The 57,488-nt window shown below is 39.6% G+C and overlaps 2 protein-coding genes across 4 annotated transcripts; both read left to right on the top strand.

Annotated features, from left to right (window-relative positions):
* The first annotated feature begins 10,257 nt into the window (after nt 1-10,257).
* trpc4b (transient receptor potential cation channel, subfamily C, member 4b) lies at nt 10,258-35,353 on the top strand. 2 transcript variants are annotated; one of them, XM_056271992.1, is made up of 11 exons: nt 10,258-10,684; nt 11,434-11,861; nt 17,759-18,277; nt 28,040-28,376; nt 29,374-29,513; nt 29,596-29,909; nt 30,125-30,320; nt 31,757-31,948; nt 32,230-32,271; nt 32,390-32,479; nt 34,558-35,353. In XM_056271992.1, the coding sequence occupies exons 2-11, from the start codon at nt 11,484-11,486 to the stop codon at nt 35,113-35,115; spliced, it is 2,766 nt and encodes a 921-aa protein (XP_056127967.1). In that variant the 5' UTR covers nt 10,258-10,684; nt 11,434-11,483; the 3' UTR covers nt 35,116-35,353. The 2 variants fall into 2 exon arrangements, with proteins under 2 accessions (XP_056127967.1, XP_056127968.1); XM_056271993.1 differs by having other exon boundaries at nt 10,258-10,741.
* A 4,385-nt stretch (nt 35,354-39,738) lies between these two features.
* postnb (periostin, osteoblast specific factor b) lies at nt 39,739-53,378 on the top strand. 2 transcript variants are annotated; one of them, XM_056271950.1, is made up of 22 exons: nt 39,739-39,922; nt 40,754-40,852; nt 43,734-43,798; nt 44,001-44,158; nt 44,249-44,413; nt 44,503-44,649; nt 44,760-44,901; nt 46,512-46,724; nt 46,823-46,957; nt 47,767-47,915; nt 48,446-48,582; nt 48,661-48,791; nt 48,932-49,062; nt 49,811-49,913; nt 50,019-50,086; nt 50,363-50,408; nt 50,515-50,529; nt 50,636-50,830; nt 51,866-51,910; nt 52,262-52,303; nt 52,390-52,419; nt 52,537-53,378. In XM_056271950.1, the coding sequence occupies exons 1-22, from the start codon at nt 39,804-39,806 to the stop codon at nt 52,557-52,559; spliced, it is 2,358 nt and encodes a 785-aa protein (XP_056127925.1). In that variant the 5' UTR covers nt 39,739-39,803; the 3' UTR covers nt 52,560-53,378. The 2 variants fall into 2 exon arrangements, with proteins under 2 accessions (XP_056127925.1, XP_056127926.1); XM_056271951.1 differs by lacking the exon at nt 51,866-51,910.
* The last annotated feature ends 4,110 nt before the right edge of the window (nt 53,379-57,488 follow it).

Here is a 57,488-nt window from a genome sequence, read left to right as displayed (position 1 = left end):
GCACCACCCCGGGTACGTCTGTGGTGCCTCTAGTCCCCCTGGCCCGGTTCGTGGAAGCCTGGAGAGTTCTTCCCAACTGGTCCAGCTGGCTCCTCCGTACCATCAGACTCGGCTACAATGATTCAGTCCTGCTAGCGTCCGCCCAAATTCAACGGCGATCGTTGCACTTCGGTGTTGCGTGAACGTGCACCTGTCATGCGCACGGAGATTGCAGTCCTACTGGCGATGGATGCGATAGAGCCAGTTCCTTCAGCCGATATGAAGACCGGCTTCTACAGCCCGTACTTTATTGCACCCAAGAAAGGTGCTGGGTTACGGCCAATCTTGGACCTGCGAGTCTTGAATCGGCCCTTTTTTAAGCTTCCGTTCAAGTTGCTAACGCAGAAATGCATTTTCGAATGCTCCGTCCCCGAGATTGGTCTGCATGCAGCGTTCGACCTGAAGGACGCGTACTTCAGATCTCTATCCTTCTGCAACGCAGGCCATACCGGTGTTTTTTGCGTTTGAGGGTTCGAAGTCAGTACAAAGTCCTACCCTTCAAATGCTCCACAGCCAGTTGGGTCTTCAGGCCAACTGGGAAAAGAGTAAATTCGCCTACTGGCTGAGGATCTCTTTTTCCGTTATGGAGATGGACATCGGTCCAGTACGTCTGTCATGAGGAACGTGTCTGGTCGGTGCTTACAGAAGTGAGAAAGGGTCCACTGAAAATTTTCAGAGGCTCCTGAGGCATATGGCAGATGCAATAGCAAGGCTTCCTCCATATGAAGACCGCTTCAGCACTGGCTTCACGGCCGAGTCCCGAGGTGGCCGTGGCAGAGCGGCACGCTCCGTGTGACAATCACCTGGCCTACCACCAAAACCCTCAGTCCGTGATCAGACCTTTGTTTCTCCAGGCCAGCCGCCCCTAGAACAAGTGTCCGCCAAACACCGGCTGAGGGGCCATGTACAATGGGCATGCAGTAACGGGGGTCTGGGCGGGCCTCCGACTGCATTGGCATCAACTACCTCGAGTTGCTGCCAGTACACCTTGCTTTGAGATACTGCTGCTCAGCAAGCCTGTACTGGTCTGTACAAACACTGAAACCGTTGCGCTACGTTTCCCTCGTATGTCGCAACGCGCCCGGCACCTCCTCGGAGTCAGAAGCTTCTGAGGTCGCTTCATTCCACTTCATTTTCTGGCCTGCTCAATCGTGCCGCCAACTAGGCCTCACGACAGCCTGGGGCCCAGGGAGAAGTGGAGACTCCATCCCTAGGCAGTCCAGCTGTTCAGGGACCACTACGGGGCCACACGGTTACATCTGTTTGCCTCTCCGGACTCTTCCCATTGCCAGTTGTTTTACTCCCTGACCAAGCGGAGAACTCTCGGCACGGAGACACTGGCACACAGCTGGCCCCGTGGCCTCCGCAGAGATGCGTTTCCCCAGTGAGCCTTCTTGCACAGCCCTGTGCTAAGTCAGGGAGGAGAAAGAGCAGGTATTGCTAGTTGCCCCTTATTGGCCCAACCAGACCTAGTTCCCTGAACTTATGCTCCTCTTTACATCTGTTTGCCTCTCCGTTCTCGTCCCATTGCCAGTTATTTTACTCTCTGACCAAGCGGAGAATCCTCGGCACGGAGACACTGGCACACAGCTGGCCCCGGGGCGTCCGCAGAAATGTGTTTCCCCAGTGAGCCTTCTTGCACAGCCCTGTGCTAAGTCAGGGAGGAAAAGGGGCAGGTATTGCTAGTTGCTCCTTATTAGCCCAACCGGACCTTGTTCCCTGAACTTATGCTCCTCTCGATACCCCTTCCTGACTAGGGTTGGGTATCGGTTGGGTTTTATCCGATACCAGTACCTGCTCTGTATTTTTTAAACGGTTCCGGTGCCTAAACGGTTCTTGAAACGGTACTTAAGAAAACGAAACCGCACACACTTTATCAAAAAATAATACCCTTTTATTTACAGGGCCAAACTGGACACAATATTAACTTAAATCTTTAAACAATATAAATACAAATAATAATAAAACCAATATAAAATAAAAATTAACATTTACATAACATCAAATAAAACAATATTGTATCAAACAATGTAAAAATACTGGAGATTTATAGAGATTACTAGCAGGCAGAGCTGCCAACTCTCACACATTGATCGTGAGACTCACGCAATTGACCCTTTTCACACGCTCTCACGCCACACATCCATTTTCTCACGCAGAGAAAAATCGCGGCCAAAGAGGACACTGACACCGACAGACAAGGTTACTTTTGATATGGAACAAATCAACAGCTGTCAGATTCTGTCAATATTTTTACGAGATTCACACAATAAATAACGTTTTGGCTCTTTGAAATGTGACAGATCGCTGTAGCGCGTCAGTTCAAACGGCACGTGATACAGCAGCCTACAAATACAAATCCACTGCTTCTTAGCTACGCAGCGTTGAGTGAACCTATGAAAGAGAACATCTCTGGTTACTGGTGTAACCTATGTTCTCTCAATAGGGAACGCGACGCTGCCGAGCTCCTTGCGCTGCCGACCAGCTTCCTTTTTCGGCAAAGAAATCTGAGGAGCAGATGGCGCGTGCGCGCCAACATAATGTGACGACGTAAGTGCGTCGAGGCGGCGCCCGCGCCATCAGCCAATGTATTGGCTTGATTCTGTATGGATTCAGACTATCGGCACACCCAGAGGGCGTTCTGACGTGTAATTTTACACGTGAAATGCAGCCAAACCTTGCGAGCAAGAGTGCGCATGTGAGACCGAAGAGACTGTGTGCGTGTGTGCCTGATTACGTCAGGCACCGAAATCAGGCACCGAAATTGTCGTTCTTATTCGGTCTGGTTACTACCGTTTATGTCGGAACCGGTTCCCTATTGGCACCGAGTTTCGGTACCCAACCCTATTCCTGACCCCTTCCTCTGAGACATTCTCAGGGATGGGGCACCGCTGGCACCCGCGTCCAGACCTCTGAAAACTCCATGTCTGGTCCCGAAAGGACGGGACGCGGAGGTTCTAGGTGATTACCACAAACTTGCTGTAGATACCATCACTTCTGCGAGAGCACCCTCTAGGAGGCATGCTTACGCCCTGAAGTGGAACCTATTCGTTGTTGGTGTTCTTCTCTAACTGAGAAGACCCCCCGAAGGTGTTCGGTCACTCCGTGTTTCTTTCCTGCAAGATGGGTTGGAGGACTCCCTCCACCCTCTAAGTGTATATGGTAGGGGTGTAACGATTCATTCGTTTTCTCGATGCATCGATTACAAATCCTGACGATGCATATGCATCGATCTTGAAACATGTATTTCGAATCGTGAATCGTCTATTTCGGTCAATATTCGATTTAAAATGCTAAGAATCGAATAATTTGCGATTCTATATCGATTCAGTGCTTTAAAACATATAAACATTAAATGACTACATGCGCGAATTAATGAGGCGTTGTGCGGAGTCATTTCGCGTCCTCACAGCTCTCACATACTCGCTGCACTCTTACCATCTTTCACTGGATTTCGCTCGCGCTCGGTCCCATATAGCTCTCATCTACAGATTTTTGAGCAGTCCATGTTTGAGCTCTCCTCAGGACAGCCATTGGTGTTCACATGAGCAGATGACAGCTCTCTATCGAGAAAGCAAGCCATTGATAAAGCTGCCATATCATTGCGTGGTCACTGCTATGAAACAACGCGTTCGTTGCGTGGAAACGTCACCGTTATTTTCTTTAAGATAAGATAGGCTACTGAAGTTTTACGGAAATGGGTCATACCCGTCCTGAGCAGTTAAAGTAAAACCCCACTTATTCAAGGGTGCGCATTTATTACATGGAAAGAGAAAACGTATGCTAATAGGTGTCTAAAAGGCACACGCTTCCGATTAATCATGAATGATGAATGAAATGTAACTTAATGTCGTTAAACTGAACTGATGAAATAACTACAACATTAATTACACTGAAATAAGAGCGCGTGGTTTATCCATCAATCAGATGCGCATTAAAGTTGCATTCGTAATCGTTAATTTAGCACAAGTAGACAGCCGGCGCGTTTTCTTTCAGAATCACAAGGACAATGTTCAGTCGGATAAAGAGAACAAAGAGTAGCTATTCCATGAGGAAACTTCATGGTATTTTTAGTCTCACAATGGAGGATGTTTAATGTACCAGGAACACTTTAAGGTTGTGTATCCATTCCTACAAAATAGTTAGCATGATGAACTAACTATACTTTTAAAGCCTTTTTAAATCTTGGTTTACCTTTTTACAAATGCTAATTTATAGGCTTTGGAAATATTTTTTATAATAATAGATTCATTAAAAATTAACATGGACTAACGTTAACAATAGACAAAATGTCGTTGGGTTTTTTTTTTTTTTTTTTTTTTTCACTCTCTGACCCCCCGAAGGCAGCTGTATAATTCACACCCTGACTAAGACCCATTGGGGGAAGCATTGAAATAATCCTATGAATGCATATAAAAAATTAAGAATCGAATCGAATTAACCGAATCGCATCGAATTTTAATGTGAATCGCATTGAATCGAATCTTTCTGAATTTGCAAAAATTGTTCTTGAATCGAAAACCTATGAATCGTGAATCGAATCGATTCGCTGCCTACCCAAAGATTCACAGCCCTAGTATATGGCCTTATTACCGCACATCACGATGCAGTGGATGCAAATCCATGGGGAAGCACGCCTTGATCGTCAAGTTCCTGAGGGGAACAAGGAGACTGAATCTGCCTTGTGCCCCCTCTATACCCTCTTGGGACTTCTCTCGTGCTACCACACTGCAGAGACATCCCTTTGAGCCACTCCAGGCAGCCGAGTTAAAAATCCTGTTTGTAAGAGAACAGTTCTCCAGCTTGCTTGGCCTCTATCAAGAGAGTAGGGGACCTGCACGCTTTTTCGGTCGACGAATAGTGCCTGGAATTCAGTATTGATAAAACGAGCCAATGCACATTGGCGTGCGAGCTTTGCATCTCACGCTCGTAGTCGACGTGTCGACTGATTGGGATCCCAATTAAAACGCCATTAGTGCTGCCACCTTCCAGTGCCTAGACAAAAGCCTCCTATTCCCCCGCATTATTGAGGTGGAGATGGGACAGGGCTTAGGCCAGGGAAGTCACTGCTGTTCCGCTCGACCCACTCAGTCAGACTTGGACAGCACTGGAAAAGCGTGTCCTTTCCTAGGAAAGGAAGACGCTGAGGAAGCCACATCCTGCCCGAAGGGAGGTAACATGTAGAGTATACACATGGACTGGCCGTTTACCAGGCAGGACAACATATGGAATGTCACTGAGGTGGCTCCAGCCTATAACAGGGGGAGACTCACCGGACAGTGATGGCAGACCGGGCTCTGCCAAGGGAAGACACGGGCTCGCTGCAGGGAGCCGTACCATGGAAGAATACACATATGGGATCACAACATATGGGACCCAGCCTAACACAGGTTCCACCAGTGCATACGAGTGTTAGGCCTGGCATTGGACACTCCGCCACGTCCGTTGCCGAAGGGTGTGGAGGAACTCAACAGGGTTCGGCTAAAGAGGAACTCTACTGGAGCAAGAATGGCACACGTATCCAGTCCATAGGAGAGGAATGGCGCAGCAAGCTGACACTTCTAACCGGGCTTACAGTGAAACTGGCTTAATGTGAAGGGAGCCCATGGTAAGCAACCGACTCAACACATAGGCTATTTTTCTAGCGAACGTGTTTGGTGTCGCCCAGCCTGCAGCTCTAAAAACATCTGTCAGCGAGGCACCCTGTGTCAACGCCCAGGAAGGAGCTACACTCTCTCTTTGGAGAGGCTCACTACCCAGGTGGGCACGGTGCACCTTGGGTAAACACACCAAGATGATGGCAACCACTATCCAGTGAGCCAAACCTCTGCTTGGAAACAGCCTTCCTTTCTGCTGGTCTCCGTAACAGATAAGAGCTGATCTGAGGTCCTAAGGCTTTGCGTTCTGTCCAGCTATAACCACAAGGAACGGAAGGGACTGAGAAAAGCCAGGGCTGGGTCTGCTTGCAGGCTCACCACCTGGTCACGTTTAAGGGAGAGGTTGGAACATAGGGCACATATCTAGGCCGGGGTCTCAGAGTTGGTTCCATCATATGTAAAAATAAGTTCCATCATATGTAAAAGATCTTCATGCGCAATCGGTTTAACTTACACTACAAGCTAAACCTTTAATTACACACACGGTTTGGGGTCAGTGTGATTTTTTTTTTTTTTAAAGAAATTAATAATTGTATTCATCAAGGATGCATTAAACTGTCCAAAAGTGAGTAAAGACCTTTTACATTGTTACAAACAAATTCCATCTCAAATGCTTATCTTTTGAATGTTCTTCAAAGAATACTGAAAAATAATTATCAAGGTTTCCACAAAAACATTAAAAAGCTGTTTTCAGCATTGATAATCATTATAAATGTTTCTTGAGCCCCACATCAGCATATAAGAATGATTTCTAAAGGATGGCACTGAAGACAATTATGCTGAACATTTAGCTTTGCAATTACAGTGATTTTAAAATATATTAAATAAAAAACAGTTATTTTGTACTAATATTTCACAATATTGCTGTTTTTACTGATTTTTTGATCAAATAAATGCAGCCTTGATGCGCATAAGAGACATCTTTCAAATCTTACTGACACGAAATTTGTATCCATTGAAAAACAACCACAACCAAATCAATAATAGGCAGCAGGTGACAGTCTAATGCGAATGACAATTTATTTGTGAATGAAACAAAGCTGGGCAAAACGGCAATCTGGAAAACATAATAAATCTTATGTTTTAAAAGTCTCAGTTAAAGTGACAAGGAAACATGAATTTGTTGCGGCTGATGCTTGAATGTCCATTCTCACCTACGTAGTTAACACTCCCATAACTCTCACAGACTCTCATTTGCCACAGAGTATGAAACATCATCTTGTTATCCAACTGGTCAAATGTAATTATGTGCATGCTGAGTCATACTGGTCTTCTGTATTGGAGAATTACATCTCTAGAAGGTGTTAAATTGCATATCAAGGATCAGGTCTTGTTGACCCATAGAATACTGTAGATGGCCATACCCACTAAACACTTAATTCACACAATCTATCCATCCATATATCTAGTTTTCAGAATCGAACGTCAATAATCTATATAGCACTTGGAAGGCTTGTATGCTGACTGTTATGCAAATATTCATGTGCACATCTCAAAATAGTCTGATTTATGTTCACCCCAGTTTGTTGTAAACACATCATGCTCGAGGGTTCGACCTATTTTGAAGCTCACTGAAAACAACCTTGATTGTTGAATATTACCATTCTTGATCTTGCTAAAAATGCTGCATGTTTTACATATAAATAAAACTAAGATAAAAGATAAAAACTAAAGATATGTTTGCAAATATTAAATTGGGAAGAAAGACATTATGAGTGTTCACAGATATGGCACCAGCGTGAAGGAAGTGTCAGGACTGGGACGTGCTGACAGGCTGTACAAAGTGACACTGATTTCACTAGAAGTGACATTTATGCCTTTTGGTTCCCAGAAGGGCCCACTTGTCTGTGGAATCAGCTTTCAGAATTAGAGTAATTTGTTATTTTGCATTATTTAAAGATAATCTTCACATAGGTCTAACACTGAACAATACTTTTGCAGGAGAATCAAAAGACACATAATGAACAACGATCGTTCAATTAACCAACACAACGATCTCATTATTAACTGAAGGTTATAGCCAAGATAATAGAATTTCTCTCTCTTAATTGGTTCAAGGAAGAACCATTAAAACAGTGTCCTATCACCTTCTTGCAATCTTGTTCCTCATGACAGAATGCAGGTCAGACCATCTCATGGGAGTAACGTCTAGACAACACAAAACATTTCGAGAAACTTTTCCCCCTCCCAAAGTGCTGTCTGGCAAGCAACAAACTTTCTGAAATGACTGAGTGGTGACTTATGAATATGATAAATTGAATTACAGTGCACTCTCTTTTCAGAGAATATAGGCTACCCTAAGAACAGCAGCGGCAAGATAGTCATTATGTTTTCTGAAAAGAGGACTATTAATATTCATTGAAAAGTAACAAATGATACAGGCAAACAGGTAACTGATATTTATGTTTTTGTATTCATCAAATTAACTTAATTTTATGGGAATATACTAGATATTCTAACAGATATTCACATGGTCATGGAAAGCTAATTTAACAAAGTACAATTTAACTAAAAGTTATATTTTAAGAAAAAGTTGAATCCCCCAATTTCCAAATCTGAGCTGCATTCCAAATATGTGGTGTTGCAGTAATGGATGTTGCCCATTTAAAATAAAGGGGGGGGGGGGGGGTGTTAACACACCACTGTCTGTGGTGTTACACTGATAATTTACAGATTTTTACAGATTTTCACCTAAATTTCGATAAATAGAGTCTTATTAATATTTCTAAAATATCCCCATTCGTGGAAGCCATTATGATGGCAGCCTCCATTTTAGAAAAGTCCCCTGGTTTCACAGACAAGGCTTAAGTCTAGTCCCAGGCTAAAATGCATGTTTGAGCTGTTTTAACTGAAAGCAACTTGCACTGACTCTCTTAAAATATGTCACTGCCATTGTTTTATCTCAAGATGCACATCAGTAATTTTTTTTCTAAGACACGTTTATAAAAGCTGCTTAAATCCTGGCTTAATCTAAGCCCTGTCTGAGAAGGCCTATGTCAACTCCGCCGACAATAAATAAAATGAGGCATTTATTGTGATCATGTGGATAGAGCGGACAATATACAACCAGGGATGTTTTATTTTTACTAAAAAACACATAATTTGCTTTAGGATATTCATAATCGTATTTTATAACTCTTGTCGGGTATGGCAAAAGTATCCACTGCTGAACAGCAGGGTCTTTATAGACAGCATATAGATGTAGACCTTGTTGTAAGTCTATAGTGTTATATTACATCTGTGATGAAACCCCTTAAAGTTTATTAGACTAAAGAGAATTACACAAACAACGTTATGCAATATAATTACTTTTGTTTCTAGTTATTTGATATAGGTATAAAGACCCCAACTGCCAGCATTAAATTGCATGAAATTATCACGTTGCTTCTTGAGACCACCTTTGAGGAAACTCGTATACGGGAGACTGGGAGGGTGTAAACACTTGTCTGTAACTTTTTTGCTTTATGTATCCAATTTCAAACTTTATATAATATTCCTATGTTTATTTGCAACACATTAAAGTGGTTTAGTTATTAAGTCTACAACATATCCTTAAACTCTGTAAATAGATGTTGAATACAAAGAACTCAGTATTTCGTGTTGAATAAGCAGGAGGAAACATGTATATACTGAGTAAACTGAATTTGATGAATAACATTTTTGAGATATGCAGGTGTGTATGAATATGGGAATGTATACATCTGACTGCCTTCTCCATTTTTCCTTTGACCCATTGATGGTAAACTATGAAAGACAGAATAATTTTGGTCCGGGAATTGTTAAACAAGTAATGTACAACTTTATATATAGGGGCATATATTTTAAGACATGTCAGTGCAAGTTGCTTTCAGTTGAAACAGCTCAAATATGCATTTTAGTCTGGGACTAGGTTTAAGCCTTGTCTGTGAAACCGGGGGATATTTTAACATGCAAGTGTTTACAGTGCTTTATTTTGTATGTCAATACTTTACATTTTAAAATAAACTTCTTAATGTCAAGTATGTAGCCTAACAGACAACACAACTTAGTAATTGTGGGTCTTAAGTGATAAGCTGTTGCAAATGTTGTACAAAATACACGAATAAAATGTGTAAAACTTTGTTTTAAATTGGCTAATTAATTTAACTTACAGTATGTTTTCCTTGACATCTTGTGATTTCGGGGCACATGAGTTCCTGAACACGATGCCTGATCCAGTGCACTGCGCTTTGGGACAGTCTTGCTCACTTAACCTTACTTCCTGTTGCGTGCACGCGCCCTCAACATGATTCCCAAACAAATTACCCTTATATGAGTCGGTTAGTGTGACCATTGTCGTCAGATTCCCGAGCTAATGATTCATATGAGTCGATTCTTTTTTTACTGAATCAAAATACAGCGCGACCAACTAAAACACCTTTTCAATAACTGTTTTAAATATGTTTATCTGTTCGTTGAAATCTGTAAATTGGACCCAGAATTATTTACACACCCCTACGGGTCTCCCTAACATTTTAACAGGTATGGCAGTCTTTCAAGTATAGTAGTAATGTACTGTTTAGCTAAAATGTCCCTCATTTGTAGTTGCAGCATTGGCGCGCGCAGTCTCTTTCAAAGAGCGCACAAAAACAAACAAAAAGAGCGCACAAAACGCCGCTATGTGATTTACGAAAAATAACAACTTTTTTCTCGGATTTTAAGACTGCATTAATGATTTTCTCTGACGAAGCACGTGCATTACGTAATTCACTAATTTGTTTACCATTTTCAGCATCATCTACGTCAGACTACGGCTCAGTTTAACTAAAATAACAGAGAGGAAATTATGCTAATACAATGCACTGTGGACAATGATAGACGTCTACTGGGGCGTAATGAATGTGCAATTCCAGCATGATGATTCCAGCGGTGCGGCGTCGGTGCCGTGGCAGCACAACACTCACCATGCGCAACATTCCTCGTGTGGTCGTAGGAATACTCCTCCAAAAGTATTTTCTGTGATGAATCGGGTAAGTTGACCGCAGAAACTAAATAAATCTGAGAATCAAATTTGTTCTGACAGCAAGGTAAGTTTTAGGATTTAGTATTGCATTGAGCTTAGTCGAACAGTAGGACAGCATTATTTTCCAAAGCTTTGAACTGTGCATGTTGTTTATTTGACCGCATGTGTTTAATGCAAATTGTGATGTTAACGCATACACCTCCACATGATCTTTTTAAAGTTGAGTCGTGATTCTTGATGAAAATGAAGCCGTATGAAGCGGTGAAGTTTATGATGCTATCACTGCGTAAGCATGCGTAATTTTGAGTTTGGCAGGTTTGCGTGGTTTTCTGTTCAAACCAAGAACTGTTTCATTTTTATTCTCTAAAACATGAGCTGGGAAGGTCTGTGTAAAATATGCGTAATTTGAAGAGTAAAGCTTCCTATTAGTATTTCTTGCTTTATTTCACACCACCAGGGACTAATGGTTGTACTTTGATATGGAAGTTTCTTTCATTTTTATTTCCTTTTTATTCTTAAAATGTAATAACTCCGATACAAATAGTTGTGTTTTATGTAAATATGTGCAAAGCCTTTTGCACGACTTTCTATCAATCAGCTACAACAAATAATAATAACGGGTATGTTCTATTGATGGTTTTGTGGTCTACCATCTTGCACCTGCTATACTTAGATCAGCTTAGAACGGATTTTCAACAGAATGTCATTATAAAACCATCAATTCGAGGGTGTATACACGGGTATGTTTGTCTTTAGGTTGCTTCTTCTCCTCGCTCTCCACGTGTGTTGTGATGGATTGAGCCACAATGTCGCAGCTGTACTACCGCAGAACGGATAACTCCTCGTACCGGGACCGTATTCCGCTGCGGATAGTGCGCGCCGAGTCGGAGCTCTCGGGGCAGGAGAAGTCCTACCTCAGCGCCGTGGAGAAGGGCGATTACGCCAGCGTGAAACTATCGCTGGAGGAGGCGGAGATCTACTTCAAGATCAACATCAATTGCATCGATCCTCTGGGGCGCACGGCGCTGCTCATAGCCATTGAGAATGAGAACTTGGAGATCATTGAGCTGCTCCTCAGCTTCAACGTGTATGTCGGGGACGCTCTGCTCCACGCCATCCGCAAAGAGGTGGTGGGGGCCGTGGAGCTCCTGCTGAACCACAAGAAGCCCAGTGGAGAGAAACAGGTTTGTGTAGCCTAAAGCACTTGTCTGCTAGTTCATAGTTTGCTAACTCACATAGACCTATCTATTTAAACCTGACAATCAAATTAATGTTCCAGAAAAACTATAACAATATTTCATAACATAACTTAAATGTGCATAATTAAAGACTTTGAAGTGGTTTACTGTTTTAGATGCATGGTTTTCGGTGTTTACTGATTGGCTGACCCATAACCCTGCCCAAACTCCTTAAAAAACGTCAAACAACCAGCCTGACTAGTGGAAACCAGATTGATTCAAAACTTATTGTTAAAAAAAGTCAAATAAAATAAAGCATATCATTTTATTTTAACTATGCAACAACAATATGTAAAATATTAACATGAATAGGAAAACACATTGACAATTTTGGTTTTGATAAATGATTTTGAACTTTAATGATGTCATGCTGTCTGCACAAAACAATTAATTGCCAGATTAAGCAGGTGCCAACAATTGTTTTTAAAAATGTATTTGGTCAACTTCTGCCAAGTGATGGATGCATTTCTGGCAAAGTAGTTTTATCAGGCCCACTATCTGTGATGTCAACAATAACAGAAACGGGAAGCGTTTTCTTCTCCCTGCCGCTTAATAAGCTTATTTATTTTGCTATCCTAACTGTGCATTACTATATGAGTAGTTTAATTTTGTTATTTGCATTTTGCATGTTTTTTTCCCTTCTCTCTGTTACCCAGAACAGACATGTAGTCATTTTTAGTCCTGAAAAGAAACCCTCAAAACGACAGAACTTGTACAGTAGGTCTGAATTTCGCCATTACTCGATTAGCTATTGAGACTCTCTGGAAGCGAAACCCTCAAAACATCTCTTATCAACTTCTCATGTAAAGTAAACAACCCATTATTGCAGATCGGAGTGCTTTTAGGGCTGAAAGGATACGTCTTGTTGTCAATGCTGATTTATGAACACTTTAGAAATAGTGTGCTTCTAGTTCTACGCCTGCTTTTTTTCAGAGGACAAAACTGCCTGCTATAAAAAGCTCCATGTTCAGACACTCAGGCATGTGAAATAATAACTGTTGTTCTAAAAGTTTGCTTTTCAACTTTGCTGGGCCTTACTTTTATGTCCTCTCCTCTTAACTTCGATTTAATTTTCCTTTATTGGCTAGTAGGGATATATACTGGATGCTGAGGCACTGATTCAGAGAAATGATGGCATGGGTGCACCAGAGCAGCTGTACATCTGATCTTTCCTTCCACAATCCCATGAGCACTTTTTTTTTTCCTCTGTCTCTGTGTCTCTTCCTGTCTATGTCTGTTAATGTCACATTTATGAAACTTTTTGATATGCAAATGAATAAATCAGCATATCTAAAGACCACAAGAGGGCGAGTGAGTACACGGGCACGCGGTTGTTTGCTTTGATTTCCTAAATGATGATTCTGATGACGAAATTAGGATATTATGATTCTGTCTTCGTGGCATGTGATCTTTATATTAGCAAGTTGTTCACGGAACTAGTAATTTCTGAACAAGTATTAAATAAGCAAACTGGATATTATGTAAAAAAAAAAAAAAAACGTGTTCTCTTTTGTTCTTAAGGTGAACGGAGTAATTATTATTATTTTGCACAAAGGTCTTGGACTGATACTGACATCTGTCTATGTTGATGCAGTTTCAGGCAAAATAAAAGATTTTCAGTCATTGCATTCAACCTGAAGTCTATTTTGCATGCATATTGTCATCCATGATTAATTATTCCACAACTGAAAGCATCTGATAATAGGTCCAATTATTTTCAAATGGAAATGTTATTTTTAGCATCCTTTTCATTTTGGGAATGAGTTGCACTGCTCAGATCATGTCATTCAAAATTACACTGCGGTAAAAGGTCTTTTTTCTTTAGCAGTTAAAGAAAAACAATCCTGTCTCTCAGCTTTGTTGGAATTGTAAGTAATGAATCATGAGAATGGCTGCTTTTCACTTATTAAACACAAAGCTCACTTGAACTGTCATCTTACTGACATTTCAAGTCAAGCCGTCTACTTTTCCAATTCGTTTCCTTCCCCTTTCCGGTCTATTGTGGTTAAGGATGAGCTTCAAAGCGTCATATTGCAGTAGATAATCAGTATGGCTGCCAGCCTGAACACGTCTCTCCAACTGGAGCCTTCATTATCTTCCTCAAATAGTCAAGCTTTTGCTGTTGTCACCGTCGGCTTAGAGCTCTTGTGAAAAGGATGGAGATATCGGTCAAAATGTGCTAATCACCCCCCATTCCCCCTACCTTCAAATCGCTCCTTTTCTTCTCATGTGGCTTTAATTTATAAACTCTCTACTCATTTTCTCTCACTTCACTCCTTCCTAATTCATTATTCTTTCTCACTTTTAGTCACTTTTTCTAGCACATGCTGCTTGGTTTTCTCTTTCTTTCTGTCTCTCACTGATTTTTTTTTATCCATCTCCCCCAAATGTTTTGATATCACAGAACTTCATGTAGCAGTGTATATCTTACAGCTCCCCGTTTAAACTGCATCAACACTTGCAACTAAATGATTAGACACTGTATTATCCACTTCACTGTTTTTAAAGCAGTGGTTATAAGCAGGTTTTGCAGATTTTACTTTAAAGGGATAGTCCATCCAAAAATAAAAAAAATATTTTTGATCCCACGGAATTTCAGTCTAAAAAAAAACCTAAAAAAAAAAAAAACTGCAAGATTTTTCTAAATATCTTCTTTTGTGTTCTGACCTTGAAATGAATTTTATTAATAAAACCATGAATTGCAAATTTTGTAAATGCATTCATTTTGCAATTGCTTTCAATACATAATTGCTGGGCGATAATAAAACACCGTCCAGACATTTCCTAAGAATGTAGCTGAGAGTCATTCAATTCCCTTCATGTGCCTCGTGGATGTTTAGAATGTTCATACTGTTGTCTTTTCATTATGTGTAATATATTAATTGCAACACCTCAATGTTTTCTCCAAGCCCCGTTTAAGTTTTATAAGCCAGCAGGTTGATATATGTGAAAAGTGTAACTCTTTGGTATAGTTTGAGCATTTCAATACATCATTATGGCTTAATTATGCTGCCTGACCAATGGCAGGTGAGGGGAGTGTTCACCAAACCTGTAGGATTTATTTTTTATTTTTTTATGAGGGTGCGTTTACACGTGAACGGTGAATTTTTCGTTGTACAGATGACAACTTTGTCAAAATGATCCCCATTCACACAGATCCACAAAACCGAATAAAAACGCTGTATTATTCATGCCAGGCCAGTAGTTGGCGATGTCACTTTGCAAAGAAACACTACGCACCTTAAGACTGAACATGTAATATGCATCCGCAAGACGTCACTGTTTTCACAAATTTGCGTTTTTTGTATTTTACAAACGTTTTTTTGTAATTTTTTTTAGTTTACTGCTTTGAAACAATCTATATTGTAAAAAGCGCTATATAAATAAGGGTGACTTGATTTAACATGGAGATGATAACGGTATCATTTTCATAAACGTGCACTTTGAAACCCGTTTTCAAAAGTTTGCATTTTCAGGCACCCAAAATCCCGCTGTCGTGTAAATGTACTGCCAAAACGTATAAAGTTTTCTGTTTTTGGTTGAAAACCGTGTTGTGTAAATGGCCCCTGAGTTTGTTTTTCATGATGTTAGTGGTGCAGCAATTAAACTACATATTTAACCAACTCTCTCATTGTAGTGCATTAAAAGTCCTTTATTAGATGGTTTTATCTCTGCAATATTTCAAGTTAAAGCTAGATATGCTTCTATATTAAAGCTAAAACACTGTAATAGGCTGATTATTTTTGTTTTATTGGTTATTATAATCTTTTTTTAGTGTTGCATTTGGCGAGGATGACATCTTTAAGTCTTTAAATGTCAGACCATGCATTTCACATATGATTTTGGCCAGGCTTCTTGGCAGATTTTTCTCTAGTTTCTTAGGATAATGGATTATTCTTGAGCAAAAGGATTCAAATACTGCATGTACTTCATGGTTGGATAAGGCGTATGGATTAGTTCTTAAACTGTAGCATTTTAGGACATTCAGTATCTTTTTCTTAAGATGCTAATGATGTCAATTTATCCTTGGCCTTGTCCATATCATTGTCCTGAAGATAAGCTTCCTCCCAAACTTCAGACCGAAACAGATTGCTGTATTTTTTCTTTCATATTGTACTGTTCATGATTCTTCCCTCTATTTTAATAAGGTGTGCCATCGTTGCTGATGAATAGCATCTCTTCAGCATTGTGCTTCACCCAACGTAATTTATTGAAGGTATTGTTGTTTGTTGTTGTGGGCACTTTTAGATTTGTCACACATATTGCTTTGGCTAGAAAAGCTCACAAAATCTTCTCCCTTTGCAACTGGGTCACTATTATTCTTTTCAAGCAAAAACCTCGCCAAACTCCAGACAGGATTTCACACGGTTCTTCTCTGCTACCGAAGCTCTGTAGCTGCTTCAAAGTGATCATAGGCCTCTCTGTAGCCTCTCTCCCAAGCGTTTTTCTCATGTGCTCAGAGGATTTTCAGGAAAGACCTTTTCCCCGGCAATGTCTGGGTCATTTGATGTAGCTTCCATTTCATCATGATTGAAGCAACAGTGGATGCTCCTATTGTTTTATACCCTTCTTCATGATTTATGCATTTGTTTTTCTCTCCCAATTGGCATATTCTTTAGTGTTCATTCTCATAGCTGTCCTTCACATCTGAATAATAACAAGGGCTTAATTGTGAGGTTTCTATCCGGCAAGTGTGGCTATTTCAGCTATTCACAGTGAGATGGCAATTGGAAAGCAAATGCATCCTCATTAAGACAATTGTTTTCATCACGAAACGCTTGTCAACACGGGCTCTGAATACCAGTGTTATTTTATTTTTATTTTTTACTTCTAATTTATTACTTCTCGCTGTCATTTGGGAATAAGATTGCATGGGTGTTTGCATCGAGATTGTGATCTTTTATCGATTAATTGTGCAGCTCTATTATTATAGTTATTATTAATATTTTGAAATCGATTTTGTTTAGATTTTCTGTTTTTATTTTAATTTTAGTTTAAGTTTTAGTCATTTTGTTGTGTGTTTTGGTACTTTGTAATTTTTCTATTGTCTATAAGTTTTTATTCATTTTTATTTTAGTTTTTTTAATATATCAAGTTAAACTAAATGCATTTAGTTTTTATGTTGCTTTGGCAACTAGCTGAAATAAAATATGTTTTTCACATTTTATTTTATTTATTAGTTAACGCTTATTTTATTAAATATTATTTTAGTTTTCCGTTGTAGTTATAATAATAATAACCATGTTGAATACTCATTCAATGTGTGCATAAATATGTATCAAATTAAACTAAATCCATTTAGTTTCATGTTGCTTTTATAGCTGAAATAGTTTATTTAATTTTTGTTAACAACATTTTATTAAATATTGTTTAAGTTATTATAATAATAACAACCCTGTTGAATACTTATTCAAGTGTATGCAGTTTTACAAATATTTCATAGCATTGGACAATGTCACTAATAAATATTTCAGTAAACTGTGAAAATTAAATTTTTTGAAGTTAAATAAAAAAATGATTGGAGTAGGTTATACAAGAAAATACTATTTCAGTCTTTTATTTAAAAATGTCATGTTTAATTCAGTGTGTTACTTGCCATTTCTTTGCAATAATTTGTGAAATTTACTAGCAATTTCTGAGTGAAAATGGTTTCAATACCAAATATATACAGTGTACAACAGTATTTGGACACTTAATTCACAATTAAAAATTTTATGACAAAATCTCAATCTCAAGTGACTTTGTCTAAATGTGTCATTCATTATTTGGGCCGCTGTATAGTGAAATCCAGTGTATATGTTTCATCAGATGAATTTAATCCATTGTTTCCCATTTCTAACCAGGTACCACCCATCCTGCTCGATAAACAGTTCTCAGACTTCACTCCTGACATCACCCCCATCATCCTGGCTGCCCACACCAACAACTATGAGATCATCAAGATGTTGGTGCAAAAAGGTGTGTCGGTCCCCCAGCCTCATGAGGTGCGCTGTAACTGCATAGAGTGCGTCTCCAGTTCGGACGTGGACAGTCTGCGACACTCGCGCTCCCGGCTGAACATCTACAAGGCCCTAGCCAGCCCCTCTCTCGTTGCCCTATCCAGCGAGGATCCTTTCCTCACCGCGTTCCAACTCAGCTGGGAGCTCCAGGAACTCAGCAAAGTGGAAAACGAGTTCAAAACTGAATACGAGGAGCTCTCCCGCCAGTGCAAACGCTTCGCAAAGGATCTCCTGGACCAGACCCGGTCCTCACGCGAGCTGGAGTTGATCCTCAATTTCCGTGATGATGTCAACCTGCTGCAGGATGAGGCCAATAATGAGCTGGCTCGCCTGAAATTGGCTATCAAATACCGCCAAAAAGAGGTACAGTTCTGTTTTGAAGATGATGTATTTTCTTACAATGGTCCAAAAAGTATTTGGACACCTAAAATGGATAAACCAAGTTGCATTTACAAACACAAACCCATCGCCAAACATATTTTTACATTTGCTTTTAACTGGTTTCAGGGTCATTTATATATATTTTTTGAAACCTGCTTGACGTCGATTGACAGAAATGTTGCACTATTTAAATATAGTTTTATGATCATTCAAACTTAAGTAGCCTAGTGTGCGGGATTTATATTTTTCTATTTTATATTGTAATTTCATCCAATGTACAATTAATTATCGTGCGAGAGACTTTTTTTTTAGAAACCTGAAACTTACTTTTATTAGATGTTTTGCTTACTTTTATTTTTTTTAAATGCTATTTGGATTGATATTTTGTTATATAATACAGTGACATTCATATGTTTATGTGTAACTAAAATATCCAGATATTTTGGGGCTTTTAATGCACTGTAAAACATTGTTGGTTCAACTTAAAATAGTAAGTTACCTGGTTGCCTTAGAATTAAGTTCATTGAAATTAAAATTTGAGTTATACAATTAAGGAGATTGGTTTAATAAAAAAAAAACTCAACATATGTTATCTGAAACACATTAATTATCCAAGTTGATTAGACAAAAGATAAAAAGTTGTGATAACAAATCATTTACAATATGGGTAAAATACTTTAAAAAGAAAACTTGCTGGTTGTGATTAACACTCTCCTAAGATTGACTAAGCTAAGGACATTTGAACTCCCACATATATTTTAATGTTAAGAAGGTCCTCTTAGCAATACTTGAGGGATCCCAGATGAAACTCAAGCCTCTATTGTGCATTAATTTAAAAGCACTGAAGTGTTACAAGCACAAACTAAAAATCGGGTAATTTTCTTCACACTTGACAAGGTCATCACATGCCTCAGCGCCATATGGATCTCATAAAAGATGCCCTTTTGACCTGTGATGACTTACTGCAGTGTAGGAGTGAAGAGTCCTATCCACTTTCAGCATGTAGTGTGGGTTCATATAATTACTTTGCCTCTTGAATCAAGTCTGTTCACGTTTCATTGCTTTGTTCGAAAATAGTCCACATCAGAAGCCATATTCACAACCCTTCTGCTACTTTGTCATTTTTTTAAATACAATGTGAAAATGAAGCATCATAAATTCCAAAATGTATTATAATTTCAATTACAGAAATGATATTAAACACAGCAATTTGTGACACATCCTGGAGCCATTTTACTAAAATTATTTTGCCACCTTTTGCCAATACGTTAGGATTTTTTTAGATGAATTTGTTATGCATTTGATTTGTTTTGTTGCTTACTGTATGCGAATCAAGTCCCCTTTATTTACTATGTTTATAAATATAGCGCTTTTTACAATACAGATTGTTTCAAAGCAGCTTTATAGTGATAAACTGGAAAACAACGATTCAATGATGCAAACAGAATTCAATTCTGCTGTAAAGCAGCTCTAAAAAAAAGACAACAGTAAACCTGTCATTATTCAGTAAAGTACATTGTGTAAAGTACATCAATTATGAAACGAGTTCAATTCAGCTATAAAGCAGCTCTGCAGAAAACAGTGATGTCATCATCATCCAGCTAAGCGGAGGCCAATAGCCAGCCAATAGTTTCAGTGCAGTCAAATCATTAATATTGAATGCGAGTTGCATAAATATCCATTGGTCATATTCTTGGATTCATATTCCCGTGATTATATTAGACATGACACAGTTCAGATTAAATGGCATTTGTTCCAGTACAATCATTGGAAATGGCAGAGACGGTCACACCGGCACTAATCTTGTTATTCTAAATGTTACTAGAATGTCTCCAATTAAGCATGTGAATATCCTCTATAAAATCAGAGATCAGATCAGAAGCAGCATGCTTTGTATTACCTCAGATTTTTGATCATTAGATTCTAAGAGTTGAGGAGATGGATTAAAAAATACCTTTGCTATCTATCGATCGATCAATCTGTCTATCTCAGATTGTCATGCATTGTGCGGCAGTGTATCCGATTTGCTTGGAAATTGTACTTGTTCACATATTCATGCTCTGAGAAGAACGTCTCGGTTACGGATGTAACCCTCGTTCCCTGAGTAGGGAACGGAGACGTTCCGTCGGATAACGACGAATGGGGTTTCGCTTAGAAAGCCTATCGACTTGGAGTATACAAAAACGAGCCAATGGCAAAGAAATTTGCATAGCGCATCTCCGCCTTACCTCGTGGGTATAAAAGGAAAACGCTGGCAATATGCAGATATGTTTCTTCCCTGAGGAGCCAAGACTGAGCTCAGGCGATCCCCGCGGTACAGCGGAAAGTGGCAGGAAGACGGAACGTCTCCGTTCCCTACTCAGGGAACAAGGGTTACATCCGTAACCGAGACGTTCCCTTTCGTTGTCACTCCGAGTTCCATCGGATGACGACGAATGGGGATGCCGGTCTAATCACGCCACCTTCTCGGCTGTCTTCCAGTGCCCTACGTAAATCTGAGATCCCTGTCGTGACTGGCATGGACAAAGGACTCCTATTTAGCACAGGAATACCAAGGTACACTGGGGGGCATATCCCATAGCTTAGAGGAATATGCAATTACTGCCAACCCGGGGGGGGGGGGGACTTACACATATGACCCGGAGGGATGCATATGGAGAACACTGGGGTGTCCAGCCGCAGGTGGAATATTTCAACCCCAGGGGTGGCAAGGTGGCTTGCCAAGGGAAAGACACATGCTCAGAGAGGCTTACAGTGGAAATACACATGTGGGGGTCGCTCAGAGGAGAGACCATGCACACGGGAGGCACCTAGCCGACGCGCAGGCAATAGACACTGGCGCCGACGTCAGGAGTGCTGGAGGAACTCAGGGCTTTCGGGGAAGCTCACCTGAGGAATATATCGCACATATCCAGTCCGTGGAGTGGAATGGCGAGCAAGCGAAGACACCTGAGCGGGTCCAGTACTAGCTGGTTGAAGCGAGTACATGAGGACACCGGCTCCACTCGGAGATTATAGAATCTGGCGAATGTGTTCGGTGTCGCCCAGCCTGCAGCTCTGCAGATGTCTGTTAGCGAGGCGCCATGCGCTAGAGCCCAAGAGGACGCCACACTCCGGGTGGAGTGGGCAGTCACACCAAGGGGGCATGGTCGGCCTTGCTGCTGGTATGCCAAAGCAATGGCGTCCACTATCCAGTGAGACAGCCTTTGCTTGGAGAGAGCCTTTCCCTTCAGCTTCCCACCAGAACAGACAAAGAGCTGGTCTGAGGTCCTGAAACACTGCGTTCTGTCTACATAGGTGCGGAGAGCACGAACTGGACAGAGCAGTGCCAAGGCTGGGTCTGCCTCCTCCAGGGGCAGCGCTTGCAGGTTCACCACCTGGTCCCGGAAGGGAGTGGTAGGAACCTTGGGCACATATCCAAGCCGGGGCCTCAGGATCACGTGAGAGTAGGCCGGCCCGAATTCCAGGCATGCTTCGTCAACGGAGAATGCGTGCAGGTCCCCTACCCTCTTGATGGAGGCCAATGCAACCAGGGCTGCGTTCCAGTCCAAAATTGTCTTGCCCTTCACTTGCTAACTTCCCTCCGTCTTGTTCACTCGGATGTACGTCATTGTTTACGTTGCACGAGTGCCCACTACTGGCGGAAACTGCAATTGGCTGAATTGGAACGTCCTAAGCCCTTGATCACTTGGAATCAGCCATGGAGTTGATATATTATATACATTTTTTTTTCCTTTAAGAATTTGTTTAATGCAGTATCCAAATGTATATAGGTGTGTTTGGGTTGTTTTAAATTGATATATTAATTATATATATATTTAGAGTTGTTTGTGGTGGTGGTGATTAGACGAGACCTGCGATGACGTCACAATCGTGTTGCATTGTGGTATATGGAGCTGCCTGAAGTGTACATATGAAGTAGACTCGCTCCCTCGGACAAAATCGAGGGAACAAGTGTCTGTCCATATAAACTTCCCTTATCCACTTCACGAAGTGGAACGCACTTCAAAATGGCGGCAGGGATTCCCCCGAGGGGAAGTGCTTAGGGAAGTTCGCAAGTGCGTGTCTAAAAGTTGACTGGAACGCAGCCCAGGAGCGCTGTCTTCATTGACAGGAACTTAAGCTCCACTGATTGCAAAGGCTCAAAGGGAGCACTCCGCAGGGCAGTTAGAACCACTGCGAGGTCCCAAGTGGGAACGAGATTCAGTCTCCTCGCTCCTCACAGGAACCTAACGATCAGGTCGTGTTTCCCCACAGACTTACCTTCGACTGGGTCATGGTGTGCGGCAATAGCGGCAACATAGACTTTGAGGGTGGAGGGAGACAGCCTTCGCTCCAACCCATCTTGTTGGAAGGAAAGCACGACACTGATCGAACATCTCCGGGGGTCTTCTCGGTGAGAAGAGCACCAGTTGACGAAGAGTTTCCACTTCAACGCATAGACGTGTCTCGTGGAGTACGCTCTAGCGGAAGTGATGGTAGCCACCACCGCTGGTGGTAGGGTACTCAAACCTGCCTCGTCCCGTCCAGGAGCCTCACGTGGAGGTTCCAAAGATCGGGACGAGGGTGCCATAGGGTGCCCCGTCCCTGAGAAAGGAGGTCCTTCCTCAGGGGAATCGGCCAAGGAGGTGCTGTCGCGAGGAGTACAAGTTCGGAGAACCAGGTCCGGGTGGGCCAGTACGGCGCGACCAGAATGACCTGCTCCTCGTCCTCCCTGACCTTGCGCAGGACTTGCGCAAGAAGGCTCACTGGGGGAAACGCATATATGCGGCCCCGCGGCCAGCTGTGTGCCAGAGCATCCGTGCCGAGCATGCCCTCAGTCAGGGAATAATACTGGGCGCAATGGGTCGAGTCGTGAGAGGCAAACAGATCCATCTGTGCGTCCCCGAACTGGTCGCAAATCAGCTGAACCGACTGGGGATGGAGTCGCCATTCTCCAGGGAGGGGCTGAAACCGTGAGAGCTCGTCGGCTGCACAGTTCAGGGCTCCGGGGATATAAATGGCACGAAGCGACCTCAGATGCTTCTGACTCCATATGAGGAGGTGGCGGGCAAGTTGCGACATACGGCGGGAGCGCAGACCACCTTGACGGTTGATGTACGCTACAGTGGCGGTATTGTCTGATCGGACTAGTACGCGTTGACCCTTGATCACGTCCCGGAAGTGGCGCAGGGCAAGACGTACAGGCAGCAACTCGAGGCAATTGACGTGCATTGGCGGTGGGGTCCTATCCAGGAGCCCGCGGCAGCACGTCCATTGCACATGGCGCCCCAGCCCGTGGTAGAGGCATCTGTCGTTACAACAACATGCCGGGAAGCTCGTTCCAGGGGCACGCCGGCCTGTAGAAAACTGAGGTTCGACCACGGGGTGAAGGTCTGACGGCAGGTCGGAGTAACTGGTACTCGGAGGGTGCCGTGTTGCCATGCCCACCTCGGGACTCGGTCGCGAAGCCAAAGCTGAAGCGGTCTCATATGAAGCAATCCGAGCGGCGTACCGCGGCTGCAGATGCCATATGCCCCAGGAGCCTCTGAAAAGGTTTCAGTGGAACCGCACTCTTGCCCTCGAACTGTCTCAGACAAGTCAGCAGTGACTGCGTGCGCTCGCTCGTAAGCTGCGCGGACATGGCGACCGAGTCGATGTCCATACCGAGAAAAGAGATCCTCTGCACGGGGCAAAGTTTGTTCTTCTCCCAGTTGACCCGAAGGCCCAGACGGGCTAAGTGCCGGAGCACTAAGTCCCTGTGTTCGCAAACCTGGTCTCGAGAGTGAGCTAGGATCAGCCAGTCGTCGAGATAGTTCAGGATGTGAACCCCGTGTTCCCGAAGGGGAACAAGGGCTGCCTCGACGACCGTCGTGAAGACGCGAGGAGACAGGGCTAGACCGAATGGGAGAAACGCGTACTGATATGCCTGCCCCTCGAAAGCAAACCGTAGGAACGGTCTGTGTCGAGGGAGAATGGAGACCTGAAAGTAGGCGTCCTTCAGGTCGATCGCTGCAAACCAATCCTGGGGCCGCACACATTCGAAAATGCGTTTGGCAGTGAGCATCCTGAACGGCATCCTGTGAAGGGAGCGGTTCAGCACTCGCAGGTCCAGGATTGGCCGTAACCCAGCGGTTTTCTTCGGGACAATGAAGTACGGGCTGTAGAAGCCGGACCTCATTTCGGCTGGAGGGACAGTCTCGATCACACCCTTCGCCTGCAGGGTAGCAACCTCCGCTCTCATGATAGGGGCATTGCCACCGACCATAGTGGAGCGGACTCCCCCCTCGAACTGAATCGCGTAGCCGAGCCTGATCGTTCGTGCGACCCAGCGGGACAGGTTGGGAAGCTCTAGCCAGGCTCCCAAGAACTGTACCAGCGGGGTCACGCGAACCACAGACTTCCCGTCGGTGGGGCAGCGAGGCGGTATGACTGGCCCGGACGTGGACGGCATAGCGGCCCGATGTGGGGCTACAGTCATAGACCGCGTCCTGACAGAGGAGACCAGGGAAGGACGAACATTCCACGGGGGTCTGCTCTGCCAGGGGTCTGGCGACAGAGGAGGATGAGAGCGGCACGGTCCGGGGACGGCGCGCACTGTCATCCGGCTCTGGGACAGAGGAGGACGCGGGGTGCACGGCCCGGGGGCGGCGCACCGTGTCGTCCGAGAACTCTGTGTGCTCAGAGACAGGAGAATCAGTTATTTCTGAATAAGGATTCTTCCCCGGCCCTCCATCGTAGAGTGATGCTACGATGGACAACAGATCCGATTCTGGAGTGGGGGAATGAAGAGGGGGTGTGGTCCACGGACAAACAGTCGGCGGATTTGTTCCACGCTCACACCCTCAGGTCACTGGCCACCAGCCGAAGTAGCACCTCACGTGGAGAGTGTTAGATCGGGGTGTGGATGAGGGGACTCTCTCTCTAACGAGATCATTGAGTCTCGACCGTAATGACGCGATGGTCACGTTCCCGCGGGGAGAACGTGAGTCATTCACAAACGCTGCTCTAGTGTGATCAAGCCCAAGCACGCAGAGCAGAGAATGTGCCCATCAAAATCGGAAATGAGTCGACCGCAACCAGAAATGCACGGGCGAGCCGTCTTTAAAAAGAGCTCTTTTGTGAGAGGAGAAAAAAACTCTGCGATGTTGAAGCGAGCAGGGAGAAACACACTCATTGCAGATCACTGCACAGATCAGCAGGCAATGTGAACTCGCTGCAGATCGCCGTCACACCAACACCGGAGAGAGTGGCTCGTCTCGTAGAGTGAAGTCAGAAATGGCTGTGGAGTGAAGAGATACTCTTGGCTCCGAAGCGGAAAACATATCTGCATATTGCCGGCGTCCTCCTTTTATACCCACGAGGTAAGGCGGAGATACGCTATGCAAATTCCGCAAACCCATGGCATTTCTTTGCCATTGGCTCGTTTTTGTATACTCGAAGTCGATAGGCTTTCTAAGCGAAACCCCATTCGTCGTCATCCGACGGAACTCGGAGTGACAACGAAAGGGAACATGGGCTTTCATGTGCCAGATGTTTGTATAACATGATGGCATGGTGGTCTTACATCTGCAGAAGATCTGATAAGAGCCTATACATCATAGCCTAACCTCCTTAAAGAATCTGATGGAGTGGGAAATGGTAGCATGTGTTTTGTAGAGGTAAAGCATTTTGTGCTTAAATAGTTCATAACTCACATAAAGGCCATGCGATGTAGATTTTGTCACGTTTTCCTCACTTGTCATATTCCGGTAAATGCGTTTTATTTGTTATGTGAATATTTCAAGCTGTTGCAAGTGTAGTTCTGAAAGCCTTATTGTGAAAAAGAAACAGGAGAAATTAACTTGGTCCTGTATAAAGTCAGTTGGCATGTTTTTAATTTTTTTTACTGGTTGCTGTAGAGTGGAGCAGTAAAAAAGTACACGTTCCACTCCAGACTGACAGTGTTTGCTTAGCATGTTTCTTTTATTTGAAGTGGCGTCCCTATTTGTCCCGTTGAGGTGTATTAAGGTGCTGTTGTCAATTGCACAGCAGCCCTGTGACAGTCCTTTATTTGATCCGGAGAACAGCTGGTACCGCGCTAATCGGCCCTGACGGAGAACACTTAAACTCATCTCAGACTTGACCTCATCGCCTTCAGAACGACTGGCTCTGCTGTAATGAGGATGCATTTTGTTTGTAATTTGGTTAGGCGCCCTCCCACTTCCGCTTGACATTTTAGATGCTTTGTTAATGGCTTTGGGCTGAACACAGGAGACAAGATGAAGAGGATGAGGGAGAAGAACAAATAAGCAGCTAGAAGAGTCAATGCATGGCTGCAACTTGCAGTTTCAGGGCCAAGCACATAATTACAAAATTATGATTATGAATTTTTATCTCAATTATTGCAAAGAATATGAGCTTATTTAACTTCTTATTTTCTCAATCGCTTTGGCACATTTTAAAAAAAACTTTTTTAACGTTCTCTAATCTGTAAGTTCAATTGTCACAACTGTTTGCTGGAACATCAGAACTTAATTGCTTTTCTGCAAAATGTAGTTACTCACCCAAAACATTTAATTCATGCTTCAAATAGTAAATTGGCCAATGCCACCTAAATCAACTCATCAGTATTGATCAACAAGCCATGTGCATTTATTTACTGTGCAAATTGTAGACAATTGCACTTACTCTTTTGCACACATATGCCAAAAGACATGCAATTCTAAATAAGAAATTCAAATCAGATGTGAAGAACAATAAACGAATTGTTCAGAGATCTGAACTTATTGCTTTGAGGAAAAAAAAAAACTTTAATATAACTTAGAGTAGGTGGCTTAGAGTATAGTACTTGGTCATATACTGAATTCTGCATGCTCACGAATGATATAGTGGATGTGTTACAAAGGGTTATTATCATTTTTAATTTAGTAATTTTATAATTTATATTTATATTTTGTTCTCAGAATGTCCTTTTGATTTTACATTTTTGTTATTTTTCACTCTGTGACTGTTAGTTTAACTGTAGTTTAGTTTTTTTCTGTATTTTATAGTTTTCGTTTTTATTTTAGATTTAATTTTTATAACTTGTATTACAGAGAAAAAAAATGTCTAATAAAGGACATGAATAATACAGCATTTTTAGCGTTTCACAACACCTATGCCTTTGGATCTTGGCATCTAAATGGCTGCTTTGTTTGTTTGTTTTATTTTGGGCTACAAAAATATGATTATCAAATCACGTTACAAACCTTTGCGTACGCGTTTGACTGCCATGCAGTATGAAGCAGCATGCTGACTGTATTGTGTTGGAGGCTCAGCAGTCTGATGGGGAATAAATGAGAGAAACTCAGACCTCCTGCCTTACTGTTCATGTTCACTTCATCATTCTGACTTTATTAGGCACTAATGCTCACTTTACATGGGTATATCCTGGAGTCTGGCTTTGGCAAACTGCTTTGAATGCAAACTGCTGAAAACACTGATGTATAGTTTGCTTGTGCTGTAATTTAATTTTACTGACAGTTTATTGCTCAGTTAGACTGGAATACATGGCGTAATGATGTTTCTTTAAGTTGATGCTCCATTAAAAAAAAAAAACTATGCCAGAGTAATATGTACACAGACATACAATTCTAGTAAGTCTTGTAAATGGTAAAATTGAATATTCTGGGAAATCTGACCGGAAAATTACTGATTTGGCAGCTTGCTTCCCAGACCACCTGTTCATACTTGGATAGTAACGTATGATTTCCCTGTATTCTCCTCTCTTCTTTTCTCTCTCAGTTTGTAGCACAGCCAAATTGCCAGCAGCTGTTGGCCTCTCGCTGGTATGATGAATTTCCTGGCTGGAGGAGACGTCACTGGGCTGGCAAGTTCATCACCTGTGTCTTCATCGGCCTCCTATTCCCCCTGCTCTCCCTCTGTTACCTGGTGGCACCCAAGAGCCGCTATGGCCTCTTCATCCGCAAGCCTTTCATCAAGTTTATTTGCCACACCGCCTCTTATTTGACCTTCCTCTTCCTCCTGCTGCTGACCTCCCAGCACATAGTCTCTAACAATCCTGATCGTCAAGGACCAAAGCCCACCACGGTGGAGTGGATGATCCTACCCTGGGTTCTAGGTAACACCACATCCCTACAGAACTGATATGATTTCATAATCTGGTCCTAAACTGAGCTACTGTATTTGTTTGTGTATTAGTATACACTAGTGCATAGAAAAGTTTATATAGGTCTAAAAGAATTTGAGCTAGAATTGTGATTCAATACTTTAAAAGGCAAAAATATCAAAATATTATAAGATTATATATAAATTATAATGATAATAATTACCCTTTACAATAAGGTTTAATTCATTAACATTTTACAGCATTCTTTAAGGTTAATGCTACTCAAAAGGTTTGCTGTATTTATTTGATCAAAATACAGTAAAACAATAATAATGTGAAAGATTATTACAATTAAAAATGTTTTTTTTTCTATTTCAATACATTTTATTATGTCGTTTATTCCTGTGATAGCAACGCTGAATTTTCTTCATCATTACTCCAGTCTTCAGTGTCACATGATCCTTCAGAAATCATTCTAATATGATGATTTGCTGCAATAAACATTTCTTATTTCCATCAATGTTGTAAACTGATGTGCTGCCTAATATTTTTGTGGTAATCGTGATACGTTTTTTCAGGATTCTGAGTAGAAAGTTCAGCATTTCTTTTACATTGGAATCTGTTGTGACATTATAAATCTCTTCACTGTCACTTTTGATCAAATGTGTTTTTGCTGAATAATTCATAATACATTCATTTTAACCTTTGACATGTGTAATGTTAAAAGATGTATTAGTACATATACAAATTAACATTACCCATTAAAATGAATTTTTTTTTTATTTTTTTATAATTTTTAGTTTGATACCTAATTCATTAACTAATACAATAGTTTATTGTATAAAGTTACTAAACTAAAATAATACAAATACATGTTTGTTGTAATTACATTCAAATAAAATTGCAGTTTTACTGTTCTCTATGCAACATTTGCAAGATTCTTCTTGGACCAGAAAACAAATAAGTTCTTTGAACATGAACCAACAAAATCTCTTGGCTGCTCTTGCAGGATTTATATGGACGGAGATCAAACAGATGTGGGATGGTGGATTTCAAGATTACATGCATGACTGGTGGAATCTTATGGACTTTGTGATGAATTCCTTGTATCTTGCAACCATCTCACTGAAGATTGTTGCATATGTCAAGGTATGTTACATCACAACAATCACTGGTGGGAATCACTTGGGAATGGAACAAGAGTAAGTTACTCTTCCTTCTTTCCTAACAGTACAGTGGTTGCAAACCCAGGGAAACCTGGGAAATGTGGCACCCCACATTGGTGGCTGAGGCAGTGTTCGCCATTGCCAACATCTTCAGCTCTCTACGCCTCATCTCGCTTTTCACCGCCAACTCTCACCTAGGTCCTTTGCAGATATCATTAGGGCGGATGCTCCTGGACATCCTAAAGTTCCTGTTCATCTACTGCCTGGTGTTGCTTGCCTTTGCTAATGGACTCAATCAGCTTTACTTCTACTACGAGACTAGTGATGGCATGAACTGCAAAGGCATTCGCTGCGAACGTCAAAACAATGCTTTCTCAACGTAAGTCTTGGTAAAGGCCTAATATCTACATTTCTAATACCTCATATCTCAATACGTAATTTATCTATTTTCATTGTCTACTACACCTGCATTTTTATGTTTATAAATCAGCTAAATCTTAAATAGTTAGTCATCCCCTAGGTTACAATGAAAGCTGAAAAGTTGTGTATAAGTTGCAGCTGCACATCCTAATTTTGTTTGTATTCCCTTTGTAGGCTATTTGAGACCTTGCAGTCTTTGTTTTGGTCAATTTTTGGATTGATCAGTCTGTATGTGACTAATGTCCAAGCTGACCACAAGTTCACAGAATTTGTGGGCGCCACAATGTTTGGGACCTATAACGTCATCTCCTTGGTGGTCCTCCTCAATATGCTTATTGCCATGATGAACAATTCATATCAACATATCGCTGTAAGTCCTCTCTGAGGTCTGACCTGAGCACTTGTAGACATATCTTCATGATGTCCTACTCTAGGAAATTGTTGCATATTACATATACCGTATTTTCTGAAAAATAAGGCACATATGATTATCGCACTGGGTCAAAATTGCACAGATACAGCAAGTTGCATCAGTGTTTAAGTCTCATTTTATTGTTATATTCAGAAATAATGTGAAATACCATATTAAATATTTACAGACAGTAAACTATAAACAGTGTTGGGGGGGTAACTCATTACAAGTAACTTGAGTTACATAGTCAGATTACTTTTTCAAGTAACTAGTAAAGTAACAGACTACTTTTAAAATTTACAACAAAATATCTGTTACTTTTTAAAATTTACAACAAAATATCTGAGTTACTTTTCCCATTTATTGACTGACAGCTCTCCTGTCCCGAAGTGCAGAGGCTTTGTGTGTAAACATGATGGTTATTGTAGTTCTAGACTAAATGTGAGCTTGCATTTACTCATCTCACTTGCACGAAAAAGATTCAATAATCCTCAAAATGAATAAAATCAGTGAAAAGCAGAATCAGAATACTATGCAAACCTGCAATAACTAAATATGTTAAATAAAACAATTGTTTATGCATTTAATCTCACTTTGACCAATGTACTTGCCTTTGATGGATTAAGTTAAACCATAAGCAAAAGTGACTATAGATTTTTTTGTTTTTATTGGTAAAGTGCATCTCCTGCATCCTATTCTTCTGTTAACCAGAATGGCGGCACAGCTGAGAGGTTTGCTTGAGCTGCGCCCTCTACTGTACACACGTGAATTTGCATTTCCTTCAGCCTGAGGCTTATTATTTCACTTTTGGTGGGAAAAGGTCTTTACATTTGGCAAAATAATCACTTTTTTGTTATAAAAAAGCAAAGCCCAGCCCAGGTGGGAAAAAAGTAACTCAAAAGTAACGTAACGCATTACTTTTCTTAAAATGTAACTAAGTAATGCAATTTTCCCCCACCACTGACTATAAACATATATTTTAGTTCCCCTCACTACATACCAACTCCTTTAAATTTAACAGCATTCAGAGCAGAACAAAATGAAAAGTAAAACAAACATAAATTATAGTGGAATTCATTCTAAACAAAATTTATTAAAAAGGCCAAGCCTAAACAAATTTATTTAAAGCAAAACTGAAAACTACTGGCATGTGAGAAACTCACATTTCTCTCTTATTCAGCACGGATCCAAATATGTGAACTTTTTTTTTCATTTTTTGACATTAGTTGCATTATATAAGTATCTTTGTCATAGTACGTTTCAGATGATAAAAAAAGATGTGACTTATATTCCGGAAAATACGGTACAGTGTGCGGTACCTTGTTAGTCACTTTTCTATGAAAGCATCTGCTGAGAACAGATTCTCATATTTATGTGTTCTGGCTTTTCTGAAGGACCATGCTGATATTGAATGGAAATTTGCCAGAACTAAATTATGGATGAGTTATTTTGAGGAAGGAGGCACCCTGCCACCTCCCTTCAACATTATCCCCAGTCCCAAATCCATATGTTACCTGATTACATGGATTAAGGTGAATGTGTTCAAGAGGAGGTCAAAGAGGACTGAGACATTTGGGACAATAGGGGTGAGACTCTGTGAAAAACTGTTTATTTTATGTCTCTTCTTCTTTGGTCTTAAATTTTCTTTAAATGAATAATCGCAGACATCACAGAAATGTGAATTGTATTAAAAAAAATTAGTGAAAAGGTTCATATTATGTAATAGCTTAAGGGGAATTTCATTACAACTAAATATGTGTCATAAGATGTCTAGTGTGCTTGGTTGTCTTTGAATCAGCAGATACTTTAATGTTGTTGGGGACAGAGAATTAATGTATTACAAATATCCTTCCTTTTGTCCTTTCAGAGAAGAGCTGCTGAAAACGTGAGACTCAACCACCAATACCAGGTAGTTTTCCACCCAAAAAAATACTTTAACTGTTTCACCATACAGTTCTTTCTCCATGGTTTGATTTCTTTGTCATTGTTCCTCCAATTAATTGTACTGCTATTTCCCTTTAATCCAGGAAGTCTTGAGAAACTTAGTAAAACGATATGTGGCCGCCATGATTCGAGACGCCAAGACTGAGGAGGGTCTCACAGAGGAGAATTTTAAAGTAAGCATTGAAATATTATTTGTCAACAAATAGCTTAGTAAAAAAAATATGGTGACATTTTACTTTGAACATTCTGTTGACTATAAGTAACTTTGCAACTACATTTCAACTTATTCTAACCCTAACCCTACCAGTCTACTAACACTAAGTTAGTAGAGTTAGTAGACATGTAGGTGCAATGTTACTTTAGTCAACAGAATGTGTTAAAGGGACCATCAAAATAAAGTGAAACCAAATATTATATATATATATACACTCACCTAAAGGATTATTAGGAACACCTGTTCAATTTCTCATTAATGCAATTATCTAATCAACCAATCACATGGCAGTTGCTTCAATGCATTTAGGGGTGTGGTCCTGGTCAAGACAATCTCCTGAACTCTAAACTGAATGTCAGAATGGGAAAGAAAGGTGATTTAAGCTATTTTGAGCGTGGCATGGTTGTTGGTGCCAGACGGGCCGGTCTGAGTATTTCACAATCTGCTCAGTTACTGGGATTTTCACGAACAACCATTTCTAGGGTTTACAAAGAATGGTGTGAAAAGGGAAAAACATCCAGTATGCGGCAGTCCTGTGGGCAAAAATGCCTTGTTGATGCAAGAGGTCAGAGGAGAATGGGCCGACTGATTCAAGCTGATAGAAGAGCAACTTTGACTGAAATAACCACTCGTTACAACCGAGGTATGCAGCAAAGCATTTGTGAAACCACAACACGCACAACCTTGAGGCGGATAGGCTACAACAGCAGAAGGGTTCCACTCATCTCCACTACAAATAGGAAAAAGAGGCTACAATTTGCAAGAGCTCACCAAAATTGGACAGTTGAAGACTGGAAAAATGTTGCCTGGTCTGATGAGTCTCGATTTCTGTTTCTGATTTCTGAGACATTCAGATGGGAGAGTCAGAATTTTGCGTAATCAGAATGAGAACATGGATCCATCATGCCTTGTTACCACTGTGCAGGCTGGTGGTGGTGGTGTAATGGTGTGGGGGATGTTTTCTTGGCACACTTTAGGCCACTTAGTGCCAATTGGGCATCGTTTAAATGCCACGGCCTACCTGAGCATTGTTTCTGACCATGTCCATCCCTTTATGGCCACCATGTACCCATCCTCTGATGGCTACTTCCAGCAGGATAATGCACCATGTCACAAAGCTCGAATCATTTCAAATTGGTTTCTTGAACATGACAATGAGTTCACTGTACTAAAATGGCCTCCACAGTCACCAGATCTCAACCCAATAGAGCATCTTTGGGATGTGGTGGAACGGGAGCTTCGTGCCCTGGATGTGCATCCCACAAATCTCCATCAACTGCAAGATGCTATCCTATCAATATGGGCCAACATTTCTAAAGAATGCTTTCAGCACCTTGTTGAATCAATGCCACGTAGAATTAAGGCAGTTCTGAAGGCGAAAGGGGGTCAAACACAGTATTAGTATGGTGTTCCTAATAATCCTTTAGGTGAGTGTGTGTATATATATATATATATATATATATATTTATTTATTTATTTACATTGATTTGAGATTTGAAACAAGTTGCATTAAGCAAATTTATTGCTCATGATTCACTGCCCCTAGTTTTTGTTTTTGTTAAAAACAATGGATACAACAGTACTTTACTGTACTTTACTCTGACACTTATTGGTGTGGATGAAGCATTACATCACAGCAAAAGTTTGAAGTTATCAGTGCCATTGTAGAAGTACACCTATATGATATGACTCTTGATTAAAGTATTTTGCAACTGTCAATAGTAGAAAGAGATAAGATCGCAATACAATTCTGAGATAAAGTTGTATGTGGCGGGTCATGTGATTTCAACATGGCAGCCACCATGAGGTGACCTTCTCTTAGGTTGAATAAAATATATATTTTTTTCCTGTATCAAATTAGTACACATGTACATTCAAATTAGTCTTCATCTAATTTAAATGAACATTTTTAACATGGTTATCAAAATTCCAGTAATTGTGAGAATTTTTTTTAATGAAAACCTTTAATCTGCACCTTTTAAATAAGCAATTCGATTAAGAGACATAAGTAATTGTGGACTGTCATCACTTCAACAGGAGCTGAAGCAGGACATATCTAGCTTCCGTTATGAAGTCATTGGAATGATGAAAGGCAGCCGGAAAAGTACTCGTGCGAATAAGCCGGGCTCTGCGGCCTCCGATGCTTCTCATCCAGACTGTTCGCTTCAGTATTCCTCGGCTCTTCAGCAGAACAAACTACATTTGTACGACGTCACTGCAGCGCTACAGCAACAAAACACTGAGGAGACAAGGGAGTCTCTCGGTTGTCTGGTCAATGGATCACCAGTAGCTTTGACTGACCCGATACTCAAAGACAAAGCCAGGAAGGACTTCCCTAAAGATTTTACAGACTTTGGGTTATTCCCGAAGAAACATACCAGTCTCAATCCAAATAAGATCTACTCACTCGCTGAAGAGGCAACAAAGGAATCAGATCCTGATATATTAGACTGGGTGAGAGAGGAAATGGTTGAGAAACCTCTGGCTGGAAAGGTTGAACAGGAAGAGAATGAATCAAAGTGCCTGATGGAGGAAGAGGGAAGTGTGTTGGAGGACCAAGAGAAAGAGCACATTGAATCTTCACATGAACATTAGATAAACAGATCTTTTGTAACTAAGGATTATCTGAACCTCATATTTAGCTGAAGTGCTTTGTCAGAGATGGAGCAGTGTCCTCTCTTATGCACAGATATGGGCCAGGTTTTGTGAGATGAAATTTGTCTCAGGAAAAGATATTTGGTTGGTTGTTTTTGGAATCAAGAAACTTCCCAGCACTACAGACTCCAAAAACAACCATAAATCTAGAGGAAGAGAAGTGAAGAAAGCCCGGGAAAGCACTCCAACTGACCTGTTAAAGAGTTGTATTTTTTATTTTATTTTAAATATTTATCATCACATTGCAGTATCCTTTCACTCTTTTCATGACAGATTGGAAAATAACAATTGTGTTATTCCCTGAAAAAAGTATTAATGTCCAGAGAAACTGCCTATTAGTGTTGGTATTATTATTATTATTATATAACAATATGCGTAGTGCATATTATGTTATATAATAATAATAATAAAGGCATGAAGTGAGATAAAAAAAATTGTTTTAGTTTTTTTCCAGCAAGGATGCAATCAAAAGTGACAGAAATCTTTTGTAACATTATAATTTCAAAGAAATGCTGTTCTTTGTCATATATCAAACTGTTCTTTGTCATATATCAAAGCATCCTAAAAATGTATCATGGTTTCCACAAAAATATTAAGCAGCACTATTTTTAACATTGATGATGATAATAATAAATGTTCTTTAGCAGCAAATCTGATATTTGGTAGCTGATATCATCAAATATTAGAATGATTTCTGAAGGATCATGTGACACTTAAGACTGGAGTAATGATGCTGACAATTCAGCTTTGATCAAAGGAATAAAATACATTTTATAGTAAAATAGAAAAATATATTTGTAATATTTCACAATATTAATGGTTTTTGGTCAAATAAATGCAGCCTTGGTGAGCATAACAGACTTCTTTCAAAAACATTTAAAAACCTTACCGACTCCAAACTTTTGAACAGCAGTGTATAAATGAATAAGAATAGAGTTTAATCGCATTTGAGCTCCAAATCATCTAGATGTAGTTCCATATGATGCACAGCCTAATTTAAAAAGAATAATGACTATGCAATTTAAGTATATCACTCATAATACAGATGTCTGTGGGTCAGGTTACCAGATTTCAAAGCACTATCCTCAATATTGTGTATAAGTATCTAACTCTTGAAATGTGCTGTGCTCATATAAATTACAGTTTCACCAGACTTTCATGGACCACATGACATTCAGTAATAATTCAGCTGTGGTTATTTCAGAAATAAATAAATAAAACTCTCCTGGCAACATGCTCCAAGTTTCGGATTATTTGTTATCTTTATGTTCTGCTTACAAAGTATTTTTTTTTTCAATTTCATATTAAGCATGGATTGTAAAACTCGCCAATTAATGCTCAATCTGTTGTTAAATTTATACTAATATTATTCTTATTTGAAAAATGAAGACATCATGTACTGGAGTTTTTCTCTATGCACACAATGTCATCTTTAATTTTTCCAGTCTTGAGCGGCTGGTTGCACTACGCTAGCTGATTGATATTACAACAGTCAGAGAATATTTCACTCTCATAATCACTTGCTATTTGTCTTTTGTTGCCATGGCAACACAGTGCCCGCTCTTGTTCTTTAATTAATTGACTTCACATTAGTTCCTTTATCTGAGGGCACACCACGCTGTTTTCAATTATAAGTGAATAAAGTGTCAGCAGATAATTTCTCAGACTTTGTTTCTGTTGAAATGTGCCGCTCCCTGTGATGCTCCCTCCCAGTGTCTTTGAGGTAAATGTGGTATGGTGCAAATTTGTTGTGAATCTATGTTCTAGGAATGTTCCTTTTATGGTTTTATAAATAAGTCCAAGAACAAAAACTGTTAGGCAATATAACAAGAAAAAAATATACAATTATAAAAGATTGCCTGTTTTCCCATGATTTTTTTGTAAAATTGTATAAGGTCAGTCACTAACGACCTGAGGTGTGTAACAGTAAGTTTTTCTGCACAACAATAATTGAATCTTTGATGACTGAATAAGTGCAATTCACCTTTATCCCACAAGTTGGCAATGTCTGATACACAACGATGAAGTGACTTTTCACTTATAGTTACCGCAGGCAGAAAACAAAAGAATTGGAAATATTATCAGCAAAACTTGAAATGGCTCAGTGATTTACTGCAGAGCAAGTTGAATGCAATCAAATATTAGTGTCACTGTCACTTGATGCTGGATCTGGTGAAGAAGCAAAATATTATTTTAAAGATGAAAATATGTTTTAGATCACGAATATGAGCCAGATGCTGAATGTAGCCTACTGGGAAATGAGCTCTGACGAGGACATGATGATGGTATAAAACATCTGCTCGAACGGAACCCTTCCAAGCTCCAAAAGGTAACACAATATGCTTTATTTTATTCTTCTGTAATTGTTACTCTAATATCAGAGTAGTTTTATATTATCGAGACAGGCATAGAGATCCATCCGTGTCAGATATAGGTCCGGGTCGCTGAAGACCCAAATATGTATAGACTGGCAAAACATTCATGGCACATTAATCCTTAATGGCACAGATTCAATAAGGTTCTGGAAACATTCCTCAGAGATTTTGGTCCTTATTGACATGAATCATGATAGCATCCAGCAGCTTCTGCAGATTTGATCCATGATGCGAATCTCTCATTCCACCACATCCCAAAGCTCTTTTGGATCCTGAATGTGGAGGTCATTTTAGTTTAGTGAACTATATTGTTATATAACTTGGTGGTTTTTTTTTTCAATTTTAACTTTTTGTTCTTTTTGTCCTTTACTTTTCTTTCACATCTCGTGCTCTTCATCTGTTTACAGCAGAATCCCTCTGCAGCTTGAGGGGATTATGTTCATGTTCTGATATTTACTACCAATGTCTCTCGGCTCGCCAGGAAAGCATGCAACACTTGCAGCACGGCTTGTCCAAAAGTCATAAAAGCACAGACGGGGAGGGGAGGGAAGAGTGAAAGAGTGGGAAGAAAGCACAGGAGCTATTTCCAGATGCCTCTCTTCTGTCTTCATGTACACATTTTCACTTCAGGAACACGTTTCTGTGCGATTTATTCTAAATAACACAAATCTTGATTTGATGTAGTTGGTGTTTACTAGGATTTTTGAGGACAATCAAACAATTTGGTTGTTGCAGGCCAGAAGAAAGAAAGGCCCTTAAAGGTCGATATCTTTTGTGATAGTGTTTGGAAAAACTTGTTCGAAAGGTGGTTATTTATTTTCACTTCACCTTTATGCCTTTTATAACTTCTTCTGGATGTCCAGGTCCAACAAAGTGCACTTTAAGGGTGGCATCAGGCAGAGAGATGGCTGACTTCAAATTGGGCGACATCCTTATAAACCATACTAATATGTCTGTACAGTGTGTATTGTAACAATATATTTGTTTTTCCGTGTTTTTATTTATTTATGTATTGCTGTTGTTGCAATAGCTTTCCACAGGATGGAGCCACTCATTCAAAACGTTCTAAAGGTTGTCAAGATACCACTATCTTTCCAAAGTTATGTTTGCATCTGGCCACAAGAGTGAGCCAAGCACAGAGACTTGAATCTGGATGAGACTGATGCTTCAGGGCTTGATTTGTATTGGTGTCAATATGCTTGGAGTGAAGCTATGGCGTTATGTAAAACTTTTTTTTACATGATTTATACTTCACTCCTGCAGCCTTCGTTTTGCACAATTTTGTTCTTCATGTTTTATTTCTAAAATATTTTACAGTAACAGGTTTACCAATAGACTTCCTTTAAAATAGATTTACATTATATAATATACCTGATTAATGTAGCACGAGGTCGGAAAGTCTGAGACAATAGTGAAAATATGGGATTTACTTTATGGGATAGTTACTGAAAAAAATATGTATCTAGAAATAAGCTTTGAAAAGATTTAGAAAAATTTGCAACAAAGAAAAGTGCGTATAAAACGTCAAATGAAGACGTATTTAAGATTTAAATTTGTGACATTGAGCATGTGATCTTCATACAAAAGGTCAGAAGATGTCCTTGCTTCCATTGAAACAAAATATGCTATTTGGATCATTCTCAATTGTTGGTTATACATGATCATTAGTTTTTACACAAACTAGTTTGAGTTCTGCTGTCATACCAAAGACATTCTTAAATTTCTTCTTGAGTTTTCACTCAAATAGTTATTCTGATTAAATAATTTGGAATGAAAAATTTGGAATGAAAAAAAGCAAAATAGAAGCATTTCTCAGATTTTTGGACTCTAAGTCATTTATGAAAACCGCAACATATGTATGCTGCATATTTCTGCTGATTTTTTCATATGCCAAATATCACCAGCACAGAACAACGATTATCAAATTAAAAAGAAAATGTTTAAAGTTCCACACCAGTCCTAATATGGAGTAAAAGAGCTCTGCATGTACTGTATATAATTATTCTTTTGTTAGGAATTCGACAACATTTCCTCCTCACACTTCAGCTCGTTGTTGAATTAATCCTCCATTCTTTGTGTTTTGCTTATTCGGTGTTGGAGGTGAGATCATAGAGACACACTGGTGAACAGGAGAGGCTGGTGCACTGACAGTTTGCCAGTCTTTCCTGCTGCAGAAAGCTGAGCTATAAAAGCCCTCTCCCCCTCAGCTGGAGCCCATTCTTGCTCTGAAGTCTCACAGTGGGGAAAGCAGGGATGAAGCGACTCTTCACGGCTACTTTTGCACTCTTTGTGCTGTCTGCCTTTGACCAGGCAGACTCCTCAGCCTATGACAAGATAGTTGCCCATAGTCGTATTCGAGCAAAGAAAGAAGGGTAAGAGTTATTCATTTGATGTATTCAATTGTTATATTATAAATAGCATATATCATTTAAATATATTTCAATTAAGAATAACTTTCATAATTCATTTTTTTTTTTTTTTATTCAAATGTATTTTAAATATTTTACATATGGTTATTATTTTACATACTCTTACATTGCTGTTGTTATTATTACTGTATATTTGTATAACTGAAGATTTATTTGTCTTTGTGAAACACATATGCAAACTGTGTGAAAATATTTATATTATTATTATTATTTTGTGTAACCAAATCTTGTCAGGTTGATTGTCATACTAAATAATATTATTGACTTACAAAATATAAAAATTATTTGAAATTATCTATTTGAAATCTGTTGCACTTGTGGGTCCAATTCTCACTATGAACTAGTTGCTTATTAGCATGCATATTACTAGGATATTGGCTGTTTATTAGCACTTATAAAGCACATATTAATGCCTATTCTCCGTGACCATATTCTACATCCTTTAATCCTACCCAATACATAAACTGAACAACTACCTTGGTAACTATTAATAAGCAGTAATTAGGATTTATTGAGTTTATTATTAAAGTTCTCAATAGTTAGTTAATAGGGGCGGCAGTGGCTCAGTGGTTCATGTAGGTTGTCTACAAACCAGAAGGTTGGTGGTTCAATCCCCGGTTCCACCTTGACCAAGTGTCGAGGTGTCCATGAGCAAGACACTAAGCGCTATATAAATGCAGTCCATTTACCATTTAGTGAGAATTGGACCCTAATCTAAAGTGTGACCTCCCAGCTTTACTCATTCCATCCTGTCTTACCTTTACCTCTCTGCAGACCAAATGTGTGCGCTCTCCAGCAAGTCGTGGGGACAAAGAAGAAATACTTCAGCACTTGCCGTAATTGGTACCAAGGGGCCATCTGTGGAAAAAAAGCGTAAGTGTGATGGTTTATGATTTCTGGAGGCTATTACAAATCCTGTCTCTTTGACAGAAACTGGAAAGTTCCAACTGCTCCAAAGGTGAAAGGTTGCTGTCCCAACTGGTAAGAGTGTGTGAAGACTTCCAAGTTACATTCACAGATGAATTCCTACTGAAGCTGAGCTCCAAATGCAGCCTAATAGTTGAATTTACAATGCTTCCTATCCAAATGACTTTTTAAAATACATAAATAGACAGCAACAGTAGATTTATAGTTCAACATGGCTGCCAAAACAAAGACAAAGAATTGCTCTACAGCTACAAACCAAATTCCATGTGTTTCTACGGCACAAACCACCGGAGAGCTGCAGAACCTTAATTGGTATAAAATGGTGAGACCCACTGACGTTGTCAGGACATGCCATCAATGATTAAAGAAAGCAGTAGAGCTCGCCTGGAGTGCTTGGCTTGTGTTGAAACACCTTTCTTTAAATTTCTGTCCTAGGGCGAAAATACACAGCTGTCTACAAAGTGGAAATGTCAGCAGGCTCTTTTGTTTTTTAAGAAGCTCTTTGGCAAAACTAAGTGAACTTAATGATGTGTGAAATGTAAAACAACAACAGCAAAAAAAGATTTCAACATCTAGATCAACAATATACCATAAGATGAGCAGCAATGTCCTACTGTGAAGGCTCCAGTAATGACGTTGTGGTTTCTGGAGGCCAACATGGTCAACCACAACCGTTGATTCATGTAGAGTATGTTATGCCTCCGGTTTCTTTTCCTTTTTCTGTGGTTGGAAAAGAGTGGAACAACAACATAAAGAGTTTTCCTGGGCCTCTCATATGTGACCAAACAGCACCGATGTGAACTAACCTCCAGTGGTTTCAAACTTCCTTTAGTTGCAAAGCCAGACTTGCCTGAGATATTCTCTAGATTTTCTGCTTATCTTGCAGTTTTGTATATCGAAAAGCCAGGAACTGTTCTGCTCTGGGGATTTTCTCTGCTCTCAGCAGACCATTACATAGCGGTCTGGCAATCTTTGTAAATATCTGGTTTAGTGTGCTTAGCTTCCATAACTGAGATGAGAATGACAGTCTTAGATCTCCTTCAAAGATTGGTGAAAAAAAAAGTTATATCACTGATGGTTGGAGAAGTTGGAGAATTTTCCATTTTGTAGTGTTTTCATTCAAGTCATTGGTTTGATGTTCTAGTACAAAGCTTATCTCTATATATTTTTTTTAGAAATCTCCACCATCTGATGGTTTTAGCTCCATCCTAATGGTTTGAACATATTCATAATGTTGTGGATCCTTTGAACTGGTGACTCACAAGGGAGAACTTAATTTCAATTGGAAAATTTGACCTTCTCCCCGATGATTCATGTGGATGCATTCCCTCAGCATGTCTGGTCAACAGGAGTCATGTTTTCCTCCCGTTTTGGGGAGAGATGCTTTAGAAGCTCATGTTCTAGTGAGGCTCTAATGATCTCATCAGCTATCCTTTCCCTGCACTTCACTTCTATAGAAGACGTGGAGCCCAGCCATGAGCCAAAACTATTCCTTCTGGATCCTCATACGGCGGTCACATAGAGGACAGCTTTGAAATCCCCATTAGTTTCTTAGTCTCGTGATTGCCCAATCTAAGGGACTTGTCAGTTTCCACTCTTCCACAGAACTCACCACTGACTGTCAGTTCTCATTTGGTGATTTGCAGGCTGTTTTATCTTTCTGCGGAATTCAGCAACATGGAACCATTTTGCTGGTGTGGAGATTTCCATGTGCACTAACCTTGACTAGTGTTTCTCTCTGAATCTCCACCACTGCTGGAGTTTGTTTATTATCAGCAGCTTTGAGAACTTCTCAAGGGATTGTAACACTCCAGGGGTGTTTTCTCAGAGGACCTTATAAAAAACCTATTTCCCATTAACAGCTATTTATTAACTCTACAATATGGCTGCTGTATAGTTGGTATAATTAGCTTAGGTGAGTTTTATTGAACCCATTATTCATATTAAGAGCCTGTTATAATGCAAATGAACTTGCAACTGGTTAAACGCACAGTAAAGGGAATGGGGAAAAAAATTTTGATGCACAAAAATACCTTGGTCTGTCAGAAGATGTTTATGGTGGCATTTGAAATTATAATTCAAGTTCTGAAGTACAACAATGAATTCCTTCTTTTACATGATGCTTAGTAAAATAGTTGTATTTAAAAGCACATATGTATAGATATATATTCAGACGGTTTAATAGTTATATTTTTTGTTTCTTAATGCTACAGAGCAAAATGACTTCTCATCCATGAGATTCCATTTGTGTGGTCATGGAAACATATTTACAAGCTTGGTTTGAAGGTTTAAAGGCCGTTTTCATTGAAAACAGAAAAACCAGAATGCAACCTCCATTATGGAAAACTGCTGATTCGACATTTCCTTCCCATTGTACATTGTAACTTCCAAACCAAGGGTTTTCACTGGGTTATAAATTTACTTTAAAGGCTTCCTGGATCCAAAAAATACCCCTCAGCTTTACTAAACCACCAAGTTGGTCTCAGCGCTTGGCTTCAGGGCACTTTAAGTATTAATGCAATGCTATGACAACATAATGATAGTGGAATAAGGCACAAACCTCGGGACCACATAGCATGTTTATTTACAAAGACAGTTAATGGTTGCCATATGGAAAGACTGTCTGTCCAATACCATGAACTGTGTTATCATTAAAACCAGGATTGCTTGTAACGACGTGAGAATGGCATCCAGGAAGAAGAAAAAAATGAATTTGAGCATGTACATTACCGGTATTTTATTTTTTCAAGTGGCACCAAATGTCTGGGCTTCAATATTCACTTAACACATGTTCTTCTGGATTTATGTATTCCCTCCCTTTGTCCAGGACCGTGTTGTATGAGTGTTGCCCAGGTTACATGAAGTTGGACGGCTTGAGAGGCTGTCCTGCAGGTTGGTTGATTTCGTAATAGTTACTTACTGACCAGTCTGACATTGGAATGTCATAAAAGTCTGGTTATATTGTCAATAAAATACAAATTTACAATGATAAGTATGCTAAGTGTGATTGATATATAGTTTGAATGCTATAATGTAGGAAACAATTTTTATTAGGCTGCAATCTTGCGGCTAATCTGAGTCACTTTCCTTGCAGTTGCTCCCATTGACAACGTTTATGGCACCCTCGGCCTGGTCAAAGCCAAAAATACCCAGGAATACTCTGCTATATCCAAGCTACGAGAAGAGATTGAAGGTTCCGGGTCGTACACCTTCTTCGCACCCAGTAATGATGCATGGGATCTTTTGGATACGGTATCATCACGTTCCTTCTATATTCAGCACAAACTTGGAAATTGAGTAATTCCTTGACTGTTTTGCATTGGCTTCCTCTCTGTTCTATAGGAGGTGAGGAATGCTCTGGTGAGCAATGTTAATATCGAGCTGTACAATGCTCTGCACTACCACATGGTCAACAAACGCCTTCTCACCAAAGACCTCAAGAACGGAATGACCGCAACCTCCATGTACAACGACTTGAGCCTGCTCATCAATCATTACTCCAATGGGGTAATTTGATATCTTGAGAAATGGAGGGTTATGTTTCAGGTTACTTTCTTCTTTGTGAGGGACTTAATTTACACATGGTTCTTGTTCAGGTTGTCACAGTGAACTGTGCCAGGATCATTCACGGCAACCAGGTGGCCACCAACGGAGTGGTCCACGTCATTGACCGCGTCATCACAGCTGTTGGCAACACCATTCAGGATATAATCGAAGTCGACGATGAACTAAGCACTTTGAGTGTAAGTGTTAAGGAAACTTGGAGCTGTGTAGTTCATGAACCAAACTGTGTTAACCAAACCACACACAACCCAATTAACCAAAAGTTGTTTATGCTCCGTTTCTTTTCCAGACTGTGGCTACTGAATCCGGTTTGATTGAGAAGCTGGGTCAGCCGGGACACTTCACCCTGTTCGCCCCCACCAACGATGCCTTTGAAAATCTGGATAGAGAGGTTATGGACAGGCTTATGAAAGACAAGGTTTCCCTCCAAGGTAAACCCAAGACGTAAAGCCCACATGATTTCCCATTGCACTATTCTCAAATGGAGTGCTTTAAGTTGTCGAAGGGACACGTTAAATCCCATATTGATGGCAGACTTGGCACAAAGAAAGGCTTTATTCTTATTTAATGAGACAAAGATGCAGGAAATCAAGGATCTGGCAGTTCCCTCGTGCCGTGTTTGTTGATATGAGTCAACTGAGTGGGGCCAAGGATTATTTTGCCCCCTTTCAAACCAGATGGGCCTGCTGCACCCTGAGCTGTAGAACTGGAATTCTCAGACAGTTGGCAAACAGTGCCATAACAATACTTATAGGACTATTTTGAGAATTAGACAGGGTTACAGTTGAGCCACTTGGAGAAGAAATCATATCTGAAGGTTCTCGGCAGCAGAACTGAAGTTTATGGGTACGTCTTACAGTATTTTCAGAATACTGTGGTTGATGTTTGCTTTGGAGTTGCATTAACTTTCCCAGTGATCATGTAATAGAATGACATAATACCCCACTCTCATGAATATAAGGTTTGTCAGAAATGCCCTAAGGCTTACGTTAACTGCTTGAGTGAAAACTAAAATAAAACTAATATTATGGCCAAATCTTTTGTGCCAAGCGGAAAGACATTTGATCTGCTACTTAAGCAATTTTCATTGAGGGAAGCCATGGAAATGAAAAAGAAAAACTCCTAGCTTTACCTAGATACTGATGCATTGTACAGTTAACCATTGAATGCATATAATTCCAACACATTTAACACAATGAACAATACAGTGAGATGATAGCCAGCTTGAACATATGCACCTATTTGGCTCCAGTGGTTCATGTTTTCCAGAGTGATGCGGAATACATTTTGTAACCATTAAAGCGATAATGTTCATTGTAAGGGCCAAAGGAGAAAGATCTAAGACCTTCTGAAAAGAGCATAATCCTTGTCTTGCCAGAGACCTATTAGACAGGAAACAGCTGTTAGCTTTACGATCGAGTGAAAAATGGTGGCGATGGGATCTCAGCCCTCTTATTAGTCCCTAGACTTTTGACTTGAGACTCGCTCTATTTCCAGTCAAATGGTTTGTTGCTGCTGAGAGATTCACTCGGAGTGGACCCAAAGGCTCCCAAGGCTCCCCAGGATCCCTTTTGGGAACTAATTGGAGATGAAATGACATAATGGATTGCATGCATATCTACATAATCTATATATTAAATCACAGAATTTAAATAGTCTTTGACAAATATTAAAGGTCATGCAATCAAAGTCCATGTTGGAGCTACTGTGTCTATATGCTAGTGTAAGCCTAGCAGATATTGCATTTTAAATTTACAACCATTCTCTCAGGAAAACTGTGCTTGGCAAGTGATTTCATGTACATTCATTTAAAGCAAATACTGTGTTAAATCACTGTGCAAAATTGTCATTTAGCATGTTTGTATGAAGCATTTTCAAACAGACTCATTTCCATTTGTGATTTTTACCTGATGTGGTATGTTCTAAACACCAAAAAAATATATTATATCATTTTTCCATGATTTCCTCACATCTCAAGAGGCGTGTAAGAGGAATAACAGATGTGCTTGGATGACAGAGACTGATGTTTCTTCTCTTCCAGCTCTCCTCAACTACCATCTGTTGAACTCAGTTCAGTGCTCTGAGGCCATCATGGCCGGCACGTCTCATGAGACCCTGGAGGGCAGCAATATTGAAATTGGCTGCGATGGCGATAGCCTTACAGTCAATGGCATAAAGATGGTACTCAAGAAGGACATTGTCACCAGCAATGGAGTCATCCACCTCATCGATCAAGTCCTCATGCCCGACTCTGGTAAGCTTATCCTATCTGTCTCTTTTATCTTTTTTTCCTGAGAGTGCAGAAATGACTGAAATAGCCTTTAAATGCTGTGATTTTTGCTTTTTTTAAAGCTAAACAGGTTATGGAGCTGGTTGGACAGTCTCAGAGCACCTACGGTGACATGTTGACAGAGCTAGGCTTGTCTGCAGCCATGAGACCCCAGGCTGAGTACACGCTCCTGGCTCCACTCAACGCAGCCTTCAACGGTGAGCAAATACATGTCAATCTCCCTCTCCCTCTGTTTAACTAACTTCCATAGTCTCTTTGCCTTTACTCAGCTGCTTGTTTCTTCTCTGTCATTGTCTGTTTTAATTCTACCTTAGCAAGACCTCTGTTCTTTCAATTGCTTATGTGCCTTGCCTTTGTTAACTTCTGCTGTCCCATAACTATAACTTTGATTCTTCGCGGGATAGCAGGTGTAAAAACATATGATTTAGTCAATGCCTGTTTATGGAAAATGGCAGCTTCTGTTAATCTATGGGCCTCATCGGGCTTCCAGCACTGAAAAGATGTTGAAAGAAAGAGAAGATGAAAACTTCTGATATCCCACCTCCCATACAGAGCGTTTCAGACCTCACAGGAGGACCTCGCTGGATCTTTCACCTCATCATCACATGTTTGTAGTTCATTTGTGGCTAATGACATGTGAACATATTCATCACATTATATTTACAGGGGTAAATCGTTCCTTTTACTAGGCTGCATGGGGGAAAGGGACAGTGCCTGCGGTTACAATAACAGAAAGTCCTGTCTGGGAATGCACATTCTACAAACTGCTCACCACGAAAGGCTGGCCAAGTCTTAACATGTTGCAGTTTGAAATATATAATATTTTAATGGTACAGCCTCTTTGGTTATGTTTTAATGTAGAAGATGTTAATTGGTCTTTTTAATCGTTCTAAATCCGAGTTGCGTTATATCATGTTATTGATTATGCAAATGTTATCACAAAACTTTTTTGTCATGATGGTAAACCAAACCAGGTGCAAATCATTTTTTTCCCTCTGCAATCCAGATGAGGTGATGTCCATGGACCAGAGCTTCCTGAAGATCATTCTGGAAAACCACATAATCAAGAACAAGGTTGTGCTGAGTCAGCTGTACAACGGTCAGCGCCTGGAAACACTCGCAGGGAAATTTCTCAGAGTCTTCGTCTACCGCACAGTCAGTTGTTTTATATGTCTTTGTTCTTGATTTTCTTATGATTTGGAATCTTCCATTTGGCAAAAAATATGCATATTATTTATATATTAATTAATCAACTAATTTATAAATTGTAATATATATGTCAGGAAAATATACGTGTATATTATATATACATTTCTCCAATGTACTAAAATAAAACAACTTTTTAAGGATGGATAAACACACCAATAGTTTTATGAAACGTAAAAAAATATTTTCATGTATTCGTTCTTGTTCTCCCTATGTGCTCGTATAACTGAACTGTATTCGAAATGTATTTTCTTACCTCTTTTAAACTAAATATTTTTACAACACATATTTACAATACATTTTAAAGCCAGGGGGATAAAAAAAGGATTTTTATTTTCACAGGTGTATGAATTTTTTATTTAAAAATTTTTTTTTACATTGACATTTATTGGCATTGTAATTTTTAAGTAATAGCTCAAATAGTTTCCATTAGTAGACTCAGAGGAAGTGAACTGTCTTGTAATATCTTACCTATGAAGGCAGTCTGCATTGAGAACGCCTGCTTCATCCGTGGAAGCAAAGAGGGAAGTAATGGTGCCCTCCATCTCATGAAGACCCTGATCACGGCACCAGAGTCCACCATGTACCAACTTCTGGTGAAAAACGGAGCATTCAAGTAAGAAAAAGTGAATTTTTATCAAGTCAAAGTGAAGATCGCTTTCTTGTCCTTGTGACTATCACTTCATTGCTGCAGGATCTTTTTGTCTCTGATGGAAGCAGCTGGTCTGACTGATATGCTCAAACAGGAAGGAGATTTCACACTCTTTGCCCCTACAGATGAGTCTTTTGCAGGGCTCAGTGAGAGAGACTTGTCTCTTTTGAAGAGTGAGTTCTTTCATACATGTCATTTTCAAGGCACACCACATCTAGAATTACTGTTTAGCTTTGTTTTATACAGGATTAATGAGATTAAAGATGAAAGACGGAGGATACAGGATATGACAGCGTCTCTTCTCTGTGATCAGGTGACGTTAACGCCCTCAGAGCCATTCTGCTCTATCACTTCAGTAACGGCGTCTTCATCGGTGGAGGCTTGGAGACTGGAGTCACTAACCTCCTCAAAACTCTCCAGGGCAGCAATTTGAAGGTGTTGTATGTAAGTATCAAGCACTCCTGCAGTCCAGCCTTGAAATTAATTTCAAGTCATAACATCTGTTATAGGAACACATGCAAGAACCTTCATCAGATTATATGATTCCGCTCTGTAATATAGAGTTTTATGGTGGGAATTTCCTGTGAGTAAAATTAAACCATGCTTTGTAGTAAACCACTTACCTTGATACAACCTCTGAATTTATTTGATATACGGAAGTATTAAACAGGTACAGAATGTTTTTTACAGGTTTTTTTAGTAACCTTAATATACATTTACATTGGGAAGGTCACATAAATCTTTGGTTAAATAAAATGTTGTTGTAAAGGTTATACTGTAAGAGTAAACAATGTCAAATAACATAAAAAGTCTAAATTAGCAGACAATATATTATTTAATATTACTAAATCTGAATACATTAGCTTAAACCAATGAAATAAAAAATAATATTCAGATCATTATTGCTCCTAAACATAACAAGAACCTGTATTACCATTCTTTACATTTATGTTTTTAAATTATTATTTTTTATATATATATATATATTAGTGTATTTCTATTTATTCATTTTTATACAGGTAGAGACATATATACATTAATATAATTTATTTGTTATACATTTCAGCACTTTTTGTCTGTTTGATCTTTGTTGTTATTGTACTTGTTTGTTAAAATTACATAATATAATAATATTTACTATGTATGTTTTATGATAACATTTATTTATTGAAAAATATATTGCAATTTACAGGCAAATCAGAGCATGCAGGTCAACACTGTGAAAGTTCCTGAGTCTGATTTAATGGCCACAAATGGAGTTGTTCACTTCGTCAGGACTCTTCTGTACCCTGAGGGTGAGAGATGAAATTGCAGTTACTGTGATGTTTTTTTTTTCTTTTCTTTCTTTTTTTGTGTGGAAATCATTTTCCAACTACTAAATGTCTGTTTTATTTTAAAAGATATACCTGTTGGTAGCCAGGAACTCCGTTCACTCCTGACAAGGATCATCCGATACATCCAGATTAAGGTATTGAATTGCAACATGCAACAAGCATGAAGTCGTTCACAGAAAGACCCATTTAGGGGCTCGTTTGCCCTGAGGATCTGGACTCGATTATGTGCAACCAAATTCAGCCTTCATGCCATAATATGATCTCACAAAACAGATGTCCAGTGGGATCCTAATGCCATCTTTTCTTTTTTTTACTTGTGTAATTTTACCGCCATGCCTTAAAAAGTGTAATAGACAGGATATTTTCATAAGTGAATTTCTGTGCCAACGTGTATTTTCTTTCCTTTGTAGTATGTTTCTGGATACAGATTTCAGGAGATCCCTCTGACATTTATGAGTATGTATATCAAAAATGGTTTTCATTTCAGTGTCTTTTTATCTGTTTTCTCAAAGATTCGATTTTCTTGAAATCTGACAATCATGTTTCACCCTTTTCCCTCTAGGAAGAGTCATCACAGGTAATTGACACCAATGAAACTCATTACTCACGAGAGAGCTAGATTATTACTCTGTGCTGCATGAAGATTGTTTGTTTAATGAGTACTGTGTTTCTTATTTATGCAGTTCCTGGTGATGTTACAAAAGTCACCAGAGTCATCCAGGGAGAGCCTACTATCACCAAGGTGACACGGGTTATTGAGGGTCAACCTACTTTCACTAAAGTCACCAGGGTAATCGAAGGACAGCCTTCCATGACTAAGGTTACGAGAGTCATCGAAAGTGATCCAGCTATGACCAAAGTCACCAGAGTCGTTAAAGGTAAACACCATTAAACACATCAATGATAGTTATTGCACATATCATTGCATTAAAGCTATTGTCATGTAAACAATGTTAAGTAATCGTACATTTATTGTGTAACACTTTAGTTTAGGGTCCAACTCTCACTATTAAGTGGTTGCTTATTAGCATGCATATTACTAGGATATTGGCTGTTTATTAGCACTTTTAAAGCACATGTTAATGCCTTATTCTGTATGACCATATTCTACATCCCTTAATCCTACCCAATACCTAAACATAACGACTACCTTAGTAACTATTTATAAGCCAAAATTAGGGGTTTATTGTGGCAAAAGTCATAGTTAATAGTGAGAATTGGACCCAAATCTAACGTGTGACCACTTATTGAAATTTCATTGAATGAAAAAGGATTTATACCAATTTTTGACTGATCCTCTGTTGTGCCATTTCTACCACAACCAACAATTTGTTGACTAATAAAGATCTTTCAAAAGTTACTTGGTGAGATAAATGTAAGTAAAGTAAATATATTTGTTGTAATCTTGTCAGTATTACAGTCAAATTTTGCTTATTTTTGTTACATTGTTTAAGTTTGCAAAAAGTGTTAGCAAAATGCTAGCTATGAAATGACCAGCCAAACATTGTATTCTTAAAATGTTTAAAATGTAATTTTCACCCCACACCGCTATTACACAATACAATACAACAATATAAGATGTGATGAAAATGTTCTGACGATTAAACAAATAACAGAATTCTCGTGTGATGCTTTGATTTTATAAGTCCACTGGGCCAAATGCACCCACAGTTAAATAAACGCCCTAATAACTATGAATGGCATCTCAATGTGTTGCCTTTTAGTCATACTCATACTCCAAATGTTTGGTCATTCTCCAAAGGACAAATGTGTGATAATGTGACATGGAATATGTCTATGAAAACCAACTGTGATATTTCCCAACAGTGCGTGTTGCTAAAGCCATGAACCCATCCTTTCCTGGACCTGGATTTCACAAGTATTGACACATGTTTAATGTTTTGTATCAACAGGTCCTGAATATTCAGTCACCAGCTCCTCCGATATGGAGCGTTATGGTAGTGTGACACTTTGAACCCTTTATTAGCATGCTAGCATCAGAGCTAACAGTTAACCTCATTTTGCCTTCCTTCCAAATCTTTTTTTCCTTAAAGTTTGTCCTATTCCAGGTTACAGAATACGATATCTTTCTATTGTGCTAAGGGTACTGGTAAAAGACAACTAAAATTTTTCATTTATTGTTTTTCCTTTTATACTCTTTTAGAATTAGCTATGCTACAAGCTGCGGAGTAAAGCCGACCCAGTCAACCACTGAACTCTACTCCCTTTTCCTTTTCTCTCTAGTTCTTCATGTATAATCAGATAAATGTCAGTATTATTCATCATTTCTTCTTCTTCTTTCACACTAGATTTCAGCGAGGACCCTGACAGCATCACTAGTTACATTCAAGGTGAGATTCTAACATTTGCAAAGGTATGTCAAGCTAAACTGTCCCAACATGGTTGACCTCTTTGTCTTTTGCTAATCTGTTTCCAGAGGGAAGAAGGGTGGCTGGAAGAAGGCCAGGTAAATAATTCACTAAACATCAGTTTGACACTTTGAGATTTTGTCATGCATATTGCACGCACGTCGATTGAACAAGCAATGTGCTACAAGCTTTGACCTCTCTTTTCATAATCTCAGGAATACCCCGGAGGAGAGTCTAGATCTAGACTGGACAGAGATTGCACAAGTTGAAAACAAGACCTGAAGAGTACTTCCTTCATTTACTTGCGCAGTGGTCCAGAACCTACCAGGTTGAAGTTGAGTTTAAGGCAAAAGAAAAACATACTCAATATTGATCATTCCTGTTTGTTCCAAAGATAATGGTGATTTTTGTTCAAGTACATTTGGTCCACATCATGGGGATACAACATTCCCAAAATGTGTATATAAATAAGCTCTCTCTCTCTTTTTGTTGTCAAGTATGGTCTGAAAAATCACAGTTTCACCTTCGTCATAAATAAATGATCATGTGTGATGTTACACAAAACAACATCTGATGCTTTCTGATGTTTTTGTTACATGATTTGGAAACATTTGTACAACCATGTATTACCGTTTGTATGAAACAACTCAAAAAATGGAAGCATTCATATACATGGTATAAGGAACAGTTAAAATGAACAAATGACTAAAACCAGCAGTATGAATTTATTTTTCTGGGGTACGGTTTACAGTTGCATGGACAATGATTTTATGGTGCTCATGTTTAGATGGTGTAAAATTTAAAATAAAAATAGAAATGATGTTGCAGTGTTTTGTTAGAAAATCTTGATTTTATTTCCATGTTCTTTTCATTGTGTGATAGAGGTTTGATTGTTCTTCCTTGGTGTTTTTGTATGTGTATGTAAGTGTGTCCATTTGCATAAACCGTGCACAAATGTGCTGATTTATGTTACCAGTCCAAGGTTAATTTGACAAACAGGTTTTGGCTACTTTCCATTTATTTTTCAATTTCCATAATAAACTCAACTTTTAGACATGGAATTGTGTGTCAGTTTTTGAAGTAACAAAATGTTAATATTATTTCATTATTTGTCATTATTTATTTTTTAATATTTTTTAAACGTTTTATATAAAAGTATAACAATAAAATATTAAATATTAATGAGGAAAATAATAGATAAATATTTTAAGCATTGAAGTGCCATCTTTGCCAAGTTTTACTCGAGAAAGAGAATATTTCTCATGTGGAAATATCTAGGATATATCTCAAATGTGAGTTGCAGGCTAAGAAAAAGACCACCATTTCCAGTATAATGATTCATATTTTAGCACAGAGAAAAATCTGCACAAAAAGTCCATATTTATATGTGTTTTATAAATTTCAATGTATTTGTGCATTCATAAACTTTTCCATTTAAGACATTTATTTGTCCTCTTTTTTTGTCTTCCCTCAGGAGATACACATTCATTCTTATTGCCTGAGTTCAAGCAGTCACTGTAATGAGGGATAAGTCAAGGCACATCTTTATTACAGAATTTGTTCCATAACTTCGTTTTAGCATGTCATACACTGACATTTTGTGTCAATATGGAATGTAGCGAACATGTTATCTAAAGAAAGTCTGAAAAAAAGAATCCATGTATGAGCTTATAGTTCAACTTTCTTCTTTAGCTGTTAAATAACTTTTTGAAAACACTCTGTTTTGTTTTATTGGTTAATGTAAGAAATGCTGGCTATGTAAGATAATGGGCAAAATGGTAATGTTTTTACTTTTACTAAATATTGTTATATTTTTAACTGTATAAAAAATATAATCATTCATACACAGTTTGGACCGGTCAAATGATCAAACTATATACATAATAGATTAACTAAATGCAAATGTAAACAGCCAACCCAACTAAGAAAGCAAAGGCTGTGAGCATTTTTTTCAGAACGCAAGACTAAACTTGCTGCTGCTCTTTTCTATATAGATGTGGAGGTCAAAGTGGGACATTTCAGACGGGGGCTAGTGGTGACATGCATCCCACTGAAGTTTGCATACAATGCAGCTGGATTGATTTGAGCTGATTCCAAGAACTACAGTCAGATACCAGCATGATGTTTCTGACAAGTGATTTTTGAGTCACTTCACTTCAGCTATTCTAATTATAAGAGCAGCAAAGCTTGTGATCATTTCCCAAGCTTTTGTTCCAGCATTTTATATATCCAAATGCTATATCACTATCTTTCATTAGCAGCAGGACCGTCGCTAGAGGGGAGAAAAGTGGTCACAATTCTCAGGGCCCCTGGCTTTGGGGGGAGGCCCCAGCTATTTTCACCGGAGAAGGCTCACAGCAACAACCTGCACTGGGGCCCCGGATCCCCTATAGCTACAGCCCTGAGTAGCATTTTTGTAAGAGCCCAGCCCTCAATAGCTTGTTCAGGCAAGAGGGGCATCGCAAAGAAGCGAGCTGGGAAACGGATTGTTCGGCACATTCTGGTGGGTTGCAACTCATACACTCCCTCTGAAACAATCTATCCGGATATTTGAAATGATACGAACGAATGAATAATACGAAATGAATGATATGAAAATTTGTTGTGTGTGATTGCTTTTTGAATCAGTGCATCTTCAGTTTGAGACTTACATGTACAATACAAGACAACTAAAAAAAGTATGGGAAAGGGTGTCACAATAGGGAAGAAAATGCTATTGCAACTTCCATTTCATGCCAACTTTAAATGATGTTTTATTAACAAAGTTCGGGAGGAGCACGTTCAGATAATTAAACCTAATTAAACACATGTGGAGCACATTTAGATAATCAAACCTAATTAAAAACGAGTGGTGCTTAATCAACGAGTTAAGCGCTGTGTGTATATATACAGCAAACTTACCTCCGTTCATTGACAGTTTAACAGCATCCCTCCACCACCCCATCTCCTCACTTATAGTCCTAATACTCTTACAACAACGGGGGGGGGGTACTCTGGGTTCGGGCAAAATTCCGAGCTCGGAGCCCTCCCCCCGGACAGCACGCCAAATACGCATAATCTTTACTCTGTTTAATTGATGTAAGTGTGAACTCGTGAAAATGTACGCGCATATGAGCATTATGAACACTTGTGACAGACATACACAGGTTCAGACACGCCTAAAGGTGCAAAAATCACAAGTACTAGACCTCTACATCTCAACAAAACAGGCACTAAACAAATTACTTCCAACCATTGCAATTATGTGACATGTCTGAAATGGGGAGTTATACTGAAGAGGAAGAACCATCGCTGGATTTATTAATACCCACTTAACTCAATTTGGATTATTAAAATACCGTACGGATGAAAATCCAGGCCTTGGTATTCATGGACTCCCTACATTGCAGATTTTATGAGTGGTTGAAATGGAATGCTGTATTTACTAATGATACAGTGTTGTACTTAACTTCCTTTTGCTTTCTTCCCTCCTCTTTTCTTTTCCTTTCTTTAATAGTGTGGTTGAATGGATCTTCATGATAGTGGAAAGAATTGTTTAAAACTAATGAATATAAAACCAACCGTTTTTACAATGTCTTCAGAAAATGGCAACTAAAAAAGGCATGACAACTAAATAGAAAGGAAACACAAGAAATACAAACACAAGGACAAAAAGATAACTAAACTGACCATAACTCTGAGATACACATGTTAGGTTTTCATGTTTTATGGGGACATTCCATAGGCATAATTATATTTTAGGGACGTGCACAGGAATTTTGAGGGGCAGTTACTCTGACCTGAAAAAAGGGCACCCCCAAAATTCTGCTAAGGGCCCTCTACCTGACCTGTGACGCCGTGAGCTATGTAAACCATTTGCCATTGCCACACAGTCACACCTGACACTTCAGTGCTCCCAATACAATCCTCCCTCCTTTAAACAAAACAGTCAAAGAATAAGTACAACAATATAGAACAGAATGAGGTTCAAACAAACAATATTTATTGAATAGAGTATTTTCTATTGAATGTTAAGATAACAAGTGAATATTAATGTAAACATAAATAAGAAGAAAATTATAAATTATAACCCTGAGCTTTGGCTTTTGGGATTAACTTTGGTTCTCTCTACAGCCTGCGTATTTTCGGCATCAGTATGATTTTTTATTTTTTTATTATGCATGTTGAAGCAATTCTTGATTTATGGTTATTATTTACTGAGGGATGTGCATCCATATTGACCAGTATGTCCAGCTAATCAACATTTTAAATTCAATATAGCCTACAAATCAATCGTCAATCAATGTCAAATTGTCAATACATTGCTTTCTATCTTGCATAATTAGTGTAGTTGTTTAGAGTTTTTAACTACACTGAGACTAGATAATCAGTGTCTTGTTTTATAATGTGTACTTTGATTGGGAGTGCCATCATTCACGTGCATGTATTGTACAGTATGTCTGGTCTTCACATATTTCTGCTTGAAAAATGCGCGTTTCATTTTGTGCACGCGCATATGAACGCACGATATGAACGCGGCGACGCGGTTATGTTTTCCGAGCTGCAGTAAACAAACACCGTTGCACTTTGTCGTTTATCAAAAACAAACGTAATTAATTTTTATTTTACGTATTTTACTCTCACTTTTGTCAGGCACAAAGTGATGAAAGAGATGCACTGCCTGGCCAGCTAGGTAGGTTAGCAAGACCAACTTTGCTAACATCAAACTTAGAGAGGAGAGAACACAAGTTTACCTGATTGTTGTTCCCGCAATTCGCTCTCATGGTTTTTTTCTTCTTCCTCTTTTCGTGACCAGAAGGATAGTTTCGCTTCATTTTGTCATGGATGTTGTACACATTAATTGACGCGCAATATGACATGGTATGGAGGCGGGGCCTTAAGTAATTTGTGGGGCCTTACGCAGAATACGCATCGGTCGCGTGTAGCGCTGCAGCCACGTAAACAGTTTGCCCTTCCCTTACTGACTTTCACTTTCGGTGCCCGAATGGAAGTGAATGAGGCTTTGCGAATTTTTTTTTTTTTTTTGTTATCTAGGCCTACGTGAAATTCTGCATCCATTGTACGATTTTTTTTTTTTCTCGGAAGGGCAACCTGAGTGGAGAAGGGCATATGGGCAGTTGCCCGGGCAACCTGAGCAACCCCCCTGTGCACGTCCCTGCTGCACAAA

The sequence above is a fragment of the Rhinichthys klamathensis genome, unplaced genomic scaffold (genome assembly GCF_029890125.1).
Source record: "Rhinichthys klamathensis goyatoka isolate OS25496 unplaced genomic scaffold, OSU_Roscu_1.1 h1tg000329l_1, whole genome shotgun sequence".
Taxonomy (NCBI): Eukaryota; Metazoa; Chordata; class Actinopteri; order Cypriniformes; family Leuciscidae; genus Rhinichthys; species Rhinichthys klamathensis.
The sequence above is the reverse complement of the archived record's forward strand: the minus strand, read 5'-3'. Positions and strand labels throughout refer to the sequence as shown.

Coding starts and splice junctions, on each gene's coding strand:
- trpc4b (XM_056271992.1), top strand. CDS start 11,484: ATGTCGCAGCTGTACTACCGCAGAACGGATAACTCCTCGTACCGGGAC. Junction 11,862..17,758: donor AGCCCAGTGGAGAGAAACAG/GTTTGTGTAGCC, acceptor ATTTCTAACCAG/GTACCACCCATCCTGCTCGA. Junction 32,480..34,557: donor TCACAGAGGAGAATTTTAAA/GTAAGCATTGAA, acceptor TCACTTCAACAG/GAGCTGAAGCAGGACATATC.
- postnb (XM_056271950.1), top strand. CDS start 39,804: ATGAAGCGACTCTTCACGGCTACTTTTGCACTCTTTGTGCTGTCTGCC. Junction 40,853..43,733: donor GCCATCTGTGGAAAAAAAGC/GTAAGTGTGATG, acceptor CCCTTTGTCCAG/GACCGTGTTGTATGAGTGTT. Junction 46,725..46,822: donor AGTCCTCATGCCCGACTCTG/GTAAGCTTATCC, acceptor CTTTTTTTAAAG/CTAAACAGGTTATGGAGCTG.